General features: G+C 45.1%; 1 protein-coding gene across 1 annotated transcript; it reads right to left on the bottom strand.

Moving 5' to 3' along the window:
- Positions 1–45,832: 45,832 nt before the first annotated feature.
- On the bottom strand, positions 45,833–69,411 carry GLRX (glutaredoxin). Its single transcript, XM_073655017.1, has 3 exons — positions 69,104–69,411; positions 47,337–47,457; positions 45,833–45,944 (listed from the first exon to the last, which is right to left on the bottom strand). Exons 1-2 carry the CDS (start codon positions 69,308–69,310, stop codon positions 47,344–47,346), a joined length of 321 nt encoding a protein of 106 aa, XP_073511118.1. The 5' UTR covers positions 69,311–69,411; the 3' UTR covers positions 45,833–45,944; positions 47,337–47,343.
- Between the last annotated feature and the right edge of the window lie 2,678 nt (positions 69,412–72,089).

The raw sequence follows: 72,089 nt of genomic DNA, 5'->3' as shown, positions 1-72,089 counted from the left end.
ATACCCCGACTCCAACAAGGACCCTCCATGGCTGAATGATCCTAACATTTCCTGGCGCCCGAAACAGGGACCCGAGGTCTGCGTATTCCTTCAAGTTCATCGACCGGCACGAGTAACCGCTGAGATTGGGACATCGGAACAGCAGATGACAAACCTGGCCAGGTAAGAGACACTGTTAGTTCTCTTACATCTGCTCTGCGATAGTCTGTAAATTTCATGCATATCTTGTGTTGGGATTGAGGAACTAGTAGAGAAGGATACCTATAGCTCGGGTCATTCATGTATATACTGTAGGATCTGCCGAAGGAGAGGTCAGAGAAGGTTATGAAACGGATGGTATGAAAAAGATGTGGATGTCGGGAATAGCCTCATAAGCCGCACTAAGGTAGATGACATAAGTATTACGGAGATTGCCTAACTGAGTCATAAGGTTGTGTCCTTTCGGGGAAACCTTCGCTCACGCTTAACTCCCGAACCTTTGTCCTCCTTTTTGACGGATAAGAGATTGACAGAATGAGCCCATGGAAGTAATGATAATACTCCAGGGACACGATATATAATGGAGACTGTATGGTTCATTTTATGTATTGTTGGTCTTGCCCTTGTTGCCATATATATGTGTGTTAGAATTACTCTACACTTCAGACAAAACGGTCCAGAGAAACCGTTTCAGATACTGGCTCCTTAGGACAGAATAGGTAACGAGGAAAGGTAGAATATAGAATATATTTTATCTAACCCAAAAAGCCTCCTAAGGTAGGAATAGTCAGGAAAAATGGGCAACAAGATACTGGCTCCTTAGGACAGAATAGGTAACGAGGAAAGGTAGAATATAGAATATATTTTATCTAACCCAAAAAGCCTCCTAAGGTAAGAATAGTCAGGAAAAATGGGCAACAAACAGACTAAGACCACAAATGATGAACAAGATGTCTATACAATCGTGAAAGAAAGGTGTGGTGTAGAAGCAACTAAGAATTTAGGGAAAGTTTGCAAAACTTTTCAGGTAGCAAGGCATGACAGGTTTAACAGGAAACTATGGGAGGACATTCGGGCTAGAAAAGCAGGAGTGGTAAGAGACAAAGGATGGTAGAGTCCAAATTTTGGTGCCTGATGACCAAGAGTCTCTAGAAAACATTGTAAAAGTCCAAGCCTTAGAGGATGAGAAAGATCCTGCCCCTACCCAAATTATTTTAGATCTTTCTGAGGTACCAGAAAAATTATGGGCACAACATGACACCGATGTAGGACTAATGCCAATAGCTCCAGTAAAAGTCACTCCTGTTCCAGGTGTGACACTACCCCAATTGAGACAGTATCCTATTAGTGCCCAACAAGAACACGCCATAGGAGAACAGATAAAAGATTATCTAAAAACTGGAGTACTGATAGAAGTAAAGTCACCAGCCAATACACCGTTGTACCCCGTAAAAAAAGAAATCTACTGAGGGGTCAGCTGCTAGGTACCGGATGGTACATGATTTAAGAGAGATAAATAAAATTTTGGAACCTATTACTCCTGTTGTGCCAAATCCACACACGTTGCTATCACAGATCCCAGCAACAGCACGAGTATTTTCTGTCATAGACTTATCAAATGCATTTTTTTCAGTACCATTACACCCAGACTGTTACAAACTGTTTGCATTTACATTTAAGAATAGACAATTAGCATGGACAAGATTACCACAGGGTATGATACATTCACCTACCTTGTACTCAGAAGCTATGAGATCAGTTCTTCAAAATTTCAAACCTACGGATGAGGTTGTAATTCTCCAATATGTTGATGACCTATTGTTATGTGCCCCTGCTCAAGAGTCCGCAAACAGCAACACAATAAGGTTGTTAATATTTCTAGCAGACATGGGCTGTAAAGTTAACAAGAAAAAAGTACAACTTTGTATGACTACGGTAGTATTTCTAGGACACTGCATTTCACAAGGTATTCGGCACCTCACCGCCGACAGACTAAAAATCATTAGAGATCTTGTTCCTCCCAAGAACTACAAAACATTAAGAGCATTTTTGGGAATAGTATCACACTGCAGACAATGGGTTATACATGCTAGTCAGCTTATGCAACCTCTATATGATTGTTTAAAAATCGAGCCTTTCCAGTTAACTGAATCAGCGCTCATAGCCTTTCAAGACCTCAAGAAAGGTCTCATGTCAGCCCCGGCCTTGGGAATCCCAGACTACGCCAAACCATTCCAATTAATGGCTGCGGAAATGTCTAATCATGCTACAGGAGTACTAACACAGAAACATGAAAATAAACAAAGACCTGTTGCATACTATTCTGCTCAATTAGATAATGTTACCAAAGCTGCACCATCATGTGTCAGAGTAGTAGCAGCTGTCTCTCTTTTGGTAGAAAAAGCCTCAGAAATAGTACTAGACCATGCCCTAATAGTACAAACTACACATGATGTACATGGCATACTGAATCAGGTATTGCCAAAACACATTTCAATGGCTAGACATCTTAGATTACAATGCTCCTTACTAATGCCACCAAACCTCACTTTTCGCCGCATATTGTCTCTAAATTTAGCCACTCTGTTACCACTAGAGACAAAGGGGGGAGTGGAAGGAGGTCAGGAAGACGAAGATGAAAATTTTTTACAATACCACGAACAAGACAATATAATACATGATTGCTTACAGTGTATAGAACAAGAAACACAAGGGCTACCTAATGTACAGGACACCCCTCTTGACAATCCAGACCTACATATGTATATAGATGGTAGTAGGTATGCAGATGAAACTGGTAACTTTCACACAGGTTATGCCATTGTATCAGATCATGATGTTATTGAAGCTGAGCCAATGCAGGCCAGCTGTTCAGCCCAGGAAGCTGAACTATTAGCTCTAATACGAGCATTACAGTTAGCAAAAGAAAAAACCGCTAATATTTTTACTGATATGCATATGGTATTGTACATGATTTTGGATGTATATGGAGAGCTAGAGGTTACATGACAGCTTCAGGTCAACCAGTAAAACATGGACAAATGATTAGACAAATCCTAGAATCAGCTGCCTTAACCAAACAAGTAGCAGTAATAAAAGTACCTGCACATGTAAGACTCGACACCGAGATAGCTAGGGGTAATGACCGAGCCGACAAGGCTGCTAAGCGAGCTGCAGTAAAACCTCTGACAACTGACCACACTATTAGTGCAGTATCAGAATTTGACTTAATTACACGGCTCAAAGAAGCCCACCAGCAGGTGAGTAGAGAAGAAAAAGAAGAGTGGCAGAAACAGGGGGCAGAAGAAAAAGAAGGACTATGGAGAAAAGGAGATGAGCTTTGTCTCCCCCGAGCATGGTACCCTGTTGTGGTCAGTGAAGCCCACGGACCTACACATGTGTCTGCAAACGGTATGATACAGAGGGTCAGACAGAAGTGGTTAGCCCCAGGGTTCGGCCAGGTAGCTCGAGCAAAATGTGGTTCTTGTGAAATCTGTTTAGCCCACAATCCAGGACAGACTGTTAAGACCCCCCAGAAGCACCATGTAAGACCACTATATCCGTTCCAGAGACTTCAGATCGATTACATCCAGATGCCTAAGCATGGACACTATAAGTATGTACTGGTATGTGTGGACATGTTTTCGGGGTGGCCAGAGGCTTATCCAGTTCATACAGCCACGGCTAAAGTCACTGCAGTAAAAATAGCACATGAACTGGTACCCCGTTATGGTATCCCAGAAGTGATCGAGTCAGATAGAGGTACACATTTTACTGGAGAGATCTTTCAGAATGTAATGAAAATGTTGTGTATAAAAAGTGAACTACACACCCCTTACCACCCACAGAGTTCTGGTAAGGTTGAGAGAATGAATGGAACACTTAAGTTAAAAATACAGAAAGCCATGGCAGAAACACAGAAACCATGGACTGAGTGTCTCCCAATAGCATTGTATTCAGTCAGAAACACCCCCCAGGGAAAGAGCAAACTCACCCCCCATGAAATATTGTTTGGTAGAGTTGCCAATACAGGATTGTATTTCCCACAGACTTTAATGTTAGAAACTGAAAGCTTAACTGCTTATGTACAAAATTTATGTAAGCATGTGTCTAAAATACACTCTTTAGTGTTCTCTTCCATTCCAGATCCAGATTCCATTGAGGGAACGCACAAGCTGCAACCAGGAGACGAAGTCTACGTAAAAAGACATAACAGAAGAACGCTAGAACCCAGATTTGAGGGTCCATATCAGGTGTTATTGACAACTCCAACTGCAGTAAAATTGGAAGGAAAATCAGCATGGGTACATGCAAGCCATTGCAAAAAGAAATAGTGGTGATTGTACTTGTGTTAGCTATAACGATAGATCAGGGAGACCTGTGGGATAAACTAAGTTCCCCAAAACCTGCAGATAATAAATTTATAAAACATCATGAGACATTGGTAAACGGGCTGCTCGATGGCGGACAGAAAATAGCAGACTGTTGGATTTGTACGCATTCTCCGATATCAGCCACGAGCATACCCTTCCTGGCCGTACCCATGACCCCTGAGGAAGTGTTTACATGGACTAATTGCTCAGACAAATTAGCAAATAACCAAACCGTTAATTCTAGATTATGGAACACTACTGTTGCCATCCCAGTTGTGGGGTGGGTGGGATTTCCCTGGTGGCAAGGTAATATGACTGGAAAAATAAACAACTTACAATATTTAGCGTTTAAAGGAGGTGTATGGGTTCCTAGAAATAAGACGGGACTAACAGACTTAGGGTTAATTCCTACAGAAAATATACAACTCAGTTTTAGTAGCACAGTATCTTCTTCTCAACCTTTTAAACCTGATATAGTAGAAAAATACATACACAATAATGGTTGGAAATATTCACAATTATTCCCCGATGGAAACAATGATACATGTTCAAAAATACCAGGTAATATATTATGTAATGAGTCAAGTGCATATGACCCAGGTACACCGACTTGTGAAAATCCAGATGCAGGATACTGTAGTCCATTAGGTCAAAAACCCCCTTGGTGTATACTTCAGAATGTATCTAAATTTTTAGATTTGGTACATAGGTTGGTGCTCCAACACTCTGCAATATGGGATCTGCCTGAAGGAACCTTCTGGATTTGTGGAAATGGAGCATACAAATGGCTCCCAGTAGGAATAAAAGGTACATGTACTCTAGGACGCTTAACACCGGCCACATTTATAGTTCAGAATCAGCAGGTAGATATGCAAGCAGTACCTAAACACACACTATACAAAAGAGCAGCCGACAACTCGCCTAGACTTTCAGGTAGGCCACATGTGGTCCAAATGGGAATTCCTAATAAAATATTCAGCACTTTCTTTGTGTATCCAATGTTGATGCAGATGTGGGACGAATATGACAGACACAATGATCAAAATAAAGATAGCTGGTGGTCAGACACCTTCTCCTTTCTCAACCCAAAGAACTGGTTTAAGGGTATTGGAGGTTGGGTGGCTGGAATTCTGCAAGGTATATTACAGATTGTGCTAATTATAGTAGTCATATATGTAGTGTTTTAAATAGGATTAAAAATTATTTTAATATGCATAAATAAGCTTTGTAACACGGACTCAAGAATATGAAAGAAAAGAACTCCCGGACCAGGTTTTCTACCAAAAGTCCATAAGGAAGAATCAAAGGGGGGACTGAGAGGATGATGGGAGTGATGCTTCACGCAAGATTACGATGTAAGACACAGATGAAGTAATTCTTTCCTTATCTGGACATTTGGACTGACGCCCGGAAACTAGATTGTAACCTGTTTTTAGCTGTCTCAGTAACCTTCTACTGCTATGAATTAACACTTTTTATGAAACTTTCTTATTAACATTCCACTGTAATGAATCATTATTTCGCTGCTTGTAGAACAAAGGCATTTTACTGCGCATGTATGACAACAAACTAAGATTATTAGTATAAATAAAAGGGACAGCTCCAATAGAGGCAGGCGCGCTCAGGGGCTTCCCAGTACTTGATTATACACTACGTGTCTGTGTATTTCTTGTTACGGGGATACCCCGACTCCAACAAGGACCCTCCATGGCTGAATGATCCTAACATCGGCATCCCTCCTGAGTAGTGTTGAGCCACCCCCGTTCGGTTCGTTGAACACCCTTGTGTTCGCCGAACTGTTCGTTGAACTGTTCGTCGAACACCGTTAAAACCAATGGCAGGCAAACAAAAACACATAGAAACACATAGAAAACACCTTCAAAGATGTCAAAAAGCTGACAAACTGCTCAGAAGACATAACTAACACATGGAAAAGTGACAAGTACATATAGTCATGCGAAAAGAAAAGAGGTGGAGGAGTAAAAGGAGGGGGAGACACAGATATAGGCATGTCATGCCCTTCTAAAATCCAAAAAGTGAGAAGCCGACACGGCCAGTCCGTTCCTGCCCGTGCCACCTCCGTGTCGCCGGGTTTGTGCCAGAGCCGCGGTGGACCCTGACGGCCAGCCCCCCTCTCCCAATACTGGTGCCTGTCCGCTGGTGGGTCGAGCAAGCCCCCCTGTGGTGGAGGCAGGTCTAAGCTTTTTAATTTAAATTGTCTCTCTAATTTGAATGAATACACTTTAAATCCTTTTACAAGGATCTATTGGAGGGCAAGTCTCATGCCAGCAGCCGCGTAATTCCAGCTCCAGTAGCGTCCAGTAGCGTCCACTAAAGCTGCTGCAGTTAAAAAGCTTTTATAAGGATCGAGCTCGGCGGTCCACCGCAAGGCGTCCTACCGCCAGTCCCAGCCCCTATGCCTTGGGGTGCCTCCTGATGCTCTTCACTGAGTATCCCGGGATCCCGAAGCATTTCTTTTGAAAAAATTAAGTGTCCAAACTACAGGTGGTGTAGCTTGCTTAACAGCTGGGATAATCTGCTGACTAGCAGACACTGCTACTAGGCACAAAGTATTTCCTGGGCTAGATGCAGTTAAAAATTTGTAATTAGATACTCTCGCTGGATGCTGAGAAAGCATTCCATAGAGTCTCCTGGCACGCCATATATGATTCTCTTAAAAAGCTTGGGGTAGGGGTCTAGGGGACCCTTTTATAGCCAAAATCACGGCCCTGTATCGCAATACGTCACCTAGGCTGAAGATAAATGGAACTGTAGCACCCCGAGGGCTCGGTTGCTACAGAGGTATTGCACCTCACCCAGAGGTGTGATATCTCACTCTCAGGTAAGGATGGAGTGTGGATCAGGACCCCGACACCTGCATGCATTACACCACATTGCCGTGGGGCAGGGCGACCAATATGCCCCTGAGATGGGAACGACAGTCCCTGTCCCTGGCTGGAGTGGGGGGAGGGAACACTGAGGAAGGGGAACCCTGTAGTGCAGGAGCAGGGAGGAAGCAGTTCTTGGGTGCATTGAGAAGGGAGTATAAAAGGTGGACACCATCTTAGTTCAGTGCAGAGAAGTCTGAGCAGAAGTGACAGGGAGCAGAGGCTCTGCATGAGCTCTGCTCCGGAGGCAGGCCTAGTAACAGAGGCCCAGGCCTGGAAGAGGGAGAAGGAAGGAAGAGGAGCGGAGAAGGCTCCAGGAACGAGGAACGAAGGGATCCCAGGGGTGCGGACGGGCGAGTCGCCACCGCACGCCCGAATCCACCTGCGTGGAGGGGTCAGGCCAAAGGGGGAGACCGGTCCCCGAAACTAGTGGAGGCGGGAAACGACCTTCAGCTAGAAACCGGAGGCTGTGACATTTTATGTGGTGCAGCCCCTCGCTACACCCGCTAGGAAGGCACCACATAGGGTCAGGGAAACTGGCGCCAAGTTTACCAAGAGGAGGCCCGAGGCAGCCGGACAGAAGCGTTGGTAAGAAAGGCCAGACAAAGGACACACAAAGGGGGTCCTGTGAAGCGCTCCAAAGTTATCTGGGAGTTGTCTGAGCCCCTCACCTGGTGAGCACAGTACGACGTGGGCAGCCGTTACCTGCAGAAGTGATCTGGATAATAAGAACTGTGAGTAAAGGCCCTGGACTGCATCACTGACTCCATGTCGTTACTGCTGCTGCCCTGCACCATCACCCCCATCCTCCGCATACACTGCCCTGAGGCTATACTCCTCCCGTGGGGAGCTATACTACGCTCTGCTGCACCCACAACACCAGCCTCAGCGGTCTGCCCTGCAGCTGCGGTTCACTCTGACCGCAATCCACGGGTGGCGTAGTCGGACATTTAAACATCAAAACCACATAAATAGTTCCGCCACTGGTTTGACCGCCCTGAGCCACGGAACCGGGTTGCCGCCACGGAGACTACAACCACCAGCATCCACCAAAAAGGGTCCGGCTCCGGGTGTCCCAAGGCCCAGGGGGCGCGTCAGAACATTTTCATCACCTTTCATAATCACCAATGGGACAAGGCAGGGATGTCCTCTGTTCCCTCTCTTATACATCCTAGTGACGGAGCACCTGCTCTCATCAATTCGCCATAACCCCAATATTAGGTGGATTGAGGTGGGAGGCACCGAGTACAAGTGCTCTCTATTTGCTGATGATGTCCTAGTATATATCACTCAATCACATATATCCATCCTGCTGTTAAGGCTGAAATAGATCACTTTGTTACATGGTCAAATTTGAAAATCAATGCAGCGAAGTCTGAGGCCCTCGATGTCTCCCTCCCCAAATCCATACAGGATTCCATCCAGTCCAACTTTCCCTTTGCCTGGCCCTCACAGGGTATCAAATACTTAGGAGTTCCTATTCATAGAGACCTCTCCCGTCTATGTTATCTTAATTTTGGGCCCTTTATTGAACAACTCTGTACAGACCACGGTTGGCAAGTTAGAACTGTAAGATTCACTAAGTGAACCACTGGTGTTTTGTGGAAAAGCACATGTACACTGTGTTCCAAATTATTATGCAAAAAGTGTTTAGGAGTGATAAGGTAAGAATTTTTTTGTTTGTCAATTAAACTCATTGATGGTGATGTGTGTCAGGGCTCTTTATATCACTGTAAGCAATTGCAGACACCTGTGCTAATTAGTTTAGCAGGTGAGTCCATTGAAATTCAAGAATACTTAAGGAGGCTGTCCCACATTATTAAGCAGCCTACATTTTCTGCCAAAATGGGAAAGAAAAAGGATGTGTCGGCTGCTGAGAAGCAACAAATTGTGGAGTGTTTAGGTCAAGGCATGACTACAATCAACATTGTGCGACGATCAGGATGAAGTGTCTTGGCAATCAAGAAGTATGTAGCTGATTCACAGTACACAAGTGTGCGTGCTGATAAGGGCAAATTGAGGACTCTTTCCTACAGGCAATTACGTCAGGTTAAAAGAGCAGCGGCAAAAAAGCCTTGTCATAGCAGCAGACAAGTTTTTGAAGCTGCTGGTGCCTCCAACATCCCCCGAACAACAAGATGCAGGGTCCTTCAGAGGTTTGCAGCTGTGCGTAAGCCATCCTGTCGACCTCCTCTATCCACTGCACACAAGCAGAAATGGCTCCAGTGGGCCAAACAATACATGAAGACTGACTTCAAAACTGTTTTGTTCACGGATGAGTGCCGTGCAACGCTCGATGGTCCAGATGGATGGAGTGGAGGATGACTGGTTGATGGACACCCCACGCAAACATGGCTACAGCGCCAACAAGGAGGAGGTGGAGTAATGTTTTGGGCTGGAATCATGGGGAGAGAGATTGTCGGCCCCTTTAGGATCCCTGAAGGGGTAAAGATGAACTCCATAATGTATGTGGAGTTTCTCAAACAGCACTTCCTGCCATGGTTCAAGAAGAAGAACTGTGTATTCCACAGCAAGATCATTTTCATGTATGATAATGCACCGTCTCATGCTGCACATAACACATCTGCATCTCTGGCTGATATGGGCATAAAAGGGGACAAACTTATGGTGTGACCCCCATGCTCCCCTGACCTCTACCCCATTCAGAACCTCTGAAGCATCATCAAAAGGAGTGTCTATGATGGCGGGAGGCAGTTCACATCTAAGCAACAGCTCTGGGAGGGTATTCTGTCCTCATGCAAAACAATTGAAGCAGAAACCATCCAAAACCTGACAAATTCAATGGAAATGAGAGTTCAGAAGCTCCTTTCGAACAAGGGGTCCTATGTGCAAATGTAACATCACCTAGAATAAAGTTTTGAGTTGAAAACTGTTTGATTTCAGTTTCTAATAACCTGCTAATGCTTATAATTTCAAAAATTACCATTTTTTTGTTCTTTATTAAAATGAAAAGGTTGATCGAAGAGTGTGGGGGATCTAAGAGTGTGGCAACCCAGTAATCAGGATTGCTTCGAATTCTGACAATCTGAGGGTCATGTTGCAGGTAGTGCAGCAAGAAGGCACTCATGTGTCTTGCGCATCTAGGAGCCCCAAAATTATTTTCCGGGCTAGATGCAGCTAAAAATTATTATTAATTTTAAATCTGGTGGAGCTTAGTATAGATGGCCTAATAGAATCAGTACTGCACACTGCTACAAAGCCCAAATAATTTTCCAGCCAAGATACAGATAAACATGATTAATAATTTTAAATCTGGTGGAGCTTAGTATAGATGGCCTAATAGAATCAGTACTGCACACTGCTACAAAGCCCAAATAATGTTTTCAGCCAAGATACAGATAAACATGATTAGTAATTTTAAATCTGGTGGAGCTTGGTATAGATGGCCTAATAGAATCAGTACTGCACACTGCTACAAAGCCCAAATTATTTTCCAGCCAAGATACAGATAAACATGATTAGTAATTTTAAATCTGGTGGAGCTTAGTATAGATGGCCTAATAGAATCTGTACTACACACTGCTACAAAGCCCAAATTATTTTCCAGCCAAGATACAGATAAACATGATTAGTAATTTTAAATCTGGTGGAGCTTAGTATAGATGGCCTAACAGAATCAGTACTGCACACTGCTACAAAGCCCAAATTATTTTCCAGCCAAGATACAGATAAACATGATTAGTAATTTTAAATCTGGTGGAGCTTGGTATAGATGGCCTAATAGAATCAGTACTGCACACTGCTACAAAGCCCAAATAATTTTCCAGCCAAGATACAGATAAACATGATTAGTAATTTGAAAGCTTAAAACGGTTGGTGAGGTGATTTTAACCAATCATCAAGCTTTTACTCTCCCCAGGATGACACAGGGGTAGAAAAGTCGTTTCGGATCCATGATTTGTTCATCTTTATGAACGTGAGTCTGTCTACATTATCAGTGGAGAGCCGCGTGCGCTTATCTGTCAGCACACCACCAGCAGCGCTGAACACACGTTCAGACAGAACGCTGGCTGTGGGGCATGACAAGATCTCCAAGGTGTAAGTGGCGAGCTCCGGCCATTTATCCAGATTGGAAGCCCAAAAAGAGCAAGGGTCCAGTGACACAGTCATGGCTTCAATGTTTACTTGGAGATACTCCTGTACCATCGTCTCTAGGCGTTGACTATGTGTCAGACTTCTTGTCTCCTGTAGCCTTGCAAAGGATGGGCTAAAAAAGTGGTGAAATGATTCCGCAAAATTGATGCTATCAGCAGATACTGTGTTTCTGTTACGGTTTGAGTGCTGAACACTCGACGGTCCCACGGTTGGCAAGTTGGAACTGTGAGATTCACTACGTGCACCACTGGTGTTTTGTGGAAAAGCACATGTAAGATTCTGCAACAGTCTCTGCTGATACTCCTGCATGCGTGCATCCCTTTCTATGGCAGGAATAAGTTCTGCAAATTTACTTTTGTACCGGGGATCTAACAGTGTGGCAACCCAGTAGTCAGGATTATTTCTAATTCTCACAATTCGAGGGTCATGTTGCAGGTAGTGCAGCAAGAAGGCACTCATGTGTGTTGCGCATCCAGGAGCACCAAGTCCCTGTTGTGTTGGTGGCGAGGTAACAATCATGCTTCCTTCCTCTGTCCTCCCCCCCCAACCTCGCACAACAGAAATGTGATCAAGGTCTCCCTCATCTGATGAGTCTTCCATCAGTTCGTCCTCCACTTCTTCCTGGGCTCCTGCACCTTCCTCACTAGTTTGGCTGTTACCATGCGCCCTGGTAAAACCATCTCCCCCACCCTCACATGCCTGCCGCCTTGGTGCTGCCGACCGTCTGGACCTTGCAGATGTTAGCCCTTCCGCATACAACTCCTCCTCCTCTACTTCCTCCACCTCCTCTTGTGCCACCACCTGACTCCGAATTCTGTTTAACATGCGCTCCAGCATGTAAATCACCGGAATAGTCATGCTGATAATGGCATCGTCAGCACTAAACATCTTCGTCGCCATTTCAAAACTGTGCAGAAGGGTGCATAGGTCCCTGATCTGAGACCACTTCTCCAGCATGATTTGCCCCACCTCTGGATCTCGTTGGCCCAGGCTATACGTCAGAACGTATTGCACCAGGGCTTGTCGGTGCTGCCACAGTCGCTGCAACATGTGCAGAGTTGAATTCCACCGGGTAGGCACATCGCATTTTAGCCGGTGAAGTGGCAGGCCCAACGACTTCTGTAGAGATGTAAGTCGCTGAGCTGCGGGATGCGAACGGCGTAAGTGAGCACACGGCGACCGTGCCCTCTGCAGAAGGCCATCTAGTTCGGGATAGTGGGCTAAAAATTGCTGGACAATCAGGTTCAACATGTGAGCCATACAAGGCACGTGTGTGACATTGTCCCGGCGAAGGGCCGCACCCAGGTTTGCAGCATTGTCGCACACGGGCTTCCCTGGTTTCAGGTCCAGTGGAGACAATCATTCATGAAATTGGTTCTCCAGAGCTGACCACAACTCCTCAGCTGTGTGACTCACATTTCCCAGACATTTCAAAGTAAAAACCGCCTGATGACGTTGAGCCCTACTGCCAGCATAGTAAGGAGGTGTGCAGGATCCCTTCTGCTTAGTTAGAAAGCTTGTGGCATGACCAGACAGGCTTTGGGTGCAGGTGGAGGACCGAGTGGAGGTTGAGGAGGCAGAAGCAGTGGAGGAACTTTGAGATAAAGAGGATTGACGCACAACTCGTGGGGACGGCAAGACTTGGACAGCAGCCCCTTGTCCTGCTGTCACCATAGTTACCCAGTGCCCAGTCAGCGACATGTAACGCCCCTGTCCATGCCTACTCGTCCAAGTGTCTGTGGTGAAATGCACCCTGTCACACACAGAGTTTCTCAAAGAAGCGGTGATGTTGTGTGAGACATGCTGGTGGAGCGCAGGCACACCTTTCTTTGAGAAGTAGTGGGCATCTGGTACTGGGGCACTGCGACGGACATAAGGTCTCAAAAATCCTCTTTGTCCACCAAGCGGAAAGGCAGCATTTCTGTAGCCAAGAGCTTGCAGATGGTGAAATTCAACCTCTTAGCTTTGGCTAGGAGGAAATGGTCATTTACTTGTCCACATCTGAGGGACCGAGGGCTGGCTGTTGTGCTTAGACGGGGTTGATAAGGGTGTCCCCGGCAAACTGCCGGTCTGTGAGGAAGATGCAGGTGGACATGTTAGGTTGCCTTGATCCAAAGGTGGTGCTATCGATGTCGGACAGCGCTCAACACCAGCTGGTGTTACCACCTCCAAAGAAAATGATGACCTGCCAATCATGCTGGCTGTTGCGGGTAAAGAGGTGGCAGGTCTGAATCCCAAAACAGGTGTGACTGCTGTCCCCCCAGTCACAGAGGATGAAGAGGCCAGGGATGCACAAGATGTGGCAGACGGTGGTTGGCCCGGCCGGCTAGGCCGCATTGTAGCAGAGTGAGCTTCCCACTGCAACTTACGCTTCATGTCCATGTGCCGGTTCATGCATGAAGTACTCAAACTATGTATTTTTTGGCCTCTGCTTAGCTTTTGCTGACAAATGTTACAGATAACACGAGTTGGGTCATCTTTATCGATCTGAAAAAATGCCCCGGCTATGCAAGGCTTAGCACCCATGCGACCTGAAGAGCCACCACGACTTGTGGTCAGAGGCAGAGTTGTGTTTGAGGATGCAGTTGTTGACGTGCTTCCAGTACTACGTCTCTGTCCAGGAAGGCGCAACCTGACCTCGTCGTCACTAGCATCCTCCTCCACCTCCTCTGCTGACCTCATCTCTTGGCTGACTGTGGGTTGACAGTAAGTGGGATCTCCAACCTCATCATCATCACCCTGTGTGTTATCACACCCGTCGTCCTCAGAGCCAACTTGTTCCTGCCCTGACAAAAAACTAAAGTTGTCGCTCCAATCAGGTATTTGAGTCTCATCATTGTCTTCCTCATTGTCTCCACCAACAGGAGTTACAGTTTGGGAACGAGGGTCTACATTATGGTCAGAACCTTCTGCGTCTGGTCCTGGATCCGACTCATAAAGATTCTGGGCATCAGTGCAGATCATTTCCTCGTCTGGATTCACAGAAGCTCTGGAGCTGACCTCTGATTCCCAGGCTATAGTATGAGTAAACAGCTCTGCAGACTCAACCATCTGTTCTACCCCATACTCAGACAGGCAGCTGGAGATTTGGGAGCTGTGAGGAAGCAAGTGAGTGCGATTGGGGTGACACCTTTGAGGACTGGAGTATTTGTGATGTTGAAGTTGATGTGGAGGAGAGCCCACCTAAAGGAGCACTTGATATCCGTTGAAGCACCTGCTGTTTTTGTGCCTCATCTGGAATTTGTAGCGATTGGCGTGGCCATGAGAAAGGGATCTTATCACATTGTCCGCTAAAAGAAGTAGACATTTTAGTTTGGCTGGAAGATGGTCTTTCTTCTGCAGATGTTACTGTTGCTTTAACACCTACCCCACGGACACAACCTTTTTTCCCCTTCCCAACACGCCTATTCCCCTTTCCACCAGCAGCAGGCCTTTTTCCACTCATTTTGGTGGTTAACTAATTCACAACTCTGGAGTTGTTTGCACAAAAAAACAATGGATGGGAACCAAGCAGAGCTGAGTGGCCAAACTGTGGTATTAGGCCAAAAGTATTGGCTGGCAGATAAAAATGATATTGAATTTGCAACCTGATGGAGGTCAGTATAGATGGACTAATAGAACAAGTCCCACACACTGCTAGAAGCCCAAATATTTTTTCAGAGCTAGATGCAGATAAACATTATTTTTAATTTGCAACCTGGTGGAGGTTAGTATAGATGAACTAATAGACCAAGTCCCACACACTGCTAGAAGCCCAAATATTTTTTCAGAGCTAGATGCAGAAAAAAATTATATTGAATTTGCAACCTGATGGAGGTCAGTATAGATGGACTAATAGAACAAGTCCCACACACTGCTAGAAGCCCAAATATTTTTTCAGAGCTAGATGCAGATAAAAATTATTTTTAATTTGCAACCTGGTGGAGGTCAGTATAGATGGACTAATAGACCAAGTCCCACACACTGCTAGAAGCCCAAATATTTTTTCAGAGCTACACTGTGTTCCAAATTATTATGCAAATAATATTTTTTCAGATTTTCCCAAATTACCTATATGAATTGCAGTCATTGTAATTTTCCAGTCAAATAACTATTAGAGTACAATTGAAAGGTTTTTTTTTACAAACTGCCTATGATAACAGTATATTTTTAAAAAAATAAAACACTCAAACTGCACTCAAAATGCATGTTCCAAATTATTATGCACAGCAGAGTTTTCAACCTTTTCATTTTAATAAAGAACAAAAAAATGGTAATTTTTGAAATCATAAGCATTAGCAGGTTATTAGAAACTGAAATCAAACAGTTTTCAACTCAACACTTTATTCTAGGTGATGTAACATTTGCACATAGGACCCCTTGTTCGAAAGGAGCTTCTGAACTCTCTCATTCATTGAATTTGTCAGGCTTTGGATGGTTTCTGCTTCAATTGTTTTGCATGAGGACAGAATACCCTCCCAGAGCTGTTGCTTAGATGTGAACTGCCTCCCGCCATCTTAGACACTCCTTTTGATGATGCTCCAGAGGTTCTCAATGGGGTTGAGGTCAGGGGAGCATGGGGGCCACATCATAAGTTTGTCCCCTTTTATGCCCACAGCAGCCAGAGATGCAGAAGTTTTATGTGCAGCATGAGACGGGGCATTATCATGCATGAAATGATCTCGATGGTCCAGATGGATGGAGTGGAGGATGGCTGGTTGATGGACACCCCATGCAAACACGGCTACGGCGCCAACAAGGAGGAGGTGGAGTAATGTTTTGGGCTGGAATCATGGGGAGAGAGATTGTCGGCCCTTTTAGGATCCCTGAAGGGATAAAGATGAACTTCATAATGTATGTTGAGTTTCTCAAACAGCACTTCCTGCCATGGTTCAAGAAGAAGAACCGTGCATTCCGCAGCAAGATCATTTTCATGCATGATAATGCCCCGTCTCATGCTGCCCATAACACATCTGCATCTCTGGCTGCTGTGGGCATAAAAGGGGACAAACTTATGGTGTGGCCCCCATGCTCCCCTGACCTCAACCCCATTGAGAACCTCTGGAGCATCATCAAAAGGAGTGTCTATGATGGCGGGAGGCAGTTCACATCTAAGCAACAGCTCTGGGAGGGTATTCTGTCCTCATGCAAAACAATTGAAGCAGAAACCATCTAAAACCTGACAAATTCAATGAATGAGAGAGTTCAGAAGCTCCTTTCGAACAAGGGGTCCTATGTGCAAATGTTACATCACCTAGAATAAAGTTTTGAGTTGAAAACTGTTTGATTTCAGTTTCTAATAACCTGCTAATGCTTATAATTTCAAAAATGACCATTTTTTTGTTCTTTATTAAAATGAAAAGGTTGAAAACTCTGCTGTGCATAATAATTTGGAACATGCATTTTGAGTGCAGTTTGAGTGTTTTATTTTTTAAAAAATATACTGTTATCATAGGCAGTTGTACAAAAACCTTTCAATTGTACTCTAATAGTTATTTGACTGGAAAATTACAATGGCTGCAATTCATATAGGTAATTTGGGAAAATCTGAGGAAATATTATTTGCATAATAATTTGGAACACAGTGTAGATGCAGATAAAAATTATTTTTAATTTGCAACCTGGTGGAGGTTAGTATAGATGGACTACTAGACCAAGTCCCACACACTGCTAGAAGCCCAAATATTTTTTCAGAGCTAGATGCAGAAAAAAATTATATTGAATTTGCAACCTGATGGAGGTCAGTATAGATGGACTAATAGACCAAGTCCCACACACTGCTAGAAGCCCAAATATTTTTTCAGAGCTAGATGCAAATAAAAATTATATTTAATTTGCAACCTGGTGGAGGTTAGTATAGATGGACTAATAGACCAAGTCCCACACACTGCTAGAAGCCCAAATATTTTTTCAGAGCTAGATGCAGAAAGCAATTATATTGAATTTGCAACCTGATGGAGGTCAGTATAGATGGACTAATAGACCAAGTCCCACACACTGCTAGAAGCCCAAATATTTTTTCAGAGCTAGATGCAGAAAAAAATGATATTCAATTTGCAACCTGATGGAGGTCAGTATAGATGGACTAATAGACCAAGTCCCACACACTGCTAGAAGCCCAAATATTTTTTCAGAGCTAGATGCAGAAAAAAAATATATTGAATTTGCAACCTGATGTAGGTCAGTATAGATTGACTAATAGACCAAGTGCCACACACTGCTAGAAGCCCAAATATTTTTTCAGAGCTAGATGCAGAAAAAAATTATATTGAATTTGCAACCTGATGGAGGTCAGTATAGATGGACTAATAGACCAAGTCCCACACACTGCTAGAAGCCCAAATATTTTTTCAGAGCTAGATGCAGATAAAAATTATTTTTAATTTGCAACCTGGTGGAGGTTAGTATAGATGGACTAATAGACCAAGTCCCACACACTGCTAGAAGCCCAAATATTTTTTCAGAGCTAGATGCAGAAAAAAATTATATTCAATTTGCAACTTGATGGAGGTCAGTATAGATTGACTAATAGACCAAGTCCCACACACTGCTAGAAGCCCAAATATTTTTTCAGAGCTAGATGCAGAAAAAAATTATATTCAATTTGCAACCTGATGGAGGTCAGTATAGATTGACTAATAGACCAAGTCCCACACACTGCTAGAAGCCCAAATATTTTTTCAGAGCTAGATGCAGAAAAAAATGATATTCAATTTGCAACCTGATGGAGGTCAGTATAGATGGACTAATAGACCAAGTCCCACACACTGCTAGAAGCCCAAATATTTTTTCAGAGCTAGATGCAGAAAAAATATATATTGAATTTGCAACCTGATGTAGGTCAGTATAGATTGACTAATAGACCAAGTGCCACACACTGCTAGAAGCCCAAATATTTTTTCAGAGCTAGATGCAGAAAAAAATTATATTGAATTTGCAACCTGATGGAGGTCAGTATAGATGGACTAATAGACCAAGTCCCACACACTGCTAGAAGCCCAAATATTTTTTCAGAGCTAGATGCAGAAAAAAATTATATTCAATTTGCAACTTGATGGAGGTCAGTATAGATTGACTAATAGACCAAGTCCCACACACTGCTAGAAGCCCAAATATTTTTTCAGAGCTAGATGCAGAAAAAAATGATATTCAATTTGCAACCTGATGGAGGTCAGTATAGATTGACTAATAGACCAAGTCCCACACACTGCTAGAAGCCCAAATATTGTTTCAGAGCTAGATGCAGAAAAAAATTATATTCAATTTGCAACCTGGTGGAGGTTAGTATAGATGGACTAATAGAATGATGCTATGCCCAAAAGGTTTTACTTCACTAGGTGCAGTAAAAAAAATTGGTATTCTATACACAGGTGGTGTAGCTTGCAACACAGATAGGCTACTCCACTGACTAACACACTCTGCAATAGGCCAAAAAGGATTTGCTTTGCTAGATTTAGCCAAATGCTGTGAAAAAAACTTGCACAGCACTGGCACAGACCTGCCTGGCAAAAACTGATAGGAACTGATGTAACTTAGTCCTGAATAGGACTGCAATTACAATTAGTCTTTACTCCCAACCTATCTATTTAAGAGCACAGACCTCCCTGATAAAAGTCATAGGAAATGCTGTAACCTAGTCCTTAAAAGGACTGCAATCACAACTCTTCCCTACTCCCAAGCTATCTGTAGATTTGTGCGAAAATTGGCTTGAAATTAACAAGGTATAGCGCGCACAGCAACACCGGTGCCTTCTAACACGCAGCTGCAGCAGTGAGAAAATGGTGGCGACGGGGAAAATGGCTGGGTCTTATAGGGCAAGGACATGTGACATACACTGCCAATGACACATGCCCTTGCTTGAGTGAAAAAAAGCACTTCGCTCCGTGTGTGCGCTGCTGATAGGCTGACAGATTGCATCTCCTGTAAATGAAGGAAAGAGAAAAAAAAATGGAGATCTTCATTATTCCTGCAGAGATACATCCCCTGCCCTTCCCCCCGCCCCACTGTACACTCAAACTGCGTATTAGCATTAATTTTCAGCATTACTGAGAAAAAATCCAGTTATGATTTTGGTGCACGAACAGTTATCGAACATAACCTCGAACAGCCAAATTTTTTTCAAATCGTTCGAGTTCGCCGAACGGCTCGAACACCGCCCAAAACAGCTCGAATTTGAGATTGGCGAACAGTTCGAGTCGAACACCGCTCATCTCTACTCCTGAGGTCTGATGTGTTGGGTTACTCTCTTCGGGTCTGGCCCCATGTTTGGTGTGTTGGGGAGCCCGCGTCAGGTCTGGCTCTGTGTCTGATGTGTTGCCACCTCGTATCTGGCCCTGTGTCTGGTGTGCTGGGCCGGCCAACTTGGGTCTGGCCCCGTGTCTGGTGCGTTGGGCCGCTTGCCCCAGGTCTGGAGCCATGTCTGGTGTTTTGGGCTGTCCACCTCAGGTCTAGCCCCGTGTCTGGTATGTTGGTGAATTTTCCTCGGGTCTGATATGTGTTTAGCCGTCGGTACGGTCTTGTTTGTTGAGCCGTCTGCCTTGGGTCTGGTGTGTTGGGCTGTCCTCCTCTGGTCTGGCACCATGTCTAGTGTGTTGAGCCGCCCGCCTCAGGTCTGGCCCCGTGTCTGGTGAGTTGCGCCACTCGCCTCGGGTCTGGCCCTCTGTCTGGTAAGTTAGGCCGCCCGTCTCAGTGAGTCTGGCCTCGTGTCTGGTGTGTTGGGCCTCTTGCCTCTGATCTGTCTCAGTGTTTTTTGTGTTGTGTCTCTCGCCTTGGGTCTGGCCCCGTGTCTCGTGTGTTTAGCCGCCTGTCCCAGGTCTGGACCTGTGTCTGGTGTTTTGTGCCTCCCACCTCGGGTCAGGCCCTGTGTCTGGTGTGCTGGTTCGCCCGCCTCGGGTCTGGTGTGTTGGGCCACTCTCTTCGGGTCCAGCCTCGTGTCTTGTGTGTTGAGGAGTCCGTGTCACGGGTGTGCCATATGTCTGGTTCTGGCTGCAGAAGGTCACTGCATTTGGCATTAATTGTCTGATTGACACACCCTTGTCTCGGTGTTAATAAAAGTTCTCAGTCTGCTTCAGGGAGTCGCCGGTGATATTCTCATTTTCCCTTATAGAGGCTTGGAGCAATAGCAGTCGGCTAGCTTCGTCTCTAGTGCCCTTGCAGAACGTTTAACAGTGTTATCTCTGTGGTGTCTGCTTAAGCTAAGTTTTCCCCTCTTTGTCTCCCTTGTTGTCTTTAGTTTATAGTGGGGACTGACCAGTGCTCACCCCCCCTCCCTATCTAGGGCCTAGCTCTAGCGATATACAGGGATTAGGTTTACTGTTCGGCGATAGGTGCGGAACCTATATAAGGACAGTAAGACAGGTAGGGTGATATTAGATCTCTCTAGGGGTCTCCAAGCGTCTGATGTGCTGGATTGCCGGCTTTGGGTCTGGCCCTGTTTCTGATGTGTTGGACCGTCTGCCTCAGGTCTGGTGTGTTAGGCAGACCTCTTGGGGTCTGGTGTGTTGGGCCACTCTCTTCCGGTCTGGCCCCGTTTGTGGTGTGTTGTGGTGCTTGTCTCAGGTCTGGCTCCGTGTCTGGTGTGTTGGGCCTCCCGTCTCGGGTCTGGTGCATTGGGCCGCCCGCGCCTGGGTTGTGATGTGTTGGGCTGTCTGCCATGGGTCTGGTGTGTAGGGCCGCCTGCCTCTAGTCTAGCCCCGTGTCTGATGTGTTCTACCGCCAGCTTCTTGTCTGGCCCCATGTCTGGTGTATTGGGCCGCATGTCTGGTGTGTTGGGCCGCATGTCTGGTGGTTGGGCCGCCTGCCTCAGATATGGTCCTGCGTCTGGAGAGTTGGGCCTCCCGCCTCGAGTCTAGCCCCGTGGTCTGGTGAATTGGGCCACCCATCTCAGGTCTGGCCCCGTGTCTATTGTTGGGCCGCCTGCTTCGGGTCTGGCCCTGCGTCTGGTCAGTTGGGCCGCCCACCACGGGTCTGGTCCTGTGTCTGGTGTGTTGTGCTGTCCGCCTCGGGCACACCAGACACTGTGCCAGACCAGAGACAGGCAGCCCATACGCCAAACTCGAGGCAGGCGGCCCAACACACCAGACATAGGGACAGACCCGAGGCGGGCGGCCTAACACATTAAACCCGAGGCGGACGGCCTAAAACACCAGACACGGGGCTGGACCCAAGGTGGACAGCCCAAAACACCAGACACAGGTCCAGACCCGAGGCAGGCGGTCCAACACATCAGACATGTGGCGGGTACCGCAGTAGGTGGCCAAGCACACCATACACAGGGCCAGGATGGCCCAGCAGATCAGATACAGGGCCAGATCCGAGGCGGGAGGTCCAAAACACTGGACACGTGGCCAGACCTGATGTGGGCTTCCCAACACACCAGACATGGGGCTGGACCCGAGGTGGACAGCCCAAAACACCAGACACAGGTCCAGACCCGAGGCTGGCGGTCCAACACATCAGACATGTGGCGGGTACCGCAGTAGGTGGCCAAACACACCAGACACAGGGCCAGACCCAAGTTGGATGGCCCAGGACATCAGATACAGGGCCAGATCCGAGGCGGGAGTTCCAAAACACCGGACACGGGGCCAGCCCTTATGTAGGCTTCCCAACACACCGGACACAGGACCAGACTTGAAGCTGGCGGCCAAACACACCGACACAGGGCCAGACCCGAGGTGGATAGTCCAGCACACCAGAGATAGGGCCAGACCCGAGGTGGGAGATCCAACACACCAGACATGGGGCCAGACCCATAGCAGGCGGCCCAACACACTAGACACATGGTCAGACCCGAGGCAGGCGGCCCAACACACCAGACATGGAGTGAGACCTGAGGATGGACAACCCAAAACCAGACACAGGTCCAGACCCGAGGTAAGGGGCCCAACACACCAGACATGTAGTGAGTACTGCGATAGGCAGCCAAACACACCAGACACAGTGCCAGACCCGAGGCGGGAGTCACAACACAAAAAACAGAAGCCAAACCAGAGGAAGGCAGCCCAACACGCCAGACACGGGGCCAGACCCGAGGTGGAAGACCCAGCACACCAGACACGGGGCCAGACCCGAGACAGGCTGCCCAACACATCAGAGACGGGGCCAGACCCGAGGCAGGCGACCCAACACACCAGACACTGGTCCAGACCCAAGGTAGGCAGCCCAACACACCAGACACAGGGCCAGACCCGAGGCGGGCGGCTCAACACACCAGACATGGTGCCCGAACTGAGGAGGACGGTCCAACACACCAGACCCAAAGAAGGTGGCTCAACACACAAGACCTGAGGCGGGCGGTCAAACACATCAGACCCGAGGCGGACGGCCCAACACACCAGACACGAGGCCAGACCCGAGGGTGGACAGCCCAAAACACCAGACACAGGTCCAGACCCGAGGCAGGCAGCCCAACACACCAAACATGTGGTGAGCACTGCGATAGGCGACCAAACACACGAGGCACAGGGCCAGACCTTATTTGGATAACCCAGCATACCAGACACAGGGCCAGATCTGAGGCGGGAGGCCCAACACACCAGACACGGGGCCAGACCTGATTTGGGCTTCCCAACTCATCAAACACAGGACCAGACCTGAAGCTGCCAGCCAAACACACCAGAAACAGGGCCAGAACCGAGCTGGGTGACCCAGTATACGAGACACAGGGCCAGACGCAAGGCGGCCTCACAACACAAAAAACAGAAGCCAGACCAGAGGCGGGCAGCCCAACACACCAGACACGGGACCAGACCCGAGTTGGGCGGCCCTACTCACCAGACACGGGGACAGACCCAAGGCAGGCGGCCCAACTCACTAGACCCGATGGGTGCGTCTGGTCCCGTGTCTGGTGTGTTGGGCTGCCCGCCTCAGGTCTGATGTGTTGGGCCACCTGCCTCGGGTCTGACACTGTGTCTAGTGAGTTGGGCCACCCGCGTCGGCCGAGTCTGGCACAGTGTCTATTGAGTTGGACTGCCCGTCTCGGGTCTGGCACAGTGTCTGATGAGTTGGGGCGCCCGCTTCGGGTCTGGTCCCGTGTCTGGTGAGTCTGACCCCGTGTCTGGTGTGTTGGGCCGTCCGCTTCGGGTCTTGTCTTAGTGTCTGATGTGTTTGGCCGCACACCTTTGGTCTGGCCCCGTGTCTGACGTATTTTGCTGCCTTTGGGTCTGCCCTGTTTCTGGTGTATTTGGCCGTCCGCCTCAGGTGTGGTGTGTTGGGCTGACCTCCTGGGGTGTGGTGTGTTGGGCCACCCTCCTCGGATCTGACCCCGTGTCTGGTGTGTTGGGGAGCCCACCTCAGGTCTGGTCTGGTGTGTTGGGCCTCCCGCCTCGGGTCTGGCCCTGTGTCTGGTGTGTTGGGCCATCCACCTTTGGTCTAGCCCTGTGTCCAGATGAGTGTGTTGGGCCACCAGCTTCAGGTCTGGCCCTCCCTGTCTGATGTGTTGGGAGGGTCTAGTGGTGTATTGGGCCGCTCACCTCGGGACTCTCCATATGTCTGGGGTGTTGGGCTGCCTGACTCGTTTCTGGTGTGTTAAGCCGCCTAGGCTGACACGTGGTGAACGACTGGAGAGGATGGTGCAGGAGTATCTAGAGCTCAATATGAATACCATCAGGGAGGATGTGGACTCTTTTACATTTTGGTCTTCAAAAATGGATGAATGGCCTGATCTCGTCTGTCATGACTTGGAGGTTTTATCATGCCCGGTAGCTAGCGTTCTCTCAGAACGTGTCTTCAGCACTGCTGGTGGTGTCCTGACGGATAAATGCAGCCAGCTGTCCCATGAAAGTGTAGACCACCTAACTTTCATCAAGATGAACAAGTCTTGGATCTCCAAGAACATTTGCACCCCAGTCGCAGACTGTATAGACTAGTCAATTTTGTAGTTTTTAGTGTGCTGCAGTCTGTGATATGGCTTGTGTGCCTGCTCTCACTGCTGCAGGTTTTAGGCCCTCATTTTTTTAAATGTGAACACTCCTGATTGTGTCTCCATCTGTTGGGCTAGCTGTAGTGGAAGAGGAATCGGTCCCCATTATACTACTTATACTCTAGTGAAAATGATGCCACTTTGGTGGTTTAACCCCTTTACAGCCCAAGGCGTACTAATACGTACCTGCGCCCTATTCTATAAGAGCCAGGTACATATTAGTACGCCCTGTTGATTTCACCCACACACAGACTGTGCGGGCGCGATCGCCGCCGGGTGTCAGCTAATTGTCACAGCTGACACCCGGTGCTATGTGCTGGGAGTGGTCCCGCACCGCTCCCGGCACATTAACCCCCACATTAACCCCCTCAATGCTGCGATCGAAGTCGATCACAGCATTGCGGGGGCAAGGGGAGGTGATTGCGATACTCACCTCTCCTGCCGGCGTCCAACGCTGTCTGCCACGGCTTCCCGGATGTTGCCATGACGACCCGATGTCATCATGACAACATCCGGGTCACCAGACAGCAGGAAGATACTTTGGTCATGCGCAGTGCATGACCAAAGTATCTTCTGCATCTGCAGCGCTGACAGGCGATCAGAATGTAAAAAGTGAAAGTCCCATAGTGGGACAAAGTATAAAAGTCCAAAAAGTGTTAAAAAAGGAGAAAAAAAAAGTAAAAATATAAAAAAAAAAAAAAAATAATAATCCACCAAACATAAAAATATAATGTACCCATCAATAAATATTATTATGAAAAAAAACAAAACAATAAAAGTACACATATTTGGTATTGCCACGTCCGGAACGACCTGACCTATAAAACTATCCCACTAGTTAACCCCCTTAGTGAACACGGTAAAAAAAAAAAAAAAAAAAACGAAGCTAAAAACAATGCTTTATCATCATACCGCCAAACAAAAAATGGAATAACATGAGATCAAAAAGACGAATATAAATAAAAATAATACCGCTGAAAACTTCATCTTGTCCCGCAAAAGACAAGCCGCCATACAGCTTCATCAGCTGAAAATTAAAAAAGTTATAGCTCTCAGAATAAAGCAATGCAAAAAAATATTTTTTTTCTATAAAATTGCTTTTATTGTGTAAAAGCGCCAAAACATAGAAAAACGATATAAATGTGGTACCGCTGTAAACATACTGACCTGAAGAATCAAGCTACCTTATCAGTTTTACCACACGTGGAACAGCATAAAAAAATGTAAAAAAAACAATTCCTGAATTGTTGGTTTTTGTTTATTCTGCCTCCCAAAAATCGGAATAGAAAGTGATCAAAAAAGTCATGTGCCTGAAAATGGTACCAATAAAAACATCAACTCATCCCGCAAAAAACAAGCCATCACATGACTCTATCGGCCAAAATATGGAAAAATTATAGCTCTTAAAATATGGCGATGCAAAAACTAGATTTTACAAAAAATTCGTCTTTTAGTGTGTGACAGCTGTCAATCATAAAAACCCGATATGATTCTGCTATCACTGTAATCGCACTGACCCGAAGAATAAAGTCATCTAATCACTTTTACCGCACGAGGAACGGCGTAAAAAATAAACTCTAGGGTTAGGCTTGGGCTAGGGTTAGGGTTGGGGCTAGGGTTGGGCTAGGGTTGGGCTAGGGTTGGGGTTGGTGTTAAGGTTAGGGTTGGGCTAGGGTTAGGGTTGGGCTAGTGTTGGGCTAGGGTTAGGGTTGGGCTAGGGTTGGCTAGGGTTATGGTTGGGCTAGGGTTGGGGTTGGGGTTAGGGTTGGGCTAGGGTTAAGGTTGGGCTAGGGTTAGGGTTGGGGTTGTATTAGGGTTGGGATTGTATTAGGGTTGGGGTTAGGGTTGGGAGTTTGTTCAAAAGTAAAAAAAAAAAAAGATGATATGGCGACTAGTGTTGAGCGCAAGTGCTCGCTACTTGAGTTTGAATCGGGTTCTTGGGTATGCATTGAGTATTGCGGGTGCTTGAGTGACATGCTCGAGTCTCCGCCCCATAAGCTTTGCGGCCAAAAAAACCTTGGGGGATTGTCTGCCATGCACGAGTGATCCCCGCATGTTTTTTTTGGGGTGTCTAATAACCGTGAAACATGCGGGCGGGGACTCGAGCATGTCACTCAAGCACGCGCGATACATGGTGCGTACCCGATGCAAACTCAAGTAGCGAGCACTTGCGCTCAAGACTAATGACAACTTATTCAATATGATGACCTAATGTTATCAAATTCTGTGTCGCACATCTGGGTTCAAAATGTTCACTATACCCCTTGATAAAATCCTTGAGGGGTGTAGTTTCCAAAATGGGGTCACTTGTGGGGGGTTTCCACTATTTAGGCGTCCGCTCTCAATTCCAGCCAATTCTCCTCTTACCCTTGTGAAAATAAAAAAATTGAGGCTAAAACATCATTTTTGTGGAAAAAGTTTGATTTTTTTTATTTTCACAGCTCCATGTTATAAACTTCTGTAAAGCACTTGGGGGTTCAGAGTGCTCACCACACATCTAGATAAGTTCCATGAGGGGTCTAGTTTCCAAAATGGTGTCACTTGTGGGGGTTTTCCACTGTTTAGGCACATCAGGGGCACATCCGCTAATTATTCAAGCAAATTTTACATTCAAAAAGTCAAATGGTGTTCCTTCCCTTCCGAACCCTGCCGTATGACCAAGCAGTGGTTTTCCCCCACATATGGGTTATCGGCGTGCTCAGGAGGAATTGCACAACAAACTGCATGGTGCACTTTCTCCTGTTACCCTCATAAAAATGCAAAATTGGAGGCTGAAAAACATTTTTGTTGCAAAAATGTTAAAATTTTATTTTTACGGCTCAATGTTCTAAACTTCTGTGAACCACCTGGGTGTTCAAGGTGCTCATCACACATCTAGATAAGTTTCCTGAGGGGTCTAGTTTCCAAAATGGTGTCACTTGTGGGAGTTTCCACTGTTTAAGCACATCAGGGGGCTCTCCAAATGCAACATGGCATCCGCTAATTATTCAAGCAAATTTTAACAATCAAAAAGTCAAATGGCGCTCCTTCCCTTCCGAACCCTGCCATGCGCCCAAACAGTGTTTTTTCCCCACATGTTGGGTATCTGCATGCTCAGGGGAAATTGCACAACAAATTTTGGTGTTCATTTTGCTATTTACTGTTACCCTTGCGAAAATAAAAAAAATTGGGTCTAAAGTAACATTTTTGTGAAAAAAGTTAAATGTTAATTTTTTTCTTCCACATTCCAAATATTCCTGTGAAGCACCTGAAGGGTTAATAAAGTTCTTGAATGTGGTTTTGAGCACCTTGAGGGGTTCAGTTTTTAGAATGGTGTCACTTTTGGGTATGTTCTGTCATAAAGACCCCTTAAAGTGACTTCCAATGTGATGTGGTCCCTAAAAAAATGGTTTTGTAAATTTTGTTGTAAAAATAAGAAATCGCTGGTCAACTTTTAACCCTTATAGCGCACTAATAAAAAAAAATTATGGTTCCAAAATTGTTCTGATGTAAAGTAGACATGTGGGAAATATTATTTATTAACTATTTTGCATGACATATCTCTCTGATTTAAGGGCATAAAAATGAAAATTTTGAAAATTGCAAAATTTTCTAAATTTTCGCCAAATTTCCTTTTTTTTCACAAATAAAAGCAAGTGAAATCGAAGAAATTTTACCACAATGATGAAGTACAATATGTCACAAAAAAACAGTCTCAGAAGAAGGGGGATCCATTGAAGCGTTCCAGAGTAATTACCTCATAAAGTGACAGTAGTCAGAATTGTAAAAATTGGCCTGGTCATTAACGTGCAAACCACCCTGGGTTGTAAAGGGGTTAAGGCCCTCATTTTTTTAAAATGTGAACACTCCTGATTGTGTCTCCATCTGCTGGGTTGGATGTAGTGGAAGAGGTGTCATTCCTAATTCTACAATTTCTACTGTTGTGAAATTGATGCTACTTTGCTGTTGTCTACTACTAATTTTTGGAAATGTGTAGAATCCTGATTAGGTCTCCATTTATTCGGTTGGCTGTAGTGGAAGAGGTTTTGGTCTCCTTTACAATTGTTATACTCTAGTGATATTAATTTTTTGGTGCAGATATTGTTACTGTAGTGGAAGAGGTTTTGGTCTCCTTTACAATTGTTTTACTCTACTGATATTAATTTTTTGGTGAAGATATTGTTATCCACACAGGGGTACACAGTGTACATGATAAACTCAAAATTGTTTTTCTTACTACTGTGGTATATAAAGCAGGCTACATCTCAGCTTAAAATTCTTTGGTGCAAATATTGTTCTCCATACAGGGGGGAAAAAAAGTAGGGTCCGCGCAGCTTCCTGATCCTTGTCACCAGACGTTAACCCCTGGAGGGGGAGGTGATCAGATATCTGAGGGTCACGCAGACTGTACTGTGCTGTCAGGGCAAGAAGAGGAGGAGGGTGACTCTCAGGTCGAGGAATGGGATAACGAATTGGATGATGATGAGGTTGTAGATCCCACTTGGTGTGAACCCAGAGGCATGCAGCTCAGTAGCTCATGTGAGGAGCTGGAGGAGGAGGAAGACGAGGTGGTTACGTTGCATCCCATGGTGCAGACATGGAGTGATGCAAGCACGAGGAGTACTGCATCCTTAACCACAACTGTGGCTGTGGCCAGAAGCGATCGCGGGTCTGCAGCTCGCAGGGGCGGCAAGGGTTGCCTAGCCTGGGCCTTTTTTGAGACCGCAAGGATGAGCCAACTCACTTTATCTGCACACTTTGCGATAAAAAACTCAGTAGAGGGAACAAGTGCAATAATTTGACTACTACATGCATGAACCTTTCAGCTGAGTAGCTCATGTGAGGAGGTGGAGGAGGAGGAAGGGGAGGAGGTTACGTTCATCCTGTGGCGCACACACGGAGTGATGCTACTGCGACAAGCTCTGCATCCTTAGCCACAACTGTGGCTGTGGCGTGCAGCGGTTGCGGGTATGCAGTTCGCAGGGATGGCAAGGGTTGCTTAGCCTGGGCCTTTTTTGAGACAGCAAAGGATGAGCCACCCCCATTATCTGCAAACTTTGCAAGAAAAAACTCAGTAGAGGGAAAAAGTGCAATAATTTGACTACTACATGCATGAACCTTCACATGCGTTACTCTGGCAATCTCACTGCAATAAAATGCGGACCTCAACAACATCGGCTGCTTCTTCTTCCTCCTCTGTTACCGTGCCAAGTATTGTCATACAGGTTTCCCACTGCAGAACCTCCAGTTCTTTACCTGCTCCAGTCAGGCTGAGTGAGAGCCCGTCAGCTGTAACGGAAGCGGAGAAGCCTACTGTTTTTGACTCAATTTAAATTAATTGTTTGGTTTGTTTGGTGCAGATATTGTTCCCACGGGAGAACACATGATAAAATAGAAATTGGTTTTCTTTCTACCGTGGTATATAAAGCAGGCTACATCTGAGCTTAAAATTCTTTGGGGCAGATATTGTTCACCATACAGTGGTACACAGACATCATAAAATCAAAATTGGTATGTAAAGCAGACTACATCTCAGCTTAAAATTATTTGGGGCAGATATTGTTCTCCACACCGGGATACACAGACCTGATAAACTCAAAATTGGTATATAAAGCAGACTACATCTCCGCTTAAAATTCTTTGGGGCAGATATTGTTCTCCATACAGGGGTACCCAGACATCATAAACTCAAAATTGGTATATAAAGCAGACTACATCTCAGTAGTGATGAGCGAGCACTAAAATGCTTGGGTACTCATGGCTCAGGTCGAGCAAATTGCAATAATTGGGTGCTCGACCCGAGCAACGAGCCCAATGTAAGTCTATGGGAAACTCGAGCATTTTTCAGGCGGCTCCCCCTGGCGGTCTGCAGAGGGCCTAAAAATTGCCCAAATCGATGGGAACAGTGCTCAAATGACATGGGAACAGCATGGGTAAGACCCGTGGAAGCATTTCTGACTCCCAGGTCACTGCTGTCAACAACGTTGTCAGAGTATTACGCCACTTTTACGGACTTACAATAAAACATACAAAAACAAAACCAAAATGGATTTTCCTGGGAAATATGTTAAGGAACATCCTTTCCAGGGTAATGAGTTGTATATAAGGCAAAATAAATAACCAAAAACAAAAATACTCCTCCACACTTTGGGCTATGTTCACACGTAGCGTTTTTAATGCGTTTTTGCACTTTTGCATTGCTTTCAACCAAGACAAATGCATTCACTGGGAAATGTTATTTAACATTTTACAACCTTATCTGGCCATGTGGTGTGTGACACATCATCAGACACATGCATACAGTGCTGAAAAGACATGAGAACAGCATGGGGAAGACCTCTGGAAGCATTTCTGACTCCCAGGTCACTGCCTAAAAGTGTGCCCATCATAAGTGATCCTTGGTGCATGCGAAGATGCCTCCCGCCAAGCACCTGTCGTTGCAGACTTGCAACAATCATCGTCCACGTCCTTGTGCCAGTGCAGCGTTCAGTTGTCCCTACCCCATTCCTTGGAATGCAAGCTCAAGTATGCAGCCAGCCACCCAAGCTCCCACAGGATGCAATACTATACTGCCAAATTTTTGACAGCTGCTTGCTCTTGAAATGTGACCTTTTAGGCTCGTGGAGACGGAAGCTGTCCACAATCTTATGGCTGCGGGACCGGGTATCCATACTCAATCCCCAGCTGCCACTATTTTTCCCGGTATCGTCTCTGCCTTCCACAAGCACGGGTCCCACAACATTACCCGTGCCCTCCCCAGTGCACTTACTGGGAAGGACCACCTAACCACAAACACGTGGACAGGTGAATGTGGCCAGTCCACAGCTTTTTTTTTGCTGACTTGTATTTAGCTCGGTGAATGGACTGGCATAGAGGGAAACCGTATCTACTCTGGGTGTCATTTCTCCCAGGAAGTCCTCTAATGCAGCTTGCTGCAGAAGCAATGGCAGCCCGTCCAACATCAACTCGCACTTGTCGGTGGTGCTTTGACACACACACATCTAATTTCATGAGTACAGAGTTGGGCAATGGCCTGATCTGCAATGCAGTTTGATAAATAGCATGCATAAGCACATCCGATCCACATTAAAAAAGCAGCCATAGTGTCCGGGAACCTTCACCCACACTTTTCTTAGCCAGGGCTGCTTCTCGGTTGGGATGGACGGACCCACCAGAAAACTGGAGACTCCTCCGGTGGGCCCTGGCTTCTCCTTCAGGAGAGTTCATAGTGCCGAGGTGAGGCCATGATGATGATCGAGACCACCATCTGCTTAGTTTTCCGTTACTTGGAATGCAAGCGCAAGTATGCAGCCAGCCAAACAGGCCGCAATACTAAACTGCCAGATTTCTGGGCAGCTGCTTGCAGTTGTCCCTACCCCATTCCTTGGAATGCAAGCTCAAGTATGCAGCCAGCCACCCAAGCTCCCACAGGCTGCAATACTATACTGCCAAATTTTTGACAGCTGCTTGCTCTTGAAATGTAGCCTTTTAGGCTCGTGGAGGCAGACGCTGTCCACAATGTTATGGCAGCGGCAACCGGGTATCCATACTCGGTCCCTAGCCGCCACTATTCTTCCCGATATCGTCTCCGCCTTCCACAAACACGGGTCCCACAACATTACCCGTGCCCTCCCCAGTGCACTTACTGGGAAGGACCGTCTAACCACAAACACGTGGACAGGTGAATGTGGCCAGGGACGGTACGGAGCCAGCCCTCTGCTTTGTTTGCTCAGTTGTATTTAGCTCAGTGAAAGGACTGGCGTAGAGGGAAACCGTATCTACTCTGGGTGTCATTTCTCCCAGGAAGTCCTCTAATGCAGCTTGTTGCAGAAGCAATGGCAGCCCATCCAACATCAACTCGCACTTGTCGGTGGTGCTTTGACACACACACATCTTTCTTTGCGCATTTAATTTCATGCCTACAGAGTTGGGCAATGGCCTGATCTGCAATGCGATTTGAGAAATAACATGCATAATGATAGTGCTAACTTTGCAGCTGCTATGGGGCTGTTGAGCGGGGGAGAAAGGTGAGCCCTCAGAATCAAATCCTCTGGTGGGCACAATGTTTTTCAATCTGAAACAGCTTCTCAGTGGGAGTTGTATTTCACCACAGCCATATTCTTTAGCTCGGTGAAAGGACTGGCATAGAGGTAAACCGTATCTACTCTGGCTGTCATTTCTCCGTCACCAGGTTCCGCCCATTGTTACACATGACCATGTCTGGCTGTATGTTCAGGGGTGAGAGCCACAGATCAGGCTGCTGTGTTACAGCTTTCAACAACTCTGCAGCGCTGGGCAGTTTGTCACCTAAGCATTAAGCATGTTATCTTCAGCACAGCCTGTTACCGCTTGGCCAAGACAGTACTGCAGTGCTGTCCGCTTGTGACTGATGTGGTCATTTCGGAGATGGAGGAGGGGGTGCAGGAGCTGAGCAATGTGATTACATTGAGGCTAAATTGGTGACGCTGTTTTTTATACTAAAGAAAGATCCTATTGTTTTGGGGTTTTTTTACGTTATTTTTTAAGACAAATGCATTCACCGGAAAATATCATTTTAACATTTTGCAACCTTATCTGGCAATGTGGTATGTGGCACATCATCAGACACATCCTGTTTTATTTATGATGGAGGGACTCTGAAAGTCATAAAGCCTATTTTTATAGGGCCATCAGCCCTTACTATTCTTAAAGGGCCAGCAGTCGGCCCTCGCTATTGTTAGAGAGCCATCAGCCGGCTATGCTTTGTTGTTCCCATTATTAACAAGTGGGTCTCCTATACTGTTATTGCGTAAGCAGTGACTGCAAGGGCTGCTAAAAATTTGGACGTAACCCAATACCCCTTTGAAGAGACATAGAGGAGGGTCTCAGTAAAAAAAATGTTCCCATTATAAAGGAGTGGTAATGCCCATGCTGTGACTGCAAGGGCTGCCAAAATTTGGGAAAAACCCCACGAAGAATTTAAAGACACATAGAGCAGGGCCACAGTAACGACAAATTCCCATTAGAAAGGAGAGAGTCTGCTATATAATTATAGGGTAGGCAGTGAGTCCAACGGCTGACCAATTTTAGGAAAAACCCCACTAAGAATTTAAAGACAAATAAAGCAGGGCCACAGTAACAAGTACCACATGTTCCCATTGCAAAGGAGAAAGTCTGCTATACAGTTATAGGGTATGCAATGAGTCCAACGGCTGACCAAATTTAGGAAAAACCCCACTAAGAATTTAAAGACACATAGAGCAGGGCCACAGTAACGACAAATTCCCATTAGAAAGGAGAGAGTCTGCTATACAGTTATAGGGTATGCAGTAAGTCCAACGGCTGATCAATTTTAGAAAAAACCCCACTAAGAATTTAAAGACACATAGAGCAGGGCCACAGTAACAACAAATTCCCATTAGAAAGGAGAGAGTCTGCTATACAGTTATAGGGTATGCAATGAGTTCAACGGCTGACCAATTTTAGGAAAAACCCCAATAAGAATTTAAAGACACACAGAGCAGGGCCACAGTAACAAGTACGACATGTTCCCATTAGAAAGGAGAGGGTCTGCTATACAGTTATAAGGTATGCAGTGAGTCCAATGGCTGACCAAATTTAGGAAAAACTCCACTAAGAATTTAAAGACACATAGAGCAGGGCCACAGTAACAAGTATGACATGTTCCCATTAGAAAGGAGAGAATCTGCTATACAGTTATAGGGTATGCAGTGAGTCCAACGGCTGACCAATTTTAGGATAAACCCCACTAAGAATTTAAAGACACATAGAGCAGGGCCACAGTAATGACAAATTCCCATTAGAAAGGAGAGAGTCTGCTATATAGTTATAGGGTATGCAGTGAGTCCAATAGCTGACCAATTTTAGGAAAAACCCCACTAAGAATTTAAAGACACATAGAGCAGGGTCACAGTACTGACAAATTCCCATTAGAAAGGAAAGAGTCTGCTATACAGTTATAGGGTATGCAGTGAGTCCAACGGCTGACCAATTTTAGGAAAAACCCCATTAAGAATTTAAAGACACATAGAGCAGGGCCACAGTAATGACAAATTCTCATTAGAAAGGAGAGGGTCTCCCATAGTGTTGGCCTATGCAGTGAAAGCAAGGGCTGCCAAAAATTGTGAGGCACTCCAATGCCCCTTAGAAGAGACTTAGAGGGCCTCATAAAAAAATGTTTCCATTAGAAAGGAGCGGGTCTCCTATACTTGGAATGCCCATGCACTAAGTGTATGGGCTGACAAACATTTATCCCTGGGGGGTATACATGAAAATACTGTATAATTTTTTTTTCCTACGGGCATCATAAACACCCTTTAAAAAAATTATGTGGGTGTCGCATCACGGACCACGGTCACCCTGGTGATATGGTGGTGGAGTATGAGGATCGGGAGGAGGAAGACATGAGCAAATAGCCAAAATCAGGAAGCGTATACCCATGTGTGGGTGTGAAGAGGTGCATGGGAATACGCCTCCCAAAAAAAGACACTGGATTTGAGTTTATGTTACGCTGCTATCATTCGGTGGTGTTGAAAAGTCTGGCCCAATCCAGCCCTTGTTCATTTTTATAAGGGTCAGCCTGTCAGCATTTTCAGCTGACAGGCGGATGCACTTATCAGTTAGAATTCCACCAGCGGCACTAAAAACCCGCTCTGATAAAACGCAAGCGGCAGGGCAGCCCAGGACCTCCAAGGCGTAGAGAGCCAGTTCATTCCACATATCCAGCTCGGATACCCAATAATTAAAAGGCAGAGAGGAATCACGGAGGACGTTGGTACGGTCGGCAAGGTACTCTCTCAGCATCTTCCAAAACTTTGCACTCCTTGTGAGAGTACCCCGCACCTCAGGGCCTGGGCGATGGGAGGGTCTGAGAAAACTGTCCCAGAACTTTAACAGTGTTCCCCTGCCTCTGCTGGATTGCATTTGTGTCTCTCTCGCCTGTACTCCTTGGCTGTCCAACGAACTGTGACCTCTGCCGCCAGCGTTTTCAGATGGGAATTTTTTTAATAGTTCCGCAACAAGGGCCTTCTGGTACTGCCCCATTTTTGAAGACCTGTCCGCCTCAGGAATAAGATATATAAAGTTCTCCTTGTAGCGTGGGTCCAGAAGTGTCAACAACCAGTAATGAGTGTCACCCAAAATTTTGTGAATGCGAAGGTCATGGGAAAGGAAGCGTAACATAAACTCAGCCATGCCTGCCAGACTGCTAACAGGCAAGACTTCCGTGTCCTCACCAAGAGGATGACTGACCATGCTCTCCTCCTCCTCTCTGTCCTCTGGCCATCCACGCTGAACTGATGGTATTACAGTTGTGCAGGTAGTACCTGTTAGAACCCTCCTGTTAGTTTTTGCTATCTTGTGTTTTGCGGTCACGTGACCAGCTGCCTATATATTCCAGCTCTGCCCTTCTGGCTTTGCTGGACTTCAGTGTTTTTTGCCTGTCTCTCTAGCCAGGTGCTTCAGTGCCTATCTCTGTCTAGTTCGCTTGGCCCTCTGGGACCTCTAGTACTTTTTGTCTGTTTGTCTTTTGCTCTGCAACAACTTCTATTAGGAGGCGTCCCATTTTTATCCCAGTCCTTAGTTCTTTTAGGGACCCCTCCCTTTATTCTATAGGTCTCCGTCCAGACTAGCCGAGGACGAAGGCGGGTCTGTTCACAAGGAACAGGCTGCCCGCTACATCGTAGGGATTCAGCTTAGTCTTACTGTAGGGACAGCCTTCCCCTTTCTTTCCTTAGTTTATGTTGCAGATCATAACAGTACCGTCTGTAGCGCATGAAAATAGCTCCTGTTCTTCCTCCTCTTCCTCATTGTCACCCAACCCACGTTGGGATGAGATGAGACTGGGCTGTGTGTAATCACCCTGTATGGTTCCTTGCTCCATCTCATTGTGCTCTGCCTGCATTGCATCCTCTTTGATTGTGAGCAGAGAGCGTTTCAGTTGACAGAGAAGCGGGATGGTGACGCTAATTATGGCGTCATCGCCGCTCACCATCTCGGTGGAGTCCTCAAAGTTTTGGAGGATGGTACATATCTGACATCCATGTCCACTCCTGAGGTCTTATGTGTGGAGTCTGAACTGAATACAGATGGCCTTGTTGATGCTGGTACTAAACAACTGCCCTCTTCTGCTCACAAATCCTTCCCAACATCTGCAGTGTAGAGTTCCAATGCTTGGGGACATCACATACCAGTCTGTGAGCCGGAAGCTGCAAACACTGCTGAAACATGGTAAGGGCGGCGGAAGCTGTAGGTGACTTTATAAAATGGGCACACTGGCAGCGTACTTTAACAAGCAGATCCCGCAGCTCCGGGTAGGATTTGAGAAACCGCTGAACCACGAGGTTAAGCACATGGGCCAAGCATGGTACGTGTGTGAGCTCGCCTCGCCTCAGAGCCGCCACCAGGTTCCGGCCATTGTCACACACGCCTGGCTGTAGGTTCAGCGGTGTGAGCCACAGATTTGCCTGCTCTTTCAGAGCTGTCCACAACTCTTCAGCATTGTGCAGTTCAGTGCAGCCTGTGGCCGCTTGGCCAAAGCAGTGCTGCAGTGCTTCCAGCTTGTGACTGATGTGGTCATTTCGGAGATGGAGGCTGAAGAGGAGGAGGAGGCTGAGGAGGATGAGGTGCTGGAGCTGTAGACTGTGGGGGCAACCCTGATTGACCTAGGGCTCGCAATCCTCGGCGTCGGGAGGACGTGTTCCATCCCAAGGTCCGACTAGGTCCCGGCTTCCACTATGTTAACCCAGTGTGCCCTCAGCGAGATGTACCATCCCTGTCCACAAGCACTTGTCCATGTGTCCGTGGTTAGGTGGACTTTCCCGGTAACTGCGTTGTTGAGGGCATGGCTAATGTTTTGGGACATGTGCTTGTGTAATGCGGGGATGGCACAGCGGGAGAAATAATGGCGGTTGGGGACGAAGTACCGAGAGACGGCCGCCGCCATCAGGTTGCGGAATGCTTCCGTCTCCACGAGCCTAAAAGGCTACATTTCGAGTGCAAGCAGTCATGAAATGTGAGGATTTAGTAGTGTGGCTTGTGGGGCGTTGGCTGCGTATTTGTGCTTGCTTTCCAAGGACTGGGGTATGAACAACTGAACGCTGCACTGGGACAAGGACATGGACGTGCTTCCTGATGCTGCTACTTGAGAGTGTGCAATGACAGGTGCAGGGCAGGAGGCATCTTCACATGCACCATGGACAGGGGATTGGCTTGCATGCACAACAGCGGAAGTAGCAATGGTGCCACCCGCATACACTGTTCCTGGTCCCTGTGGTTCGGCCCACAAAGTCGGGTGCTTTGCTGCTATGTCCCTGATCAAGCTAGTGGTGGTCAGGCTGGTCGTTTTGCCACCCCTGCTGATGCTGGCCTGGCAGGTGGTGCAAATGGCCTTTTTGGAGTTATCGGCAGAGTCTTTAAAATACAACCAGACTCGGGAAGACCTAACAGTTGTACTGGAAACTTCCTTCGTGTTGGTGTTACGGGGAACGGTTGCCTGTCTTCTTTCTGAGGCCACCACACTGCTTCTTCCTGCCTGTTGGGGTACTCTGCCTTTCTCCCCCTCTGTGATGCTGTCCTCACTCTGCATGCCCTCCTGCCAGGTTGGGTCAATTACTATTTCATCCACCACCTCGTCTTCCACTTCCGCACTCTGGTCCTCCTCGTGACTTTCTGGGAATTGCGTCTAATCATCATCCACCTCTTGGGACACTTTCCCACCATTGCCTTCGTGTGACCGTGGCTGCTCAAATATTTGGGCATTGGTACATGCGATCTCCTCTTGGCCCGCTTCAAGTGGACCGGGCGAGAGGCCCGAATCTATAAATGGGAAAGTGAACAGCTCTTCGGAGTGTCCAAGTGTGGGATCAGTTGTCTCTGGGCACTCGGCATGGTGGGAGGAAGGAGGTTCAGAGTGAGGAATATGCAATCCAGACTCACAGCTACTGAGACTTGACCGTGTGGAAGACAAGGTGGTGGTGGTGGTGGTGGCTAAGTGACTGGAAGCATTGTCTGCTATCCAACCAATAACCTTTTGACACTGCTCTGTGTTCAATAGTGGTGTTCTGCGGTCCCCTATTAATAGGGACAGGAAGGTCGAGCGAGAAGATGTGGGTGTTTGTTGTGGCACAATTTCTGCTTGCCCACGGCCTCAGCCTCTGATTGCACCATCATCACCATCACGTCCAGTTCCCCATCCCTTGCCACATGCCTAGCCCATTTTAAATGGAGGACAATATCTTCCACGCTCACAAAAAATGACTGAATTTGGAGCGAACTTATATGTGATCCGTGTGACGGACAAACCACAGTTTTAAATACCTGACCTGTAGGTAACTATTTTGAACAGCAAACTGGTGTCAATTGCTTCACTGACACACTGAAACAAATTTTTAATGGCTATCAGAAATGGCAGTATTTTCTGAAAACGTATATGTGATCCATGTGACGGAGAAAACACAGTTTTAAATACCTGGCCTGTAGGTAACTATTTTGAACAGCAATCTGGTATCAATTGCTTCACTGACATACTACAACAATTTTTTAATGAAGGTCCGAAATGGCAGTATTTTCACAGTTTTAAATACTTGGCCTGTAGGTAACTATTTTGAACAGCAAACCAATGTCAAAAACTTTGCTGACACACTGAAAAATTTTTTTTAATGGAGGCCAGAAATGGCAGTATTTTCTGAAAACGTATATGTGATTCGTGTAACGGAGAAAACACAGTTTTGAACAGCTGGATTTTTAGCGCTGTAATATGGAAAGGACCTGGCTGTATTCTGCAGTGCCAACAAGCAAATGGCACAGAAAAACGGTGTTCTCTGGATTGCTTTTTAAGCAAATAATGAGGATTAAGATCCAACAAAAATTATTCCTGGCCCCTGAGACCTGGGCCTTTGTCTAGAAATATCTAACAGCAGCAGAAGGCAGAACTGGAATGGAGCCTCTTGTGCTATATGCACTGCAGTCTGCTATGTACACTGCCTGCCTGCCTATATACACTGCCTGCCTGTTATCTCTGCAGATGGATTAGTCCTCAGAAGGACTGTTTGTTGAGATGGATATGTGTCTCTAATATAGTTTGGTATACCTACACTAACTAGAAACAAGCAAATCTCTCCCTAGCTCAGCAGCAGCTCTCCTTACACTGTCTGATTCCGGAGTGACTGTGACAAGCATGGCAGTGCGAGGTCTGATATAGACCTGATGATGCTGTACGGCCAGCCAATCACTGTAATCCCACAACCAACATGGCTACGGAATTACAGTGAGTGGCAGGCAACCCCTGCATGTTCATTGGCTCTCTAAAGAGTGCCAAACATGCAGGGAGGAGACCTGAGCTCCCGCCGAGCAACCCCGGAAATACTCGGCAAGCGCCGAGCATGTCGAGCAGTGAGATGCTCGGGCGAGCACCGGGCAGTAGCGAACATGCTCGCTCATCACTACATGTCAGCTTAAAATTATTTAAGACAGATATTGTTCTCCATACAGGGGGAAAAAAAAGGTTTGCTCCGAGCAGCTTCCTGACCCTCAACTGTACTGTGCTGTCAGGGCAAGAAGAGGAGGAGGGTGACTCTCAGGGCAAGGAATGGGATAACACATTGGATGATGATGAGGTCGTAGATCCCACTTGGTGTGAACCCAGAGGCACACAGCTGAGTAGCTCATGTAAGGAGGAGCTGGAGGAGAAGGAAGATGAGGAGGTTACGTTGTGTCCTACGGCGCAGACACGGAGTGCCAAGTATTGTCATGCTGGTCTCCTGCCGCAGAACCTCCTGGTCTTTACCCTCCCAAGTCAGGCTGAGTGAGAACCCGTCAGTTGTAGCGGAAGCGGACATGCCTGCTGTTTTTGACCGATCTCAGAAAACAAGCACACCACAACTTTATCAATCCATCGTAACATCTCCGCCTGCAACTCACTCATGGTCCAGCAGTTTTTCCGATTCGCCATACTCCGCCCTCTCTCAGGGCAGAAGCCTGCCCTGGGTCCCGTAGTTGTGGTCACATAAATGATTGTTTCCTCCTACACATGACAAAGCTAAGAACTCCACCATCTCCAATCTGTTGGCCATGGAAATGGTAGTGTCAGGCCCTAATTTTTTGAACTGTGAACACTCCTCTATGGCTGCTTTTTTTACTGAGGAGAAAACCAGAGAACCAGGGGAAAACCCCCGCAATCATGGGGAAAACATACAAACTACTTGCAGATGTTGTCCTTGGTGGGATTTGAACCCAGGATTTCAGCGCTGCAAGGCTGCAGTGCTAACCACTGAGACACTGTGCCACTCTCTCTGTTCTCCTGGCTCTGAAATCTACCATGCTGGAGAAACTTGCACCTACTGCCACTCAGTGTCTTCAGCTCCTTTGTGAGAATCTAATGCTTGGGCAGCCACTCAGTCTACCAAATATAATCCTGAGAAGGAAATTGTGGATGGCTTTACTTCTGGTACTGGGTGCACTGATAATACCATGGCGTTGTGCCATAATTCACTGGAAATATTCCAGGCTGGTTTGAGACAAGCTCATTCCCACAGAAAAGTACCAGCAGCAAGCTAAGGAGATTGTGGCCTCTATCATCATAAAAGAGTTAGCTCATTGTCTAGGAGGCCGACCACCGCTGCTGCCTACCTTGTGAACATTGTGCTGAAGCTTGCAAGGTGCCACGGGTTTACGGTGACAGAGAGGAGCCAGAAGATCGCAGCTTCTGATTCCTCCCACTCCTGCAGTCATTAGAAGCTTTTCGCCTTCAAATTAATCGGTGCAGTTGTGAGCTCCTGGAAGCTTACCATGATTTAGGCTCTCAGCAGATTTGTCATGTGCATCTCACCTACTGTGTAACTCTGTACCCCAACACATCAGACTGTCGCCTACCATGGAAACCTTGAAAAGGAAGCTGAAGACCCACTTCTTGTGACAAGCGTACAATCAGCGTTAACCCTCGCTCCAGCATACTGCTGCACGACTAGCTGTACCCGACCCACTGTATCCACACTCATCCCTTGTAGATTGTTTGTGCGCCCTCGCGGGAAGGATCATCTCTCCTCTTCTACCAGTCGGTGACCCCTTTTTACATGTAAAACGCCACAGAATAAATATCGCTGTAATAATGATAATAATAATTATAGTACTTGTACTCTGGGTCAATTGATGGCACTTTCCTGGTGTCTACCCCTAATTTAAGGTGTTTTAGCAGCTTTTGGGCCCATTTGAAGGTGTTGTATATGCGGGTTTTTTTTGTCCCCCATTGAATCCTATGGTGTTCGGTAATGTTCGGCAAATATTCGACGAATAAATCGGCGAATATTGCAGATTCGCCAATCGGAACCCGAAAATCAAAACATTCACTCATCTCTACTAGAGATGAGCAAATGTTTTGATGTTTGGGTTCGGCGAATAAACCCAAACAACAAAAAAATGTTCGTGTTTGGGCTCCCGAACCCGAACATGACACCGAACATCCCTGGTTTCCCACGCTGTCATCTGCGTGACAGCGCGGGAATCAGGAATTGTGACCGTCGGTAAGATCATTACCGCCAGTAACAGCGATGAAGGGACCATACTGACAGCTGTCAGCGTGATCCCCACAGTGTGACAGTGACCCGCGGTAATATATCTACCACCGGTCACAGCGCTGCGGGGACCATACTGACAGCTGTCGGTGTGATCCCGCAGGTGTGATAGTGACCCGCGGCAAAAAGCTTACTGCAGTGAAAATAAATATTTAAATAAAAATAATAAACACATATGCTCACCTATCACTTACCTGCACCTTCTCATCCCCTGTAAAAAATAAAAGAACACCATATACTCACCTTACAGCTAATCCCTGAAGCCCATACTCACTTGCAATAAAGGTAAAATAATAAAGCAACTTCATCCTCACCTGTCCGCCGCAGTCCATATGCTGAGGGTCCCACGACGATCCCATGAATAGAACGGCCACATTGTGAAATGTGACTGCTCTATTCAGCAGCCAGCGATACACTGACAGGAGCTATGGCTCCCTCAGTGTATTGCAAGAAGCTGCTGGGGTCACCAGAGTTCAAACAGCTGATGATCAGCTGAGCGCTCCGGGACCTGACTTACGCCATTAGTGCTGTGTGGGAATTCTCCCACGCAGCACTATCATAAGTGTGGTCACTGGAGCTCTCAGCTGATCATCAGCTGTTTGAACTCAAGTGACCTCACTGCAGCACAGCACTATACACAGTCGTGAATACACTCCTTTCAGTATATACTGTGATGTCTTCTACAGCAGTGACATCAGTGATTGCTGATGTCACTGCTGTAGAAGTGACCCGGATCACCGTGGGACACTCGGATTACGTCATGACAGCAGACAGGTGAGGGATATGGTTGTTTTTTTATTTATTTATTCTTTACAGAAGATCGAGTGCTTCGAAGACTGAGTGAACAATAAATACATTATTAGCTTGCTTTATTATTTTACCTTTATTGCAGGTGAGCATGGGCTTTGGGGATTAGCTATAAGGTGAGTATATGGTGTTTTATTATTTTTTACAGGGTACGAGAACATCGGGATAAAGGTGCAGGTAAGTGATAGGTGTAGCATCGGCATCTCTGCCTTCTGCCAGGTAGAGACGCCGTCCCTCTCACCGCCGCGCTCCCTGCCCGGCGTCCTCCAGCGCTCCTCTTCCTGCTTCTGCTGCCGGCGCGCGCAGCTTCCCGGGCACTGTGCTTAGGGCGCGCGCGTGCTCCCTTCTTCTTAAAGGGGCCGCGCGCGCCGCCCTAAGGTGTCCCCGGCCAATTGCCGGAGGTCCTCCCATATATATAAGGCACCTCCTCCAAAATGGAGGTGCCCGAGCAACAGTTGATGCATAGTGTTCTAACCTCTGCTTCAGCCCTCAGGTCCCGCTGATAGCCTGACTACTAGTCCTGCCCGCCAGCCTGACTATCAGTCCAGTCCGCCAGCCTGACTACTCTCCAGCCCGACAGTCTGTCTTCCATTCAGTCCGCTAGTCTGTCTATGGGCTTCACCTGGCTGTTACCTGTCAGCCTACCTGAAGGCCCTTGCCTGTCACTTGCCGTGACCACCTGTCTGCCTACCCGGAGGCTCCTGCCCGTCACTTGCCGTGACCACCTGTCTGCCTACCCGGAGGCTCCTGCCCGTCACTTGCCGTGACCACCTGACAGCCTACCTAGAGGCTTCTGCCCGTCACTTGCCGTGACCACCTGACAGCCTACCTAGAGGCTCCCGCCTGTCACTTGCCGTGACCACCTGACAGTCTACCTAGAGACTTCTGCCTGTCGCCTGCTGTCTCTGCCAGTTCATCTACCTGGACCTCTCGTCAGCCTGCCTGCTGTGCCCATCTGCAGTATCAGTCAGTCTCAGCCATCTGACCCGTGGGAGTCACCTGCTCCCTTACAAGGTCGTCCCCAGAGTAGCACCTGGTCCTTCTGCTCGGTCCCTCCCTGGTCACGGAGTCGTTAGCCGCCGTTCGACCAGGGTCAGTCCGAGTTGATACTTAGTTACACCCCTCTGGGTCCCTCCTTGCACCGCAGCACAGAGATTCCACCACCCGGATCCGTACCAATAGTTGAGTACATTTGTTTATTATTTTTATTTAAATATTTATTTACTTTCACCTTTTTTTACTTTCACTTTTACTGCGCAAGCGTGCTGATGAGAGATTACTTCTCCCATCAGCTGCGCTTGTGTACAGTAACAGGAGCCACCAGATGATGGGGCTAGCAGTCCCATCAGCCGGCGCCTGTGAACTGCGGTAAGCTTTTTACTGCAGGTCACTGTCACAGCTGCGGGGATCACGCTGACAGCTGTCAGTATGGTCCCCGAGGCGCTGTTACCGGCGGTAACGGTCTTACCGCGAGTCACAGCCCCTGATTCCCGCGCTGTCATGCAGATGACAGCGTGGGAAACCAGGGATGTTCGTGCTCAGGGCCAACTTTTGCCGATTATTGTGCAAAAAGCTCGGTAACACGAATCCGAATATGCCATATTCGTGCTGAATTTGAAAATGACGATCATTCACCGAACATATTTGCTCATCTCTAATCTCTACTTGCAAATAGAAGAAGTGATCCCACTCAGGGAAGTTCTGCCATTCTTCTCCACATGTATTAAATTATTATTGGCTATGCTGGGATATATATTACCTATGTATCCCAGTGTACATGTATTTATTAGAAGATTATGCTGGGACTTGCATTGCCTCTGCATTCCATTATGAATTTATTTATTAACAGGTCAAACTTAACATCTTTTCAATAGGACATAAGAGAGATACCAAAGACAAAGGCCAAATTCATCAAGATCAGTGTGCATGCCAGTCTTCTTCAGACCGATTAATGAATCAAGTTGTTACACGCATGCAGCTAGGTTCAGATAGGGCGAGACGGGTTTCATGAATTCTTCGAAATCCTGGGGGAACCGTTACTCAGGGCGATCATAGGCTGCAGCTTCTCTCAGGCACACAATAGATTCAATTGTTGACCAGACACATCTGACAAGACTCTTTTTCATCAGTTTAACAGTGGAATTTAATCTGAAGCACGGCAAGTGCAATTCAGGGATATTACAGCAACAATCTTCATTACAGTACAGTCTGAGTTTCTTGAGCAACCGGCTCTAGTAACAATACAGTTGTTTCGTCACAAGGCACAGTATTATAGTTTCTTCAGTAGCATAATTCAGCATAGATTAGATCTCTTAGCAGCACACTTCTATGCATACACAACCAACGGCTTTTCCTTCACAAGGACACAATAGTACACATCATTCTTTATCCTGTATGCAGATGGAGGGGGGGAGGGTTTGATGAGGGAGATGATCCCTGTGACACAATTCCTTCCAGTCCTTATCTTCCTGCCCAATAATACTTTGCACTGTTAGTTCAGGGAGTTTATGTGACCTGTGTTTAGTTTCTCTCCTGATCTGAATCCTGTTCAATTGACTTCTGTCAGATCCAGATAACACACCACCTTTCTCTTCGGCTTTAGCCAGACTACAACAACAAGTTCCCCACAATCCCCCTGGGGCTCTGCTAAAACACTTCCTGTCTCATGTGACTGTGTTAACCCCTCTAGTTGCTGGATGCTTCTGAAGCACAACACTTCCTGTCTCTTGTGACTGTGTTAACTCATATAGTTGCTGGATGCTTTTGAAGCAACAGCACTACTTCTGCATGTCTTAAAGTGGCATGCACCGCCGTGCGTCTTGATCTTACTCCAGTTGTAAGGTACGCCACAGCTCGTCTTGAATTAGACAAGCGGGTGTCGTTATGCCCTGTCCCACCCTGTTCTGACCATTTTGGCACAGCTGACCAAAACTGGAGTGAAAATCCAAAAAGTTGCATTGAAATTTTGCTACTTTTCAAAGCATTTTACTTAATTGCTTAATCGGAGTTCAGTGCCAGTCACTGATGATATTGAGATGTTACGCTAGGTGCACCAATTCGTGGCTTGGTCTCTGCTTGGACTCTTTACACTGAGCTTGAATTCTGACCTCTGCTCTAGACCCCGAATGGATCTTGAATCCTGGAACCTTAGAGAATATTTTCTGCACTTTAATGTCTATTTAACACAAATTACTGCACATTAAAAGATTAACAAACAGGACATTTTTATGGAATGGCCTTTATTAATTTAATGCCAGCTTGGTAAAATCCAATAAATATTTTAAATGGTATCATTCGGTCACTTGACACTCGGAATCTGGACTGAAACCTCTTTCTGTAAAGAAAAAAAAGAGTAAATCAGCATTCAGTATATCCCAATGAAAAGCAACATTTAAATATTGTAATTCAATTCTGTACATACAAAGAAAAAGCATATAACCCATAGTTTGTCTAGTCAACCCCTTCTGGGAATGTGATGTATATATATGCGTTACATCCTGAATGCAAGTTTTTGAAGTGGGTTCAGGAGCAGAGCCAGCTCCATACATGGTAGATGTCAGCTCTGTGACACTGCTGTGACCGGCATCAGTGCAGTTAGCTGCAGGTTAACCCTGTAGATGCATTGGTCAATAGAAAGATAGAAGGTGGGTGCCACAGCATAGTTGTGGCAGTCAGGGGTCTACTGAAGGTCACATGTCGCTGCATCTATATGTTCTAATCTAGTGCTTTATAGGAGACTACGGATATTACAATACACTGCAATACAGAACTATTACAGTGTATTTGTATCAGCCATTTAATGATCAAGTAACCGCAGGTTCAAGTTCCCTAAGAATATGTAAAAAAAAAAAAATGGCAAAATAAGTGGGTTTTTTTAAAAACTGAAGTTAATTGGTTATAATGTAAATAAAAAATAAACATATCTGGAATAGTTGCATCTACGACAAATTTTCAAAATATAACAATATTCATCCTGCACGCTGTAAAAAAAAAAACAAGCTGATTTACTGTTTTCAGTCACCTAGTCTCCCCCCAACAATGGAGACACGGCTCAGAAGAAGCTGTCACACAGCCCCATCAACTAAAAAATAAAGAAGTTATTGGACTAAAAAAAAAAAAAGTAATTTGGTTTATGTTGCCATTTTTTCTATTTTAACAAATATACATTTGCCATTAATATAATTCTTCACAATAAAGTGAACATGTCATTATAAAGCACACCATAAAAATGAAAACTGCAACAGTGACAGAATAGTGTGTGTGTGTGGGGGAGGGTTTCTACTTTTCTACTCCACAAAGAATTTTCTTGTACATTTTTCACTTCATTATAGGATAACTTAAGTGATGGCATTTAAATCTACAACTCGTCCTGGAAAAAACAAGGTTTAATTAGGCGAAGTCAACAAGAGAAATAAAGTTATAGCTCTTGGAAGATGAGGATGAAAAAAGACAAGCATAAAAATGAAAAAATGGTGCGAATAGGTTAAAGGGAGCGTGGCAAAAGCTTTTGGTCTATTAAACTAATCACAGTGCCAAAAGCATGTGGCAGGCGCCCTTTAAATATCCCATATTAATGTGACATAAATAAGTAATGAAGTAAGCTGAATTCTTATTTAATCAGTGCACTTACCTAAAAGAACATTATAGAAAAATATTTAATTAAGAAAGACAAAAGTAATGGAAAAACATAATTTACAGATCCCATAAATGCCACTGTAACCGTTACCATTTCATTAGTCCAGGGCTCCAATTGATACTAGCATTTTCTCTAGCTCTCCACTGCCATCTAGTGGTACCAGATCAGAACAACCTCCAATGCATTTTTCTCCAATGAATATCCGAGGTACCTTGAGAAAAAAATAAAACATTGAATGATTCAGGTATGGCATAGCATTTAATATTTGCTTATCTAAGTCTGTTTTCACCCAGCAGCATTTAGGTCAAGTATTCCAATGAGAAATTTCAGCATTGGGTTCAAAGCATGGAAGACAACTAAATCTTTCCATATGTTTCCCTGTTTAAGTTTGGTTATTAAATACTAATGCATAATATTGTCATGTGAATGGGCCTAAGACTAATTTTATACAAGAGTAATAAAGGCACATTTCATAGGTCCTTATGATGCCGTTAGTTCAGATTATTAGAACCTCAGTTGCGCTGGCAGGCCCTAATACTATAACTTAAAAGGAACATACAGTGGTATGAAAAAGTGTTTACCCCCTTCCTGATTTCTTATTATTTTGCATGTTTATCACACTTAAATGTTTCAGATCACAAAACAAATTTAAATATTAGACAAAGATAACAAAAGTAAACACAACATGCAGTTTTTAAATGAAGGTCTTTATTATTAAGAGAAAAAGAAATCCAAACCTACAGGGCCCTGTGTGAAAAAACGATTGCCCCTAAACTTAATAACTGGTTGGGCCACCCTTAGTATCAATAACTGCAGTCAAGAATTTGCGATAACTGGCAATGAGTCTTTTACAACACTCTGGACGAATTTTGGCCCATTTATCTTTGCAAAATTCACACCACTGTATGTATTAGTCCAGGTATATTAATTTCTGATGCATATTAAGTGGGCCAGTGTAATGCGATAAAACCCTAATAAAGATGTATTAAAGTGTACACAATCTTTTGGCCACAGATTCTTAAAGCATTCTTTTTTTATTTCCATGTTGCTTCCATTATATTAATGCAACACAATATTTATATTTCAAAAACTCTTCCCTATAAATTTTACATTATTTTGTTAAGGACTGTGACACATCTGGTGGCACATTGTTTTAGGTTTTGTCATTTTGTTACATTTTGGAGTCTGAGGTGTGCTCTAGGAATAGAGTTTTTCTGGCATATTGTCTATACACTTATCTCTAGAACCTTTAGGCTACGTTCCCCAAGATGAGTTTTTGGTGGATTTTTGACACTGCATATTTTTTTAAAAAAGTAACCTATTTTACTTAATGGTGCAGAAATGGTGAAGAAAATCTGCAACATCAAAAACTCACCAAAAACTCATCATGGGAACGTAGCCTTAGGCCACATGCACACTGAGTATTTGGTGAGTTTTTTACCTTAGTATTTAAAGCCAAAACCAGGAGTGGGTGTAGAATGCAGAAGTGAAGCATATGTTTCTCTTAGGCTGGAGTCACACGATCATATACCGTATATTCCGGCGTATAAGACGACTTTTGAAGACTGAAAAATCTTCTGTCTAGTCTGGGGTCGTCTTATACGCCGGTAATGCTTTTGAACTTTCAGAAATTGACATGCGGGGATACTCTGGGGGTGTTAATAAGCTGCCGTGGCCGTATCCCTGCCATGTCGGAGTTAATATAAGGTGGAGGGAGTTAAAATACGGCGGCGGTAGGTCCAGACAGTCAGCGCTTCTGTGCTGAAACTGACACATCGCTGCGTATTCCCAGCTCCGGACACAGCGCAGGGCTTCTGTGCCGACAGCTTTCACTTGTCACAGAAGCGCTGCGCTATGTCCGGAGCAGGGAAGTTCGCATCGCTTCTGTGACAATATATGAAAAGCCGGCAATTCAGCAGCGGCATAAGCTGGCACCCGACAATTTAGAATAGAAAGAATAGAGAATCACACATAGATTAGATAGATAGAAACATGCCAGTCACATATATATGAAGTACAGTGACAGTGTTGATTACTGTACTTGTCATTTAGTGTAAAGGATTTATTAAAACAAATATTAGTGTTTTCATGCACCGTCTCTTTAAAAAAGCCGGCCGGCAATTCAGCATCTGTACCCGACAATTTATAACAGACAGAATAGAGCTTCACACATAGATTAGATAGATAGAAACATGTCAGTCACATATCTATGAAGTACAGTGACAGTGTTGATTACTGTACTTGTCATCTAGTGTTAAAATAACGGATTTATTTAAAAAAAAATTGGCGTGGGGTTCCCCTTAATTTTAGTCTCTAGCGGAGGTTAAGCAGACGGCTGGGGCAGATGTTTGAAGCCTGGGAAGGGGGTAATACCCACGGAGCTTCCCAGGCTACTAATATCAGCCCCCAGCTGAATACCTAGCCTTTACTAGCTATTAAAATGGGGGATCCCAAAAAAATGACGTGGGGTCCCCCCTATTTTAATAGCTAGCAAAGGCTAGGCAGACAGCTGGAGGCTGATATTAATAGCCCAGGAAGGGTGCCATGAATATTGGCCCCCTCCCAGGCTAGAAACACCAGCCGTCAGCCGCCCCAGAAATGGCGCATCCATAGGATGTGCCAATTCTGGCACTTAGCCTCGCTCTTCCCACTGCCCTGTAGCGGTGGCAGTGGGGTAATAGGGTTGGGGTTGATGTCAGCTTATAATGCCAGCTGACATCAATCCCAGGTTAGTAATGGAGAGGCGTCTATAAGACGCCCCCATTACTAACCCCATAGTCAAAGTTAAAAGAAAACACAAACACCCAGAATAAAGTCCTTTAATTGAAATAAACACACAATTCTTTATTGTTCTAAATTAAACCATACTTACCATCACGCCCATTCCAGCTGAAGCCAACGATCTCCTGCAATAAAAGTAAAATAATAAAGCAACCTCATCCTTACCTCTCCATGGTTCCCAGGACGGGTCCAGCTCTGCTACATCGAGATGACAAGCGGGACCGCAGCAGAACGCTGCCATCCAGCCTGTCATCCCGCAGACACTGAGAAGCGCAGGCATGCTTGCGCTCCTCAGTGTCTCGCTGTGACGGCATCCAGATGAGCCGACAATGAACTCAGCTCACCTCCTGGACGTCCGTCACTGACAGCGTGGGAAACTTCTACTGCGCATGCGGGGAGCAGGAGAATTTTCCCACGCTGTCAGTGACGTGCATGAGGTGAGCCGAGTTCATTGGACATGATCTCGGCTCATCTGGATGCCGCCACAGTCAGACACTGAGGAGCACAAGCATGCCTGCGCTTCTCAGTGTCTGCGGGATGACAGGCTGGATGGCAGCGTTCTGCTGCGGTGCAGCCTGTCATCTCGATGTAGCAGAGCTGGACCGGTCCTGGGAACCATGGAGAGGTAAGGATGAGGTTGCTTTATTATTTTACTTTTATTGCAGGAGATCGTTGGCTTCAGCTGGAATGGGCGTGACGGTAAGTATGGTTTAATTTAGAACATTAAAAAATTGTGTGTTTATTTCAATTAAAGGACTTTTTTCTGGGTGTTGTGTTTTTTTAAATTACTTTACTAGAAATTCATGGCGGTCATGTCTAATATTGGCGTGACCCCATGAATTTCAGGCTTAGGGCCAGCTGATAATGCCAAGCTGGCCCTAACCCCTTTATTACCCAGTGAGCCACCGCACCAGGGCCCTGGATGAGTTGGGTACAGCGCCAGAAGATGGCGCTTCTATGAACGCGCCATTTTCTGGGGTGGCTGCGGACTGCAATTTGCAGCGGGGGGGGGGGGGACCAGAAAGCTTGGGCCTCCCTGCGCTGCAGATTCCAGCCCCCAGCTGCCTAGTTGTACCTGGCTGGACACAAAAATAGGGCGAAGCCCCACGTCTTTTTTTTTTTTAACTATTTCATGAAATAATTAAAAAAAAAAGGGCTTCCCTATATTGTTGTGTCTGGCCAGGTACAAATAGGCAGCTGGTGGTTGGGGGCAGCCCGTTCCTGCCTGCTGTACCTGGCTGGACACAAAAATATGGCGAAGCCCACGTCAACATTTTTGGGAAAAATTAATTACAAAATTAATAATAATTTAGGGACTGCATATTTATTAACCCCTCAATTGTCATTTAGTGTTAAAATAAAGGATTTTTTAAAAAGAAAATTGGCGTGGGATCCCCCATCATTTTAGTCTCTAGCGGAGGTTAAGCAGACGGCTGGGGCAGATGTTTGAAGTCTGGGAAGGGGGTAATACCCACGGAGCTTCCCAGGCTACTAATATCAGCCCCCAGCTGAATACCTAGCCTTTACTAGCTATTAGAATGGGGGACCCCCCCAAAAAATGACGTGGGGTCCCCCCTATTTTAATATGTTTATGAGTGACAGTTTTCCTGCTATATACCTGCATGTCATAAGAATTTAAATTAAAAAAGGACCATGTTAAATTCAAATCTGTTTTTTTTTAATTTTTACCGGTGTTTGGTATGCGTTGGAAAAGGGGTAGTCTTATACGGTGAATATATCCTAAACTCTATATTTTAACAGGAAAGTAGGGGGGTCGTCTTATACACCAGGTCGTCTTATACGCCGGAATATACGGTATATATATACATTAAAAAAAATCAAATAAAAAAATCGCTCCGATGTTGATCCAGAAAATTAGGACGAGTGTCATGCGAGTGTGCGATTTTTCTCACCTAGCATCCGCATGACATGCGTACGCAATCCGTATACAATGAGTTTTTAACATCTTTTACATACTGTAATTCTCTATGTAATTTAAAGCTAGTTTACAAAACTAATAAAGCAATCTTATCTAAAGAGAGATAGATAGATAAATAGATAGACAGATATCCTGTAGACATATCATTTCACAAGCCCCCTACATATAATAAACTAGCACCCTTTAGTGCTTTTCATGTTTCGCTAAAGGGTATTTAGCTTTCTTCAACCTATTAAATAAATAATTTTAAAAAACGATGTGGGGTGCCCCCCTATTTTTGATAACCATGCTGCTGCTTGCCAGGAGAAATTGTTATATTTGTTTTTGTATGTATACCTGCATCACATGATACTTTGATTTGCATGTTTTTGCAACCTGTGGGCAATGGTAATAAAAACCAGCTAGCAGTGGTACTCTCCAGTTGGCACCTGCTTGCGGTAGATTAAGAATTACCCACATCCTGCAACACGCACTCTAGTTCTAGACATTAAAAATTTAGAGTCCGCAATGATTTAAATAAATTATTTGTGTCATCAACACAAACTCAATATAAAATTGACAATATAACTGTTGAAAAATATTGCAGCAATAAAATTATCTAGTTAGGCTAATTGTTTGGGCACATTGCACTTTAATTTTCCATACACTAAGTCACCTTACTGTATGCTTGCTGCTTGCCAGAAATTGTCAAATTTGTTTTGTATGTACAGTATATCTAAGACTATTTACTCATAATAAGTTTACATTAAGACTACTGAATTATGCTTTACCTGTTCGCTTGTATTTTACTAGAGTCTACGTCCCTCACTCAATCCTGCACCATTTCTGGTTCTAACATGGTAAACACTAATAAAAATTAATCTTTTTACAAGTCATTCTAATATCACACCTTTGAACCTAGGTGACCTCAGTAAGGTTACCGCAGTTCATCGGCTATGAACTACTATAAACTTAGTGAAGACATCGCAGCAGTCGGATTCACACTCTGCTGTCAGTGTGTGCCCAACACCGTGCTGAGCGTTCGCATTACTAATGTCACCGCTCTGCACTGCATCTGGATGGAGCAGAGTCGGGGATCACCGTAAGACCGCATCATTATGGATTATCGGAGGACAGGTGGGGATTACTTTGATTTTTTAATTTTATGTTAATAAATGGTTAAAAGAAGGGATTTGTCAGGCAGTGTTTTGTTCAAATAAAGGACTTTTCTGTGTGTGTCTTTCTTACTTTTGACTATGGGGTTAATAATGGGGGTGTCTTATAGACGCCTCTCCATTACTAATCCCTGGGCTTGATGTCAGCGGACATAAAACAACTGATATCAACCCAAAAACCATTACCCTGCTTGCCAAAGCACCAAAGCAAGCGGGAAGAGTTGAGGCTAAGGCCCAGAAATGGCACATCTAATGGATGTGCCATTTCTGGGGTGGCTGATGGCTGGTGTTATTTATCTGGGAGTGGGCCAATATCCATAGCTCCTTCCCAGCCTATTAATATCAGCCCACAGTTGTCTGCATATATGGACTTTGCTTGTTATTAAATATAGGGGGACCCCATGTCATTTTTTTGGTTCCTCCTTTTAAACGCAGACAGCTGTGTGTTGTTATTAATAGGCTGGGGACCTTTATAGATAATAGCCCCTTCCCAGAATAATAACATTAGCTCACAGCTGTCTGCTTTTCTTACTAATATGATTTAACTATGGGTGGATACTTGGCACTCTCAGATTTACAAAGAAAAAGATTTTTATTTGATAAAGCCATCCATAAATCGTGAGGTTTTGACCCTACAATAGGGGTCTTTTTCAAACTCTGTGTGCCAAAACAAATAAATACAGTATAAGGAACGAGATAACATACATAATTATTGTCAAAATACATAATTATATAATTCACTAGGAAATAGATATAAATATCTTGTAGGATTCATATTTGTATGACATTTCACTTCACAGGCTATGGACAATATCTGTCTTTACAAATAACGGTCAGTCTAATACATATTCAGATCCTGGCACACAGAAGGATATTTTTTCTCACTGTAAAAATATTGACATGACCACACTTCAAATAAGAAATTGTTATATCCCAAAACAAGGAGATTTAACAAGCAAGATGCAGCGGTCACCTTCAATGGAATATCAAGTGAAATCGTGAGTATACTAAACAGGAGGGTGAATAGAAATATAGCAAACACTCAGAGGTCAAAAATAAAAAAGTGTTTTCTGAAGAGTTAAATCTGCTACAAAATAGACTCTGTATGGTGGAATCCCAAGTTGTCTGGAAGCCTCCCACTACAATAGGGTACTGCAAAGATAAAACATCAAGACATGTTAAGGTTACCAGATCGCAAGTGAGAGGAAAGTATAGATAATGGCGCTGTGTCCTGCGCAATATCGCGTTACAGCTGAAAACTTACTCCTGCTCACAAGGCTGAGGGATTTAAACCTCTCATGTCAATCGGCATGTGACGTCAGGCCATATGTCCCTCCGCCCCAACAAAACGTGCGTTGGAGTGGAGGGACTTATGTCTCAGCATGCACTAGCCTCCGAGCAGCTCTTTCTGCATATGTATTGTAATCTGCTATTTCCCTGTTACCACATGTTTAAGCACTATGCACTTTACACTGGGAATAAGCTTTTTTCTGATTGCATAACAATGACTACCCCTTATGTTTCATAGATAGCAGCTAGTTTCTGTGCTTGCTTCTTGTTTGCTTACAACTAGGTCATTTCTACCAGTCTGTTTAGCATATTTCATTCAACGATTTGTCTGAGGAGATATTTACCATTATAAATTAATTATCTGCTGTTGTCCCTCACAGTGTGAGGTTCTTTTTTATTATTGTTTTGTCATGTTATTTAAATATTGATTCACAAATAAAGGATTTATTAATTTTTACTATTGCTGTGGTTGCTTGGTTCGAAGATTATTATTCTATTGATTCTCTTAGGATTAATCATGGCAGTAGGTTTACTTGTCCTCTAGTGATAATTCACTGCTGATAAAAAAAAAAGTGACGGAATCAATATCTCTGTCTCTACATTATGCGGTTATCAGATTAGGTGGCAAAAACCTGGTGACAGATTCCCTTTAAACTATTTATTAAACTGATAAAGAAAAAAATAAAATTGCCAGGATTGCTGTCTACCGGATGCTGAATTTCCCTAAAATAATACAAAAGAGAGCGATCAAAATCATTAACCCCTTCATGACCTTTGATGTAAACTTACGTCATGACGATCGTGCTGGCACAGGAGCTGTACCCGTGCGATCACCGCCGGGAGCTGGATGTAAGTAATAGTTGAGACCCGGCTGTCAATGCCAGGAGTGGTGATTGCGCCGCCCCAGGCCAATTAAACCCCTAATTGCCGCAACATTTAGGAGGCTAGGAGAGGGGGCTCCTTCTCACTACCGGTTAGTGCCTTCGCGACGTCATTGCGAGCGCTCGATCATTGCCATGGCAACTTGAAGTCATCCTGACTAGTGTTGAGCGAATTTGTTCAGCATTTCAAATTCAGGTTCGTGTTCGGGGTTCGGGCTTGTTTGCGGCAAAAAAATTGGCTCTGCCCATGAACATCCCTGATTTTCCACGCTGTCACACAGATGTTATCTGCGTGACAGCGTGGCAAATCAGGGATGTTCGTGGGCGGAGCCAATTTTTTGGCACAAAGAAGCCAGAACCCCGAACACGAACCCGAATTTGAAATGCCGAACAAATTCGCTCAACACTAATCATGACGACATCCGGGCCTACTAACTACAAGCAAGCCTGTTAGCTGAGAGCATGGTCTAAGAGGCTTCTGTCAGTGCAGCACTGACCGGTATAATGCATTGCAGTGCTGATGCATTGCAATGCATTATACCAGCAATCAAAGTAATGAAAGTTAAAGTCCCATAGAGAGACTAAGTATAAAAGTAAAACCATTTTTTAAAAAATGTAAAAAAAATTCACTAAATAAAAAAATGAAAAAAATATTATACTAATAAATACACATTTATGTGAAAACAAAAATTTACCAAAAAAAAGTACACATTTGGTATCGCCGCATCCGGAACAACCTGAACTATAAAACTGTTACACTAGTTAACCCCTTCAGTGAACACCGTAAAAAAAATTATAAAAAACGTGTCAAAAAATTATTCTTTTTTCATCATATCACCTAAAAAATGCCAGCAAAAAGTCGTATGTAAATAACAATGGTATCACTGGAAACGTCATCTTGTACTGCTAAGAAAAAAAACATACAACTCAGTCAGCAGAGAAATGAAAACGTTATAGCTCTCAGAATATAGAAATCCAAAAGTAATTATTTTTTTTATAATTTTGTAAAAGCACCAAAACATAAATAATATAAATGTGGTATTGCTGTAATCATACTGACCTGAAAAATAAAGCTGCCTTATCACTTTTACCACACAGAGAACGGCATAAAAAAAAAAAAAATTCCTGAATTGCTGGTTTTTGTTCATTCTACCTCTCAAAAATCGGAATACAAAGCAATCAAAAAAGGTTATGTGCCCAAAAATGGTACCATTAAAAGAGTCAACTCATCCCGCAAAAAAGTGTCTTTTAGTTTGAGATAAGCCAAACATAAAAAATATATAAATCTGGCATTGCTATAATCGCACTGACCCAAAGAATAAATATGTATAATCAATTATACTGCAAGAGGAACGGTGTAAAAAAAAATAAAGCCTATTCTTGACTTGCTATTGATTTGTTCATTCTGACTCCCAAAGATTGCAGTAAGGCTCTGATCACATTTATCCTGCGCTCTACTCTGAGTGTTTACTCCGGGGTTTCCGTGTAAATCACTGAAATATGTGATTCGGAACAACCGGTGGAAGATTCCCTATAATGAGGCAGATGGAGCACTGTGGACATTGTCTGGCCTATGATTCAGCAGTGTCTGTCTTTTTAGGCATGCATAAAAGCGCGGTCTGCCACAGTTTTGTGTACGTCTGAAAAGAAGGACACTGATTATAGTGAATGGACCTGTCGGGGGTTTCATCTGAATGACGTCATTTGGAGATTAAGATGGAAACCCCAATGTAAGTGCTCAGCATAGAGCATAGGATAAATATGATCCAAAATTTGATGAAAAATGTTCCCATCAAAAGCTTCAACTCAATCCACATAAAAAGAAAGTCCCCACTCAGGTCCATCATCTGTTAATGGAAATATAGAGGGCTCCCAGGTTACTGGTATCACAAAGGTTCTGTAAAAGCAAAATGGCTCCTCATCCCCGCAAAAAAAATCAAGGGAACTCTGCACTCCTAAATCCTAATGCCCCCCTCCCTTCTGAGCCCAAAGCAGTATGCCTAAACCACAGTTATCATTCACGTTTGTCATTTCTGCAGTGATGAGAGCCCACTTAATTTACGGAGTGCATGTCTCCAGAAGTACGAGCTGGGCACAATGTATGTGTAGCAGGGGCAAGAGAGCCTTTAAGAGAACTCTTATATGATGCTTCAAAGATGGAGAGAGACTGCCATCTGCTGGCCAGACACAGTCAAGCGGAACCAAGATATACAGGAGAAGTTGAAGAGAGAGCAGATTTAGACGCTGGACCAGATCAGGTAACTTCCAGGAAGGAGTTCCTGGAGATAAGAGGCCAGCGCGCCAAGCCTGAGGAGTTTTTGGCGCCAAGAAGCAGAGAGGAGGAGACGTGTTCTCTGCGTGCTGAGAAGCCCCGCGTGGCAGGCCTAAGCCAGAGGCCTGTGAGGTGCCACAGCCGGGCGCCAATGGAAGAGCTCCAGATCCCTCACAGATGTGACCCGAGTGCTGTGCCTGCTGAGGAGACTCGGAGCCTGCTTGCAGTGCTGAGTGAGTTCGCGGAACCCGACGTCGCCCGCCGACAGATGAGGTCTGGACCCCCCTACCCAAGGCTTGAGAGATTGCCTCCAACAGCAAAGAAGAGAGGAGTTGAGAGACGGCTGTCCCAGGAAAGTCACGCCAGTGAAAGCAGAGGAGCTGCATAAGTGAACAGGGCCATCACTTCTACTGTTCACTCATGGTACCGGGGCCAATTGGGTTTAGGTACTCAGGTTGGGAGGGGAACGGTTGGGGTTAAAGAAGCTCAACGTGATCTAATTGAATTTGTCCGGAAAAGACTTTTGGCCTAGCGGGAATAACCGGTGACCCCCGCTAGGGCCCTATGCAGAGTTAAAGAACTCACGTGGTGTCCCCCATGACTGAGGGCACCACATTACTTTGAGAGACTTCGTATTTTGCTAATATTTCAAATTACTGTTCATTACCCTTGTAGCCAATCCCTTGTTCAGAATACCTGTTATGTATATATATATATATATATATATATATATATAAACTGTTTATATTCATCTCTGACTGTTCTCGCCTTGTGTCTCCGTGCGTTGCATTCCGGCACCTGCATTACATTTGGGCACTGCAATGTACGGGCACTACAATGTACAGGTACTACAATGGCAGATTTGCCATTTTCACTCAGCAACATACCATTGCTGCTTGTTTCTGGAAAACACCCATGGAGTCAACTGTCACTACACCTGTAGATAAACTCCAAAAGGGTGTAATTTAAAAAATATGGTCACTTAAGGGAGGGGGATTTTGCTCTTCTGGCACTTAGTGGCTCTATATATGGACTCCGCAAACTATTCTATGAAAAATTGTTCTCCAAGAGTCAAATAACGCTCCTTCCCTGCCAAGTCTCGGCATGTGGCTAAGCAGTACTCTGTGGGGTACTGCCTCGTTCAGCAGAAATTGTGTGACAAATTTTGGTGCCATTTTTACCCATTTTCCCATGTGAAAATGTAAAATGTGGGGCTAAAACAAAATTTTTGTGGTCAAAATTTAATTATTTTTTGTTCACCTCCCAATGGTATAAAATTCTGTGACACACATGTGGTGTCAATATGATCACTGCAACCCTAGATGAATTGAGAGGTGTAGTTTGTAAAATAGGGTTGCTTATGGGGAGGGGGGTGAGTTTTCCTGTTATGGCACCTCAATGTGACAGGGGCTCTGCCAATGTGACATGGCACCCGCAAACCATAATAACAAAATCTGCACTATAATATGATGCTCTTTCCCTTCTGAGCATTACATGTAGGGTATTGGCACACTGAGGAAAAAATTGCAACAAACTGAGATAAATTTTTTCCTATTAGCCCTTATAAAATTAAAAACTTGGGGCTAAAACAACATTTTAGTGGTAAAAATTTAATTATTCTTTCTTCACCGCCCAATGATATAAAATTCTGTGAGGCACATGTGGTGTCAATAGCTCACAGCACCCCTAGTTTGTAAAATGATGTCACTTATGGGAGGTTTCTGATGTTCTGGCACCTCAGGGGTTCTGTCAATGTGACATGGAACTCGTAAATCATTCTAGCAAAATCTGTACTCCAATGTGGCATGCCTTCCCTTCTGAGCTTTCCACTGTGCCCAGGGCCGGCATCAGCACCTGGCGCACCCGGGCAAATGCCGGGGCCCTGAGCAGGCGGGGGGGGCCCTCACCGTCGGGTATCCCGCGCGCTATGGGACCCGTGAGCGGAGGAGAGCGGTGTCAGCACCTGCTCCCCCCCCCCCCGCTTGCTCTGGGCCCCGCACCCGGCACAATACTTACCCCTCCCCGTGCCTCCGCAGCAGCTCCTGCATCCTCCGCGGCTGCTGCACTGTGACGTCTCAGGTCAGAGGGCGCGGTGACGTCTTTACACCGCGCTCTCTCCTGAGCAGTCACAGCGCAGAGCGGGATGAGGCCGGTGACGCTGGAGTCCGGAGCAGTGGCAGCAGGTGAGACGTGAGGTGAGTATTTGATTTTTTTTTATTGTATGGAGGCCTGTGGCAGTATAAGGGAGGGGGTGAGGTGGGGGTGTGTGACATCCTGCATGGGGCATTATAAGGGGGAGGGTGACATCCTGCATGGGGCATTATAAGGGGGGGTGACATCCTGCATGGGGCATAAGGGAGGGGGGGTGTGACATCCTGCATGGGGCATTATAAGGGAGGGGGGTGTGTGTGACATCCTGCATGGGGCATTATAAGGGAGGGGGGGGGTGACATCCTGCATGGGGCATTATAAGGGGGGGTGACATCCTGCATGGGCTTTATAAGGGAGGGGGTGTGACATTCTGCATGGGGCATTATAAGGAGGGGGGTGTGTGTTATCCTGCATGGGGCATTATAAGGGCGGATGGCATCCTATATGGGGGGGACAGCCTGCAGGGGGCATTATGTGGGGGAACAGCCTGTGTGGGGCAATATGTGGGGGTAACAGCCTGCGTGGGGCATTATGTGTGGGGAACAGCCTGCATGGAGCGTTATATGGGGGCCAGTATTCTGTATGGAGCGTTATATGGGGGCCAGTATCCTGCATGGAGCGTTATATGGGGGCCAGTATTCTGTATGGAGCGTTATATGGGGGCCAGTATCCTGTATGGAGCGTTATATGGGGGCCAGTATTGCGTATGGAGCGTTATATGGGGGCCAGTATCCTGTATGGAGCGTTATATGGGGGCCAGTATTCCGTATGGAGCGTTATATGGGGGCCAGTATCCTCCATGGAGCATTATATGGGGGCCAGTATTCTGTATGGAGCGTTATATGGGGGCCAGTATCCTGTATGGAGCGTTATATGGGGGCCAGTATTGCGTATGAAGCGTTATATGGGGGCCAGTATCCTGTATGAAGTGTTATATGGGGGCCAGTATTCCGTATGGAGCATTATATGGGGGCCAGTATTCTGTATGGAGCATTTTATGGGGGCCAGTATTCTGTATGGAGCATTATATGGGGGCCAGTATCCTGTATGGAGCGTTATATGGGGGCCAGTATTCTGTATGGAGCGTTATATGGGGGCCAGTATTCTGTATGGAGCATTATATGGGGGCCAGTATCCTGTATGGAGCATTATATGGGAGACAGTATTCTGTATGGAGCGTTATATGGGGGCCAGTATCCTGTATGGAGCGTTATATGGGGACCAGTATCCTGTATGGAGCTTTATATGGGGACCAGTATCCTGTATGGAGCATTTTATGGGGGTCAGTATTCTGTATGGAGCATTTTATGGGGGCCAGTCTCCTGTATGGAGCATTTTATGGGGGCCAGTATACTGTGTGGAGCGATTCGCTGGTTTCTGAGCTATTGTGGAATTTACAATAGATATCACTCATGTAATGTAAGAAGTGAAATCTTTGCATTGTACTATATATATATTTCTCTTCGGTATCTATGCATCATGAATCGTGGTATGTGTTAAAGGGGCCCACTGAGACTCTTTCGCCCGGGGCCCACAAAAACCTGGAGCCGGCCCTGACTGTGCCTCACAAGTAGTTGTCGACTGCATATGGGGTATTGGTGTACTTAGGAGAAATTGTGTAACAAATTGTAAAGTTCGTTTTCTCTTATTACCCCTTCTGAAAATTAAAAACTTCGGGCCAAAGCAACATTTTAGTGGAAAAAAATGGTAATTTTTAATTTATTCAGCCTAATGTTATACAATTCTGTGAATCACCTGAAGTTTAAAAATGCTTAATACACACCTAGATGAATTTCTTGAGAGATGGAGTTTCCAAAATGGGGTTAAAGATGAAAGGTCAGCATGCACAAATAAGTCCTCACCCAGTTCAATATACAGAAAAATAAAAACATGCAGTGGCATAGCTTCCAGAGGGCCGAGGGGCCCATCTGGAGTGAACGCCACTCTTAACAGCGCAGCACGCCAATATAGTTAAGCTCTACCGTAGAGCAGAGAAACATGATCTCCCTGCACTATCGCTGCCGATTTAGTATACCGGAGGTTGCTTTAAGCCTGTGAGAACCTAGGACACAAACAAAATATGCAAATACCCTGCAGTAAATAAATAAGTAAAAAATAATAGTACATGTCAATATCACAGGATTCTTAGTCGACACGGTTTTGATAAAAAAGCATAAAAGCCATCCCACTGCGATAAGGTGTACCCAATGAGGATGGACCCAACCTCTTGTAGTTCACCTCGCTATGTGTCAGTGTAATACAGGTGTCAAGATGCAATGCACAGAGACCATGTGGCGGAAAGAGTATATACAGCAATGACTTTAAACAATTGGTGTTAGCAATAAGGCAAACCAACAGTAGAACTAAGAACGGTAAGCTTGAAACAGCAAAGAAAGTCTTTAACTAATTAACAGTAATGTTCTCGTCACAAAGGTGGTGCACCCAGTTGTGGGAGTCACCACGTAAGTTCTTTTTCCCGATATGGCCCTAGCGGGGATCACAGGTTTTTCCCGCTAGGCTGCAAGTCTCTTTCTGACAGTCTATCAAAGACCGTTGAGCCTTCCGCGAACAAACCGGCCACCTCCCAACTTGAAATCCTAGTTATAGCCGACTCAGGTACCATAAGTGATAGTTGGAAGTGACGGCCCTGTTCACTCGTGCTGTTCCTCCACACGACTTTTCTCGGCTTGACCATCAGAGGAAGACTCTTAGACCCTGGGCGGAGAGGACTAGGCCTCGGCTCTTGACAGGCGACACCGGCCTCAGAGGCTTGCCCAGCGCAGGGCATGGATCTTGATTCTGACTAACGTAGGCAGAACTTGGAGTTCTCCTGCAGGGGATCCAGATCTTGCCAGGTGGTGACTGGCACCTGGGTGGTGCAGACTTCCCACTGAGGCCTGTCACACTGGACTCAGTGGCGTCTCCGGAGCACATCTGCTCTACTCTCTTGCTCGGCACCAAATCTGCCTGCAATTTGGCGCACAGGGCTTTTATATCCAGGAAGTCTTTCCCGTGGGTCACCTGATCAGGTCCAGCACCCGAAGTCACTCCCCCTGAAATTCTTCCAGCACAATTTGGTTAAGCTTGATCTCGCCTAGCAGTCTTTCCCCACCAATGGCACATCCCACAAGGGCTCTTCAGGGAATTCACTGCTTCTTATCACATCAGCAGACCTCAAAATAGAAGCAGAGCCAGAACCAGATCTGACTATTTAAACACCTGCCCGTGGAAAGCTATATAGATAAAATGCACAGCACATTGCATATCAACATATGCTCTGGCCCATTTCTTTGGTTTTGCTGTAAAGGGAATCTGTCACCACATTTGACCTATCTAATTAATATGTGCATACAGGTTATAGACTGCTGATTAGAGTGATACCTGTATGGCTCATATCAGATGCCTTGTTGCTGATAAATCATCTTATCACTTTATATGAATGACCTCTTCCAGGTTATGGGGAGGATGTTGCCTGGAATATAACTCTGTCTCCAGAGATTATTTTATATAGAAGGGGGAGTTACCAGTGTGAAACATGTAATGGCCTCTCTATGCTCTCCTGATCTCACTGCAGAGCTGTGTGTGATTATACCTGACAGATCTGCAGGTTCCTCTCAGCTTCAGTCTCACAGGCAGATGGTTGCAATTTTTGTTACATTACAGCAGAGCTCAGTGATCAGCAAAAAATGTGTTTGCAAGAAGACAAATTTAATTTCTCTTGTTCTGTGTTAGTTACTTGTCTCACACTGGTGACTCCCCCTTTATTTAAAATAATCTCTGGAGGCAGAGTGATCTTCAAGGAAACATCTTCCCCATATAAGAATGTGGATTTCTCTGGAATAAGACATCAGATTGCAGATATCAAGGCATTATTTTATTCAGCTTCCTCTGACCTAAATGCCCATATAGACAGCTTAGAAGAGTTGATCCTACTGACAGATTTTCTTTAAACATGTGATCTACAGAACGGCAAGGTAATGCACTGAATGAGATGGGGACACTATGGCGCGATGATGTCCCCACGCCAAGACACTGACATCATGTGCGTGTGCAGGCATGATGACGTCAATGCGTTGGTCCGCCTGTGGTTTACCGGTGGACTCAACAGGATCCTGAATTAGGTGAGTATATGATTTTTTTAATTTTAATTAGTACTTGTGGTGTGACTGTGGGGTTTACCGTGGGGGATCCGTTATACAGTGTTGTGGCTACTGTGGGAGGTTCTAATAAAGTGTGGAGGTTATTGACGGGGCCCTCATACAGTGTGGGCGCTACTGTGGGGGTCTTTATACAGTGTATGGACTACTGTGGAGGCCGCTATACAGTGTGAGAGCTAATGTGGAGACCATTATACAGTTTGAGGCCTACTGTGAAGTCCATCATACGATGTGGGGACTACTGTTGGGCGCTCTCATACATTGCGAGACCCTCCTATAGTGTGGGCTATACTGTGGGGCCATTATACAATCTGAGGACCCCCACACTGTATGATGGCCCCCACAGAAGCCCCCAAAGTATGAGTATTACTGTGGGGTCCATTATACAGTGTGAGGGCCATCATAAATTGTGGGGACTACTGTAGAGAGTGGTAACTAATGTGGGGACCATTTTACATTTTGGGGGGATACTGTGGGGTCCAATATACAGTGAGGGGTTGCTCATAAACTGTGAGGTCTACTATTTGCGCCATTATACAGTGTTCAGTTCATTATGTAATGTGGGGGCTGTGGAGGAGGAGGGGCCTCATAAAATGTGAGAACTACTGTAGGGGCCATTATACAGTGTGGGGGCATTATATAGTGTTAGGGCTAATTTGGGGGTCATCATACTGTGTATAGGGGAGGAGAGGGTACATTATACTGTGGGGGCTTGGGGCCCATCATACTGTGTATAGTGGAACTGTGGGCCCATCATATTGTATATAGGAAAGCTGTACATGGGGGAACTCAGGAGATATTATTAAATGATAAATAGGCAGTTAAGAAGTCCTGTTGTTATAGGGGAACTCCGGGTAGGTATTGTGACCGTTAAAGGTGCACATGGGACAAATACTTTCTAGGGGGAAAAATGTGGACACTATTTTCTAGGGCACTTGCGCAGAGCATTAATATTATCTAGGGTTCAATTTTACCATCTAAGGGCACATAGGAGCACTGTTTTTGTGCCACACAGCAGGAGCAGTAATAGGGACGTATTATGCAGCACGAGGTTATCAATAGGATGAGGAGTTTGTGCAGATTGGGAATAGATGGGGACGGTGCTGAAAATGTCACAAGTCAAATGTATCTTTGTTGTAAATGCTGCAGATGAGTCCTGCCTGGAAGAAGTTGCGTTGTTCTGGGCAAGATGGAAAAATGAACTAGGAATTGTGTGTGGGGGGAATGCATGGGCCTGTGTGCTTACAAATGCTAAGGATAAATTTTAGTCCCAGTCCTGATCATCTGTATACTTCTGATTTCATGCTTGGGCATACACAAGTTTTTTTAGTTGTATTTCTTCCCCAAAAAATTGGTATGGCACTTCAGATATTGCACCCAATGTAGCCTGTATGGATGTACGTGGGGGTTATTCAGCTACTAACTAGGGAGTCAATTGGTCTTTATGCAATGCTGGACAGGCGGCTCTAGGCACATGACTATGCCATCTGCATGAGCACTAACATTTTTAGGACTCGTTAAGACTAGTGTATTTTTGGTTCATCTGCTCTCTCTATGCTAAATGGAGCACACAAAGATAGCTAATGGACCAATGCAAGTGAATAGGGTAGTTTAGGACCCGTGCAGACGAGCATATCCTTGGTCTGAGTGCAATCCAACAAGACATCGGATCGCACTCGGGCCAATGTTATTCTATGAGTCTATGCAAATGTCAGATTTTTTTCCACAGAGTCTGTTAGAGGTAAAAAATAAATAAATAAATATAAAAAAAAAATCGCAGCATGCTTGATTTGCATCCAATATTCGGAACGCACTCAGCCATGCAAGTAAATGAGTTTATGGGAAAAAAAAAAATCAGACTCCACTGGGATGACATCTGAGTGTGGTCCGATTTTCACAGACTGACAGAATGGAGAAAAAACTTTTTTTCTCCTCATCTGAGAAAATCTGACAACACTTATCACATTAGGATCAAACTCTGATCAGAGTTTGGTCAGCATAATCTGCCTGATTCTCTCGTATGAAAGAAAATACTGTCATGTGACCCTAGCAGGGCTGCCACCAGGAATTTTCGGGCCCCCTTGAGACTCCGCCCAGGCTCCATCCCAGATGCACCTCCACCCCTTGATCTTTCCACAGTCCCACCGCCCACTCTTTGAAAAACTCCACTTCTTCACCATGTCCTCACCAATCACACATTAAGGCCGGTTTCACTCGTCCGGATATTTCTGGTACCAGAGATATCAGTGTACGTGTGCACCTGTACGTGTGCCACTTCAGTATCACACGTACAGGCGCTTGGGAATCAGTGTACAGTTAGCGCTGTTCCCAAGTGTCGGGTACTGAACTCTGCCCTCATCATAGACTCCCTGCCAGCGCTGCGATCAGCACCAGCAGGGACAATGATGAGGGTAGTAGTGTCTGTTCCCGCAGTGTCAACCTGTAAGAATAAGAATAAAATTTTAAAAAATCCATATACTCACCTGTCCTAAGTGTCCTCCGCTGTAATCCATGCAACTTCTCAGGAGAGGAGCCGGGGAGAATGAATCCTGCAGCGAGCGGGTCCCAGACTTCCGCTGCTCTCAGTGAGTGACAGGACACCACTCGCTGAGCACAGCTCAGGGGCCGCTCGCTGCAGGAGTCATTCTCCCTGGCTCCTCTGCTGAGTGGTTGCATGGATTACAGTGGGGTCAGGTGAGTATATGGATTTTTCCCAAGCGCTGGTACGTGTCACGTGCGGTATGTGTTTACACAGGCCCATTGACTTGAATACGGATACACGGTCCGTGGAAACACACTGACATGTGCGCAGACCAATTCATTTGAATGGGTCTGCGTGTGTTAGTGTCTCTGGTACGTATGGAAACTGTCACCACATGTACCGGACACACTGACGTGTGAAATAAACCTAACAGTTCCCATCAAACCATATCACATACATAGTCAGCAGCTTTTGTTGTGGCCAAAATATTTTTTAAGCCTGCCACCACGACAAGGTAGACTCTTTTGACAGAGCCTTACTCTAAATAAGGAAAAAAAGAGTAGAACCAGCACATCCAACCAGGACATATAAAAGGAAAACATTTTATTTGAAGCAAAAAGTTAAAACATGGAGATAAAATCAGAAACCTCAGGGTTTCCTTAGGATTAGATTTAGATTAGGGTTCCCCTGAGGTTTCTGATTTTATCTCCATGTTTTAACTTTTTGCTTCAAATAATTTTTTTTCCTGTTATATCTCCTGGTTGGATGTGCCGGTTCTACTCTTTTTTTCCTTATTTATGGTCTGTGTTCACCGAGGGGTGCGGCACCCTCATGATTTCTGCAGTTGAAGTCATTCCTTCTTTCAACGTGATAAGCCTCCAATCCTCCTCCCCTCCTTCCCCATCTATTACTTATAGGGCCTTATTTACTCTAACTTATTAAAAATTTAAAATACTCTTTATATAATCACTTTCAGGACTTCAATTCCTGCATATAATGTGGCGGCACAAGGGCTCGGGGTGGAACAGAGGGCAGGCCGGCAGCGTCTGATTTCACTGATGTCAGATGCGGCCGACCCCATCCGCTGCGGCTACACAATGTAAGTAGTGACTGAGGCCCCACGGCTTAATAAATCAAAGTAATTAGCCTGGGCCCCAGCGTGCCACGCAGTCTGTCCGGCCATTTATACAGTGGTTCGGCTGTGCTGCCTCAGTCCGGGCACCCCCTCTTTGCTTCTGCTCACCGGGCCCCAAACACCAATAATGCCCTGATGATGGTTCTGGACCCTAGCCTCAGATGAACGGTTGTATACAGGGACTAATGGTCTACTTGTAAAAAATCACAGCGTGCACTATAGTATCTAATCCATTTTTTTTTTAGATTAGACTTGCCCATTAAACTCAATGGATGTTGAAAAAACAAATGTCATACAGACACAATTTAACTGATCCAATGCAATTACTAACATAGGAAATTATATATGACCTTGTAAAATTTTCAAATTGTTGAAGTATAAAAACATATAGCAAAGGTTCTCAAAAATAGACATAAAAATGACAATATGGTTGAAAAATTGTTGTTTTTTTTTATGAAAAATGGATGATTTTTCATATAGCTGTCTGAACCCAGCCTTAGTGCCACAGGCAGGCTTGGACTGGCCCACAGGAGAATCCTCCGGTGGGCCCTTGTGCAGGAGTGAGCCACCACCCTCTTATATGAGCAGCACTTGGCACGATGTACTTGAATCACTATGTACAGACAAAGGCAGCATCTTATTCATTTAACTATCTATCAAGTTCATTGTTATATAAATTTGTGATTGAGCATAATGTCACATTTTTATGTAGTTGAAAAGTGGGGTCCGGGAGTTGGGTACTGGTGGGCCCTTGGCACCTCAGTCCGACGCTGGCCACAGGAAAAGCACTAGACAAAGCTTTCATCTAATTGCTTACTGTTTTGCCCTGCTTGCTGTGATGTCATAGTTGTAACATAACTGTGTTGTCTGTGTGAACTGCGTCGTTCACATATTGTAACCAGGGCAAAAGTCATTCGACCCTGCCTTCGAGAAAAAAATATATTAAACTGAATTACAACTTCTTAAAGGGGTCTTCTCATCTCTAAGATTTAATTTAGATCTGGCCTAGAGCTTGTGCTGCTTTTATTACAGGAGAGACATTCATAATGAGCAGCGCAACATTCTAAAAATAATACCGTATTTATAGCCAACACCCTAGTTATTACATAGTGCCAGAGCTTTTTTTTGATTATGGCATTTCTACTCTTCTTGGCTATTGTGGACATTAGGAAAAAGGCCAAGTCTAGAAAATGCGAAGACAAAAAAAAAAGAGAAAGCTATAACATTCTAAAATGACCGGATGAAAAGCAGCGCATTACGGAAAAAATGCAAAGTGTGATTGATTTTAATAGACTGTTACTATATCTGTCTGTCGTGGTAAAGCCGGGATGTAATCACAAACGGTGTAATATTAGGAAAATAATTCTGGGTCTGCACTTCGGCTCTGATATTAATGTCTCCGACTGCCTTATGCAAACATTTGATACGTTGGTTGTTTTGTGTGTGATCCAAATACAAGCACACACCCTTCCTGGCAGGTATACTGTATGCACCAGTGGACATTTAACTAGAAATGAATGACAATGCAAATTAGTACCTGGAAAGTGTATGGTTAAAATGCGCCCTGAACTTGTATTATGTATATTAAGCGTTTGGTACATCACAGTGAACTCACCGTTCTCTCTCCAGTGATCTGCAGAAAATAATCTTGCAGACTGTCCATTATATCCAGAGTGGCAATATTAACGATTTCCAGATGTCCCTCCTTGAACTTGTATTTTTGCAGAATGCCTTTTGCTCTGACACAAAAAGGACATGAGATTTTCTCAAACATGGTGACTTTGGAAGCAGAAAGTTTACTCTGTACGAAATTCTGAGCCATTGTTGAAGAAGGAGAAGTCCTTTGTTAACAAGTCAGTTGTAAGTGAAGGGAAAATAGGGTTGTGCAACTGAGTCCAGTAGGAGGAGGGAGGGCGGTGGGTGGATGTATACCCTGCTCAGTTCATTCTCTTTTTTTTTAACACTGTCCTTTCTGCTTCCAGCTCATCCTGTTAAACCACTTAGATAATAGAATGGTCGTTGCTTAAAAAAAAGTCATCTGTAATGATGAATTAGAATTAAAGTAACACAGCACAGTTCTAATAATGCTACGTCATCGCTTGCTACATGCAAATGCATACTAAGGGGAAAATTAATCACGTGCTGTATTTGTTAAGTTAGTTTCGCTGGCGACAAGGTTGCAGTTATTTGTAAAGAATTTCTCAACATGTTGCAGCAGTTAATAAATTTGATCCATCACAATCATTTAAAAATATCTTTTAAATGTCTCCGATTTTTGTGCTGTCCATCTAATGGAGTAAGATTGCTTTAAAAAAATTGCTATTTTTTTAAAAAAAAAATCTCATTTATAAATGTGGCCAAGCAATAGCTCATAGATTATGTGATACAAAAGTTGGAGCGTCTTTTTCAGGCAGATTACGTCTGGAGCCCGCATGAAAAAGCGCCACAAACCCGCAGCATAAAATGAACACCATGCACAGCAGTGGAAAAAACGACATTACTGTGCACATGTTCCGTCTTTTGTTACTACTTTTAACCGCTTCAGTGTTCGGAAACCATGAAGCAATTAGAAGTAGCATGTTCACTCTCCAGACAGCTTCCGCTAGAAAGGTGCTCACTTGTTATAGTATAAATTACATAAAAAAGACGTCGGTAGTAAAACCTCTGCAAAAACGATGGCACAACTTCCAGTAAAGCCGCTTTAGGAAAAAGATAATTTTTTTCTTGAAACTGCTTCAATTAGGTAAAACTTGATGGGTCCCCCCATGTCTTACAGACACAGCAGCGTGACGACAGCGGTCGCCGCTGCGACCAGACCTGACGGGTCCGGGGCCCAGCGGGTGAAGGCCTTGGCCCGCCGACAACAGCAAAAGCTTCAACTGGATGTGCGTCCTCGGACGCACATACAGTTGAAGTGTGCTGCGGCGCGTGAATCCACGCATCACAATACATGCAGCTGGCCAATCAGAGGCCAGCAGCTGACGTCGGCGTGCATGTGACCAGGTGCATGGCAATGACGGCACACACTACCGTCGCACGTCGGAGTCAGCTACCGGCTGCACAAGAGGACATGCGCGTTGTGGGAGCGATGGAACAGTGAGTATTTTTTTGTTTTTTTAAATCAGTGGCCATACTATTATAGATGCCTATGGTGGTGCATTATATTATATGAAGGACTGTGGACTGTGCATTATACTTTATAAGATGACTATGGGGGTGCATTATACTACTATGGATGACTATGGTGGTGCATTATACTTTATAGTATGACTATGGGGTGCATTATACTACTATGGATGACTATAGGGCTGCATTATACTTTATAGGATGACTACGGGGGTGCAATATACTACTATGGATGACTAATGGGGTGCATTATACTTTATAGGATGACTATGGGGGTGCATTATACTACTATGGATGACTATGGTGGTGCATTATACTTAATAGTATGACTATGGGGTACATTATACTACTATGGATGACTATAGGGCTGCATTATACTTTATAGGATGACTACGGGGGTGCAATATACTACTATGGATGACTAATGGGGTGCATTATACTACTATGGATGACTATGGGGTGGATTATATTATGGATGACTATGTGGTGAATTATACTACTATGGATGATTATGGGGTGCATTATACTTTATAGGATGACTATGGGGTGCATTATACTACTATGAATGACTATAGCAGTGCATTATACTTTATGGATTACTATGGTGGTGCATTATATTATATGAAGGACTGTGGACTGTGCATTATACTTTATAAGATGACTATGGGGGTGCATTATACTACTATGGATGACTATGGAGGTGCATTATACTACTATGGATGACTATGGGGGTGCATTATACTTTATGGATGACTATGGGGGTGCATTATATTACTATGGATGACTATGGGGGTACATTATACTTCATGGATTACTATGGGCTGTTCATTATACTTTATAGAGGACTATGGGCTGTGCAGTATATTATATGGAGGACTACAGGATGCATTATACTATATGGAGGACTATGGAGGGAGCATTATACTTCTTCGATGGAGCCCCATAACTTCTATGTATGCTCCTGGTGAGTATAATAATGGTTTATTTTCTTCTATAAATTAAAGAACAGTGGCAGAACGGGGGACATATATACCAGGATGGGGGATATATATACCAGGATTGGGCCCGGGATAAGGGACATATAGCAGAATTGGCGATATACACTGCTCAAAAAAATAAAGAGAACACTTAAACAACAGAATATAACCCCAAGTAAATCAAACTTCTGTGAAATCAAACTGTCCACTTAGGAAGCAACACTGATTGACATTCAATTTCACACGCTGTTGTGCAAATGGAATAGACAATAGATGGAAATTATTGGCAATTATCAAGATACCCTCAATAATGGAGTGGTTCTGCAGGTGTGGACCACAGACCACATCTCAGTATCAATGCTTTCTGGCTGATGTTTTGGTCACTTTTCAATGTCGGTTGTGCTTTCACACTCATGGTAGCATAAGACGGACTCTACAACCCACAGAAGTTGCTCAGGTAGTGCAGCTCATCCAGGATGGCACATCAATGCGAGCTGT

This window comes from Phyllobates terribilis, unplaced genomic scaffold (genome assembly GCF_046119375.1).
Source record: "Phyllobates terribilis strain yellow unplaced genomic scaffold, ASM4611937v1 Scaffold_1__5_contigs__length_1240528914, whole genome shotgun sequence".
Classification (NCBI taxonomy): Eukaryota; Metazoa; Chordata; class Amphibia; order Anura; family Dendrobatidae; genus Phyllobates; species Phyllobates terribilis.
This window is presented reverse-complemented; position numbering and strand designations above follow the sequence as displayed.

Bases quoted from the DNA above. Each gene is read 5' to 3' on its own strand.
- GLRX (XM_073655017.1), bottom strand. From the start codon at position 69,310: ATGGCTCAGAATTTCGTACAGAGTAAACTTTCTGCTTCCAAAGTCACC. The intron at 47,458-69,103 runs GTGAGTTCACTG...TTTTTTCTCAAG, and splicing joins AGATCACTGGAGAGAGAACG to GTACCTCGGATATTCATTGG.